Source organism: Cavia porcellus, unplaced genomic scaffold (assembly GCF_034190915.1).
Source record: "Cavia porcellus strain 051 isolate PalLab524CR breed Dunkin Hartley unplaced genomic scaffold, mCavPor4.1 scaffold_27, whole genome shotgun sequence".
Classification (NCBI taxonomy): domain Eukaryota; kingdom Metazoa; phylum Chordata; class Mammalia; order Rodentia; family Caviidae; genus Cavia; species Cavia porcellus.
In genome coordinates, this window is record NW_026947510.1 from 18,570,240 (window position 1) to 18,642,328 (window position 72,089).

The window sequence follows — 72,089 nt, forward strand, 5'->3', positions numbered from 1 at the left end:
CTAGAGAGAAAAGGCAGATCAGCTATAAAACCTATCAGAATCACAGCAGACTTCTCAACACAAACAATGAAGTCAACAAGAGCATGGAGTGAAGTATTTCAGATCCTAACGGAAAATGATTTCCAACCTTGACTGATGTACTCTGCAAAACTGGCCTTCAAAATGGATGGAGAAATAAGATACTTCCATGATAAAGAACAGCTGAAGAACTTCGTGATCACCAAGCCATGATCACCTGCAAAGAATACTGAAAGACAGTTTAGATACACATAGTAAAAAACCACTAAGCAACACAGACAATTAAATAGAATGGAAAGATAAAGATGTAACAGCAGAAAGATTGTTAAAACATATCAACAATAAACCAATATATAATAGTTATAACCATTAATGTAAAAGGTCTCAATTCACCAATTAAAAGAAACAGACTGGCAGAATGGATCAAGAAACAGCATCAACCATATGCTGTCTACAAGAAATCCATCTAACCCAAAAGAATACTCACAGACTGAAAGTCAATGGGTGGAAAACAATACTTCTTGCAACAGGAACCGAAAAAAAAGCAGGGGTAGCTATTATGTTTGCAGGCAATGTGAACTTCAAACCAAGAATTATCCTAAGAGGTAAAGAAGGTCACTTACATACTGGTTAGAGGAAAACTTCAAGAGGAAGAGATAACAATCTTAAATATATAAGCACCAAATTCCATAGCACCTAGTTATACAAAGCAAGTATTAATAGAAATGAAAAATCAAATTACCAATAACATAATTATAACAGGAGACCTTAACACACCGTTGACACCAAGGGACAGGTCAACCAGACGGAAACTCAGCAAAGAAATAACAGAACTGAATCACACCTCTGAACAAATAGACTTGATAGACACATACAGAGTGTTCCATCCAACATCAGAATATAAATTCTTTTCAGCAGTACATAGGGCCATTCTCTAAAATAGACCATATACCAGCCCACAGCACATATTTAAATAAATGCAAAAAAGGGGTTGGGGGTTTAGCTCAGTGGCTTAAGTGACTGCCTGGCAAGCACGAGGGTATGAGTTCAATCCCTGGCACCAAAAAAAAAAAAAAAAAAAAAAAACTAATAAATGCAAAAAATTGAAATTATCCCATGCATGTTATCAGATCATAGCATGATGAACCTGGAAGAACAACAGTCTCTTTAATAAATGGTGCTGGAAAAACTGGCTCTCCATTTTCCAAAAACTAAAACTAGACCCATGCCTATCACCATGTACTAAACTAAAATCTAAATGAATCAAATATCTGAATATTAAAACAGAAACACTAATTCTGTTGAAAGAGAAATTGGGTAAAAATCTTTAAGACATAGGGGTAGGTAGAGAATTCATGATCAGGAATCAAACCTTATGGGAAATACTTCCCAGAATTAATAACTGGGATCATGTCTTATTAAAAAGTTACTGCATGTCAAAAGGAATCTTCAGCATACTGAAAAGAAAACTCACACTGGGAAAAAAATCTTAGTGAACTGTCCCTCAGACAAAGGACTTCTCTCTAAAATATATAAAGAATGAATATAATCCGATTACTGAAATTCAAAGACACAATCTAAAAATGGGCATCAAAAAATGGTAATACACAGTTCTCAGATGAAGAAATCTAAAAGGCAAATAAATACATGAAAAAATGTTCATCATCATTACTCATTAGAGAAATGCAAACTAAAACAACCTTCTCACTCTAGAAAGAATGGCCAAAATCAAGAAAACTACCAACAACAAATACTGGAGAGGCTCTGGGGAAAAAGGAACTCTCCTGCACTGTTGGTGGGAGTGTAGACTGGTGCAACCATTGTGGATGTCAGTCTGCAGATTCCTCAAAAATCTGGGATCGGAAATCACATTCAACCCAGTTATTCCATTTCTAGGCATATTCCCAGAGGAAATGAAAACATCATACCACAGTGATATATATGCACCCATGTTTATAGCGCACAATTTGCAATAGCCAGATATTGGAAACAACCTAAATACCCGTCAACTGAGGAATGGATAAAATGTTGTGGCATTTTTATACAATGAAGTACTACTCAGGTATAAAGAATGATCACATTGAGATATTTATAAATAAATGGACACAGCTTGAGACCATACTCATAAGCGAAGTAAATCAAACTCACATGTATAAATACTGTATAGTCTCCCTAGTGTAAGAAATGGTAAGAGTACATAAGAGTTGATGGTAATCATGATTCCCCTTTACATTGATTTGAAGCCTTATCATGTTTGCATTCATTAGTTGGAATGGTTTTATCCTGATTTTTTGATTTTATTATCTGTGATAGCATGAACAGGTATTTTTAAGAAAACAAGACATCATAATAGCCAGTGCTGATTTAATATCATCTTACTGTGAAGTCCTACTATGCTTTTGTTCTTCCATTTCCATTGGTTCTAACATATTGTATCTTGTTGGATTTTGTTATGTGTAATAGTATAAACAATTTTCTATGGAAGATGAGATAATATAGTAGCCATGTTCCTTCTCTGTTATTTGGTTCTGAATGCCCTGTAATACTTTCATGCTCTTGAATGGTTTTATGCTATTTTGTTAAGTTTGACACTGTTGTATATGAAGTTATGCTCAACTATTTCATAGAAAGAGACATTATGGTAGTTACTTTTAATTGCGGTTGTCTTGTGGTGAAATACTGTGTTGCTTACATTATTCTGTTCTTGTCTGCTTTGTTATGTGCTCTTGTTTTAACCTTTTTAAAATAATAAAAGAAATTTATTGCTCTTTCTGTGTCTGTCCATCTCTCTCTCTCTCCTTCACTCTTTCCCTCTATCTCTCATTTTTGTCCTATTATTATTTTTCTTTTTTACTTGTTTATTCCTGATTTTATTATTTATGTTTTTCCTTGTTGAATTTTTCCTGTGACTTTCCCCTAATGATATTAATTCCTCTTTACACCTTAAGGCAAACTCTCATTCTTCATTATCTCTATGTTTACCAATAGAACCCCTAAGATTTATGAATCTACAGATGGTTAAATGTAGTGCACTATTTTTGAGCACTGTTACATATTTGATGGAAGTAAAATTGTTTTAATGAATACATACTAAATGTAAATAAATATATTCTTTAGGTTAAGAATTATCCTGCAACTGTAGATATTTTTTATGGATAGAACATTATTGAAACTTAGGGTACCTCCATGTCCAATTTATATGAGATGCCATAGATGTAATGGTTTCATTACATTAACCAAATTGACAATGTTGTTGCTATCAACTGGGTTCAGGATAATGCTTCTTTTACCTAATATTCTCTGAATGATGCTGATAGTAATGAGTGATTTGCTGTTGTTAGGGAAAAGCTGACTAAATACAACCTGATCAGACTGGCAATTGCTACATTTTATTTAATCTTTCTGTGATTTCCCATTCACCACATGATTCTAGGATGCCTTCTTTTTTGCCTATGCTGCATTTTTTTTATTTGACCAAGACTTTTCCCAATTTGTGGGTTTTCTTTTCAGTATACTGGAAATTTATTTTGACATGCAAAAACTCTTTAATAAGATGTGATCCCAGTTATTGATTTTGGGAAGTATTTCCTGTGTGGTTTGATTTTTGTTCCAGAATTCTCTACCTACCCCTATTTCTTCAAGATTTCTACCTACATTTTCATCCAACAGATTTAGTGTTTCTGTTTTAATATTTAGATCATTGATCCATTTAGTCTTTAGTTTGTTACATGGTGACAGGCATGGGTCTATTTGTAGTTTTTGGCATGTGGAAGGCCAATTTTTCCAGTACCATTTATTGAAGAGACTATCTTTCCTCTAGTGAATGTGTTTGGTTCCTTTATCAAAGATAAGTTGTCTGAGTGTGTTTGTAGTTGTAGTTATATCTTCTAATCTACACCATTGATCTTTAGATCTGTTTTTATTCCAGCATCATGCTGATTTTATTACAATAGTTTTGTAATATAATTTTAAGACAGAGATTGTGATGCCTTCTGCCTTGTGTTTATTGTTCAGATTTGCCTTTACTATTTAGGTATCTTCTGATTCTGGATGAATTTTAGAAATAGTTTCTCTAGATCTGTGCAGGTATAAAGTGCTAGTGGTATTTTTATTGAAATTGCATTATAAATTCATATAACTACTTTGGCAGAAAGGCCATTTTCTTCTTCTTTTTTTTTTATAGATACCAGGGATCGAACTCACAACTGCCTGCTTGCAAGGCAGGTGCTTATGCCACTGAGTTAAATCCCCAGTCCCCTAGAAAGGCCATTTTCACAGTATTTGTTCTTCCTATCCATGAACAAGGGATGGCTTTCTTTTTCTGAGGTCCTCTTCAGTTTCTTTTTCAGGGTATTATAACTTTCCCTAAATACATCTTGTATTTCTTTTGTTAGATTGATTCCTAAGTATTTTATTTTTTGGATGCAATTGTGAAGATGTGGCTTCTCTTATTTGTGTCTCAGTGATTTTGTTGTTAGTGTATAAGAATGCTATTGATTTTTGAGTGTTGATTTTGTATCGAGGTATATTACTGAATGTATTTATTATACCTAGGAGTATTTCAGTGGAGTTTTGGGGTCTTCTATGTAGAGTATCATGTCATCTGCAAATAATGCTAATTTAACTTCTTTTCCTATCCTTACTCCTTTTATTTCTCTCTCTTGTCTAATTGCTTTGGCTAGTATTTCCAGCACCAGGTTGAATAGGAGTGATGATAATTAATATCCTTGTCTTATTCCTGATTTTAGGGTAAAGACTTTCAGGCTTTGACCATTCAATATGATGCTGGCTGTTGGTTTGTCATAGATGACCTTTATCATATTGAGGCAAAGACTATGTATTCAAATTTTCTGTAAGATTCTTATAAGTAAGTGTTGGATGTTATCAAAAGTTATTTCAGTACCTATACAAATTATCATGTGATTCTTACTTTTGGCTCTATTGATATGGTGGATTACATTTATTGATTTGAGTATATTGAAAAATCCTTGCATTCCTGTGATGAATCATCCTTGGTTGTGGTGTATAATCTTCTTGATGATTTGCTACATTCTGTTTGCTAATGTTTTATTGAGCATTTTTGCATCTATGTTCATTAGGGAGATTGGCCTGTAGTTCTGTTTTTGGTTGAGTCTTTCTTAAGTTTTGGGATTAGACTAATATTTGCTTCCAGGAATGAGTCAGGGAGAATTGCTTCTCTCTCAATTTCATTGAATAGTTTGAAGAGTGTTGGTATTAAGTCTTCTTAGAATTTCTTGTAGAATTCTGCTGTGAATCCATGTGGACCTTGGCTTTCTTTGTTGGTAAGGACTTAATTCAATTTTCAGTTTTGTTAATTGAAATTGGGTTATTCAGCAGTTTTACATCTTCTTGATCTAGCATTGGTAAGTCATATGTTTCTAGGAATCTGTCAATTTCTTCTGTGTTATCAGTCCCATGAGAGTAGATGCCTTCAAAATTAAGTATTGATTGTCTTCTGTATTTCCACAGGGTCTGTCATGATTTCACCCTTTTAGTTCCTAACTGCATGAATATGAGTTTTTTGTTTCCTTTCTAAAATTTGATTGTCTAGGGGCTTATCAATTTTTTATATTCTTTCAGAACCAACTCTTTGATTCATTGATTCTTGTTTTTTTTTTCTTAGTCTTCATTACATTGATTTCTGCTTTGATCTTTATAATTATCTCCCTTCTTTTGGCTTTGGGCTTGACTTAATCTTCTCTTTCTAGATGTCTGAGGTGTAGAATCAGGTTGTTTATTTATGTTAGTTCTGTTTTCCTGATGTGGGAATTCACTGCAATAAAATTTCCTCTGAGATCTTCTTTCATTATATCCCACAGGTTCCAGTAAGTTGTATTTGCATTTTGATTTGCTTGTAGATATTGTTTAATTTCTTCTTTAATTTCTTCTGGACCTACTGATTACTCAGAAGTGTATTATCAATTTCAATGTATTTTGGGTTTTTTTCAGTTTCTTTTGTCATTCATTTCTAGTTTCATGGTGCTGTGATTTGTTAACATGCATGGGATAATTTCAATTCTTTTGCATTTACTTAATCATGTTCTGTGGGCTAGTAAGTGGTCTATTTTAGAGAATTTCCGTGTGCTGTGTGAAGAATGTATATTCTGTTATTTTTAGGTGGAAAACCCTTTATATATCTACTAAGTTTATTTTTTCACAGCTGTGGTTCAGTTCTGTTATTTCTTTGCTGATTTTTTGTTTAGTTCATCTGTCCCTTTGTGTCAATGGCATGTTAAGGTCTCCTGTTATAATTGTGTTATTGCTTATTTGATTTTAATTTCTGTTAATATTTGTTTTGTGTAGCTGGGTGCTCCCAAATTTGGTACATAGATAATTAAGATTGTTATCTCTTTCTCTTGAAGTTTTCCCCTCAGTAGTATGTAGTGATCTTTTTTATCTCTTTTGATCATTCTTGGTTTGAAGTTCACATTGTCTGACAACAGAATAGCTACCCCTGCTTTTTGTAGCATGAAGTATTGTTTTCCATCCATTGACTTTTAGTCACTGAGTTTACTTTTGGGTTAGATTGGTTTCTTGTATGCAATGTATAGTTGGATGTCATTTCTTGATCCTTTGTACCAGTCTGTTTCTTTTAATTGGTGAATTGGGCCATTTACATTAATGGTTATAACTAATATATGGTTTATTTTTAATGGATTATTTTTCTTCTGTTGGTTCTTTACCTTTCTAGTCATTTAATTCTTTGCCTTGCTCTGTCGTTGTTTCCTAAGTCTATCTATAATGTCTTTCAGTATTCTTTTTTTTTTCTTCTTTTTTCCAGTACTGGGGATCGAACTCATGACCACCTGCTTGCAAGGCAGGTTCTTATGCTGCTGAGCTAAATCCTCAGCCCCTATCTTTCAGTATTCTTTGCAGAGTCACCAGATCATAAAGTTTTTCAGTTGTTCTTTGTCACTGAATTATCTTATTTCTCCATTCATTTTGAAGACAGCTTTGCACGGTACATACATCCATCATTTTTTAAATACTTCACTCCATGTTCTTTTTGACTTCATTGATTGTGTTGAGAAACCTGGTGTGATTCTGATAGTTTTCCTTTGTAGGTGATCTGTCTCTTGTCTCTAACAGATTTTAATAGTCTGTTTTTTATATTAGATTTCTGGGATGTGGATTATTATATCTCTGGGTGTAGTTTTATTTAATGTATAGCTTTTTGGAGTTCTTTATGCTTCAGTTATATGTGTGTCAGTTCTCTCATGTTTGGGAAATTTTTAGCTATTACTTCTGTAAATAGCCTCCTGATATCGTTTGTGTTGTCACCCTCCTCTTCATTTATACCTATGTCTTAGTTACTTTTTATTCATTGCTGAGACAAAATACCTGAAGCCCAAATTTGGGAAAGAAAGGTTTATTTCTTACAGCTTTTGGAGGTTTCGGTCCACATTCAGTTGGCTCCAAGGCAGGTGGGCATGGCTGGGATGCAGTTCATGGTGGCTGCAAACAGCAAGCTGGAACCAGCAAAGAGCAAGACACACCTTCCTCCTGCCATTACATCACATCCTGGCTCCAACCCTTTGTGGGTGGAGCACTGACACCATCAATCCAAGCACTGGACAATGACCGAATAACAAATGCACAATTCAAGCTCATGAGGCTTGGGGGCCACAGGCATAAACCATGACATTCCACCCCTGGGCCCCAGGACTCATGTACATCCTTTATACAAAAGACATTTAGTCCACCTCAAAGAGTTGCCAAAGTCCTAACAGTTCAGCATTGCAGGACAGTCCAAGTCCCAAGTCTCCTCCAAGATCTATGCCAAACTTAACTGTAGCCCCCTGTACAAATGAAACAAAGTTAAACATTTCTGAAATGCAAAGGCACAAGATAAACATTACCATTCCAAAAATTACACACAGGGGAATATAAAGCACTGGAAACAAAGCAAGTCCAACATCCAGCAGGACAAACATTAAGTCCTAGAGTTACATGTTCAGCATCTGAAGCAATCTGGTTACAAGCTCCAAAAGGCTTGGGTGATTCCACTCCCATGGCACTTTTAGGAATATCAGCTCCAGCGGCTTTTCTCTTAAATCCTCTCTGCTTGCTTTTTGTAGCTTTCCTTGGATCACCCATGTTCCTGGCTTTTCCAAACTTCTGGGGTCTCCACTGCATCTTTGGCTTCACCCTTACATCTTCACAAATTGCCCTCTCAGGGGCACACTGCTTGACCTCTCAGGCCCTTTGCAATTGAGGTGGAAGCTGTCTTACCCTCAGAATTTGTGCATTTTCCTTGCACCTAAAATCAGCACCTTGTGGATGCCGCCAAGGTCTGCTGTCAGCTGAAGCAGTAGCCAGGCTCTTCTCTCGCTTGGCTATAGGGGTCAGTTGCCTGGCTCACAGGGCTCTGTTTACCTGATTGTGAGGAAAAGCTTCTCTACATTGCTGCCATTCTGGAACCTCATTGGCCTCTGTTGCCATTCTGGAACATGGTGCTCTGCAGCCTTCTCCTCTGAACAAATTCTTTCACCTTTGCCACGAGGCTCAAAGGGTGGGGACCTGCTTCTTGGGATGCCCTGGGGCCATCTTTCTTATCTCTCTGTTTCCCGTCAATAATCAATATCTCAAATCTGTCTTTACAATCCACAGCCTTCCTGGCATTTTCCTTTTGGCCAAACTCACAGCATTGTAAATTATCCTGCTGGGCTCTTTGCTCTTGATTTGAAAGATAAAGTTGGCTGAAAGACCCCAACAATAGCTATGCCACAGCCTCAATGTTTGATTGCTTTTTAATTTCTTTTTCAAGATTAATCAGTCCATTGCCCTTTGTCTCAGTCTCAGGCAAAGTCTCTGGGCAGGAGCAAAATGCAGACAAACTTTCTGGCAATCCATAACACACATCATGGGGAGTCCAACAACAAATGCAGTCCTTCTTCCCAGCAGAAACCTCGCAAGCCTGGTCTTCACCATCAGGCTTTCTATCAGCCTTCTGGTCCTGAGCTCTGACCAGAATCTCCTCTACAGAATAGCTTAAGGTGCTACAGCTCTATGCATCCAGGTGATATATCCGAACTTTTCCAAATTCTGCCCACAAGCCATTTCCAAAGCCTCTCGAGAAACATGGTCAGGTATAGTCACAGCAAATGACCCAACTCTTCGGTACTAAATTCTGTCTTAGTTATTTTTTACTTGTCACTGAGACAAAATACCTGAAGCCCAAAGTTGTGAAAGAAAAAGTTTATTTCTTACAGTTTTTGGAGGTTTCAGTCCACAGTCAGTTGTCTCCAAGGCAGGTGGGCATGGCTGGGCCACAGTTCATTGTGGCTGCAAACAGCAAGCCAGAACCAGCAAAGAGCAAGACACACCTTCTTCCTGCCATTACATCATATCCTGGCTCCACCCCTTTGTGGGTGGAGCACTGACACCATCAATCCAACCACTAGACAATGACCGAATAACAAATGCACAATTCAAACTCATGAGGCCTGGGGGCCACAGACATAAACCATGACAACCTGTCAGTCTTATGTTGTTTTACTTTGCATCATCATGCAGCTGTTGAATTGTTATTTCTTGATTCCTTTTTACTTAGAAAAAAAATCTTTCCTTTAGTATTTACTAAAGGAAATTTTATCTTGGAGGCCTGAAAGTCTATCTTCACTTTCATTGAGGCAGTTTTGCCAACCTTCAATGGAATTTTTGATATCCTGTATATCTCTTTGAATCTGCTTCACGCTTTCTGTTAGTTTCTTACATTGTTCATTCAAGATTTCCATCTTTTTGCATTGTTACTCTAATTTTTTTCTATGCCTTCTTTAGACATGTTTACCATTTAATTCATTGCATTTTTCATTTCTTCTTTTACCTGGAAGATTATTTGTGATATGAGTTCTTTTATAGTTTCCCATAGTTATTTCTTTACTTCAGTTAATATCTTTTCAGTACCTGCATGGCTTATGTTTTATTTTATGTCCACGTCTTGTAGGCTTGCTTGGGATGGGCTGGAGGTTTGAGATTTCATTTTGCCCTTTCATTTTCCTTTATCTCTGAGCTGCTACCATTGTTCCAAGGATTCCCTGTGCACTGTAAATTACCTCACGCACTTTCAGCTCTGTAATCAATCTTTATGTGTGTGTATGTAAATAAGTTGTTTACTTCCAGACCCTACAGGCTTTGGAATTGAGTAAGTCACACAGTCTTCTCCTCCCGTCTTCACAGACTGTGGTTTATGAGTTGACACTTCTGCTCAAAAGTCCCTCTATGTACAACAATCAGTCTTTGGCAACTGTCCACTCAGAGATTCATTCCTACTCATGTGAGTACACAGCGAAGCAATCAGATCCCTAGTTCCAGTGGCAGTGGTATGGGTGCAAAAGCAGACCTTTTGCCTCTATGTGATCATCTTTAAATCTGAAAGCCAAACCCAAGGAATCACACTCCCTACCACAGAACTTGGGCCCTTGTCCTTCCAGGTCTGAGCATGAGCTACTCAGGGGATCTGGTGAGCTCTATGTCTAACTCTTATGCTTCTGTGTACATGACGGTCTCTCACCAAATCACTGTTGCACTGTAGCTCTTCAGTCCTGGAATAGATATTTCATGATGCATCTTCACACAAGCAACCCTTTTCCACGTGGTACCTGATTTAACTCTCTTTGGTATTGTGGCAGGCACTACACTGGATTACTTTTTCAGTATATCCCACTATGAAAACGCCACTCTCAGGACAAATCCTCCCACTATTTTTCTTATGTTTTCTTGTATACCAACTCTGGGTTTTGTTGCGGCTGTTGCTGTTGGCCCATCCATGTTTTTTTCTTGAAGGAGCTGACTTTTCAGGTCTATCTTTTCTGTAAGGCATGGCCTGTTTTTTAGTCAAGGCAGCCATCTGATAGTCATTTTCATGGTCTCATGTTGCTGGGAACTAAGATGTAGTGCCTCTCAGGACTTAGAAGTTTGAGATTTTTTTTTGTCTTTTGCATTTTTATCGATACCAGGGATCGAACTCACGACTGCCTGCTTACAAGGCAGGCACTTATGCCGCTGAGCTAAATCCCCAGCCCCGAAGTTTGAGATTTGTTCCAAGGCATGTGATATCCTTCCTTCCTAATACTGTGCTTTTTAATTCAGAGAAAATGGGAACCTTTTAATTTTTTTTAAACCTCCACTGGTATGAATGAGGGATAAATATCCATCTTCTTCATAGGGTAGACTCCATCTCATGTTTTAGTTTGTTTCCAGTTAAAAATACGTGGCAGTGATCACGTCAACCCACAATACCCCATTGTGCAGGCAGGATCCCAGTTTTGTTTCTACTGAAATTCATTTTGGAATTTTACTCATAATGTATCCCTGAAACTAAGAACTTGAAAGTCATGGAATACACAAAAGCCACAGCCAGTAATACCCAAGGGTCAGGTGTTCTGTGTGAGAAAACACTGGAGAAGAGTGTGCATGTCACACTTTACAAGGTGAGAATCTTGAGACCCTGGGGAGGCTACAGTGAGAGGCACTGGGAGGCAACAGGAGTCTCTCACTCCAGAGGAGTTTGCAATCTGTGTGGAATAATTTGCAATAGTTTTCAACTAATTTGAACTTATGATACAAAGGGACCTTTCTTGTTCCTCATGCACATGTATCAGGGGAACTCAGCTGATGGAGCACAGCTCTTCCCAGATGGCTATTATCTAGAAAGGGTAAATTAAACTTCACAGACAGGCAAAATGTTCCATTTGGGAGTCTGTGGTTCTGTCTTTTTGAATCACTTTTCTAACAATTCTAAAATGACACATCTACACAATGGTCACATCCTTATATTAAGATCAGCACAAGTTTTCTCAGGAGCACCAGATCACCACATATGCCTCTGGGTAAGTGCCTCTCTGGTCACAGATGCAGAGTTTGTGGTGGGCAGGGTGCTAGGCAGGAGATAGAAGTGAGAAGTGGGCTGCATGGTGAGGTTTTTGTAGACTGAGAGTTTCAGATTCCAGCTTTCAATTTCATGACTTAGAAAATTAGTGCTATTTCTGATAAAAATTACCAAATTAGTCTCTGGCATGTTTATGTCTCTGAAATGTAAATGATGTACATTTACTTCCAAAATCATTTCTCCAGGAAATTACTGTCATTTGTTTTTAAAGTGACCTGCATAACTTTTTAGTTAATTTCCATTTAAACCATTTGGTATGAAATGAGGTCACATTTTTTATAAGCAGTAGCTCTGAAAGAGATGTTAACTCAATTTCTGTAAAAAATGTGTGAGCCTCTTCTCACAAAAGCCTGGTTGGCCTACTGTCAGTTTCACAGAATTCATCTTAGTGGCATCAGCCTTCAATACAGCAAAAAGTAACACAAGGTGAGAGTATAGGAGGTTTTTTCTGTGTTTGTAATTAAGGCCTTTGGATACAATCCACCAGTGTGTGTTGAGGGGAGAGACTGTGGCTCTTACTATTTTCTCCAGTGTTTTCAAATTAAAAATATTTCTTCTGTGTTAATTTACAGTAGATACCCAGAACCCCTTTCAATAAAGCTCAAGTGTAGAACCAAAGATTTTCATCTGGCCTGCTCTCTATGCCTGTTGCGTGACATCCACCCTTCACTGATTGTTTAAGAACTTTTCTCAACATAGTAAAGCAAAATATTATATTTTCTTGGTACATGCTTACTTCAAAAATATGAAGACAAAACTGAAAGTTATTTTCCATGAACAGAAGACTTGTTTCTTGCACTGTGAGGTTGGTTGGAGATTCTCATGTTGATCTTGGGTGTTTGTGAGGACTGAGAGCATCACTTTTGTGACAAGCTGCCTCTGGAAGTATTTTTGCTTTTTTTGAAGTAGTAATTATTTTTGCTTGCTATTACTGAAAATAGATGCAGATATATGAGTGTTGTAATACCTATAGATAAATGAGCATCCAGGTGTCTACTTTAGAAGCCTTAAATTGACAAAATATATAATGTTTCCTCCATATTAAAAAAATTGTAAACAGATGACATCCATGTATTTAAATTTCATTTTTTCTAATTCTGGTGCTGTGCATTTCACAAATGCTGTGCAGTGAGTTTGGACCATCTACCTGACTGGTGATGATTTTGCCTTCCTGGCTGTGTCTTTCTCTTTGTAGTTTTCCAGCTGAAATTCTGAAAGGGTTTAGTGCACGTAGACCAATATTCTCATGAACCTAAACCAGTCTTTTGCTCATTTTCAGTCTTACTTCAGAAGTCTTACTTTTTTTTAAAACTCAAATTATAGACATGGACAGTACTGATGTCCATCATTGTAAAATTGACCTGTACTGTACAGGAATAACAACCAAGATCTGATCTTGTATGCATGTAAGACACATGATTGAGTTCTGGTCTTGAATGCTACTATAACACAGCCTTACACTGCATAATATACAGATTACATTCGTTCTGTCTAAGAAAAAAGAGACTAGGTAGCCAGTTTCTACAACCTATAATTGTTTTGCCAGCAAGGCCGTAAGTGCACACATCAGGTGAGAATCCCTGACCCCTTTTCCCCACAGGGCTCATGGTCTCATCCCATCTCTGGCTCACATGCATTGACACAAACCTCTGTGCTTGACTGAGAAATATCTGAGTGTATAGTGTGTTACAGGATTGAACTTGGTGTTAGTGAATTCTAGCTGTCAGAGTGTCTAAAGTGACTCCTTCCTCAGTTAGGGCATTGGTCAGTCTCTCAACTGTGTTACATTTCTCAAGGGGCATTTTCAGCCATACTGAGTTATCAGAGCTCCAAATGATGACTGGTGAAATCAACAAAGAGTCTGTCCACATGGACTTTCTTTGCTTTTTACTCAATGTGGCCTTTAATGTGTGACTTTTTTCTGAACTTTCTTCCAGGTTATTTCCTCTGTGATTTCTTTGTTGCTGTTTTTAACAAAATCTCTCACTGATGGCAGCTGGTTTTGTGTGGTTTGAAAAATGTGAATTTTGCATTTTAAATTTTGGCTGAGTCAGTTCCTGATTCAGCACTATCACTCCTAAGAACCACATCTGGGGAGTGTCTCTTACATCTTCGTGTGGACTGAAGGAACTGCTGTCATGTCCTCTGCTCTCCTAAGCTGTGCTGGACCTGGCAGGAGTAAGGTGAACGAGACCTGGCTTTGTGGGGACACAGCTGCATCATTTGCCTTAGCCTGTTTTCATGTGTACACAGTCTCAAGAATGCATTCTCTGGTAAAAGATTAGTACAGAAAAGTAGTTTTATGTCTTTCTGCTTTATACCTACAGAAAACCACAGGACAAAGCCATGTGGAGTGTGCTTGCGAATACAGTGGCATGATCTGAAAATTTTGGAGACAGCTGGATGGTTGGCCTTTTCTGTGCCATGTGTGTGGTCCTCCATGGGAACTACTAACATAACTGGGTGCTCTTGAGTGCAACACTCTCCTGTATTAATGGTGTGCAGAAAGAAGATTGATCTGCTCCAGAACATTTTGCCAGATTCTGATACGAAGCCAGCCATCTCCTGACATCCTCAATGGTGAATATAGTTAAGAGTCTTTACACGTTTTCTACCTCCTGCTTTAGAACTGTAAATTCCTCAACCATGATGAATGCTTATAGTAATGTAGTTCTATCCTTCAATTTATGAAAGACTCACACTTGTCACTTGACCCATTTTATAAGATTTTTTTGCCCAACTCAATTCATGAATCCAGAATTAAATCAAAACTTAAGTTTTGCAAAAACAATACACAAAGACAAGTTTATAATTTACATGTCATTTTTTCATGAAATTTGTTAAACTTTTTTTTCATTTTGTTTCCCAGAATTAACTTATGTCATAGCCCTTGATATTCAAGTGCTGTACCGCTGTTCTATATGATTGATCCTCAAAATATATTTAAATATTGTTATGTACCAATAAAAAGTCATGTCTTTAGTATACGTACAGATTTCATAATTTTATTGAGTAAAACAGGAAATAAGTGTGTCAGTCATGAAAACATAAAGACAAAGCCGAACGTGCAGGACTTAGAAATCAGCAAGAGTCAGAGGCATCTGATAGTCAGACACATATTTTCCATGTTTCCCCTGTGTGAATGACAGGACCAAAGATTAATTTGTTGACTGTGTGAATGGAGAAAATTGTATTATTTTCATTTATCAATACTTTATGAAAACTGAAACTTTTCTAGTTTTTCTTTGATGTTTTTATTTTAAAAATAGGATTTTTCCATAGGATTGAGGTCACATACCTCTTTACTTGTAATTTTCATATTGTGATCACATGTTCATTGTGTCTCAACAGTTCAGGTTTCTCTCAGTCACTTACAAAGCACATGCTCTATGAAGCTATGAATGTCATTTTAATCTCTGATAATGAAAGGATAAGCCCGTGACATTATGTGTCTATACCCAAGTAAGCACGTTAAGATCTTAACACCATAGCTTTATCAAAGCTGATGTAAAGCAAACACCTGAATCCCCCTGGGAGATAGCCACAGAAGTTTATCGCCACCAAATTCTGTAGCAAAGAATCTACACTTGAGCTCCAAAAACTTGACCGAGGTATCTTTTTTGCTTAAGCAAGGCACAAAAGTATGAACCCACTGTGCGTCACATTCAAGGTAAGAATGTTTGTCTCACACTTAATTAAAACCATAAGAATGATTCTTCAGGATTTTTTTAAAGTATGGGCACATTAAAGATTCTCTTTGCATGTGCAGTAAAAAGAAATTTAGAATTCATGATCCTAATAATAAAGACAAACTTCAGTGTCATTACTGATCTATGTTTGCCTAGTGTGGATTTCTAGAATATATGAACGTAGAGTCTTGGAAAATTGAAAATCATTTTAATTTTATGGGTGTCATAAATAGGTATTGTTAAGTGTCTACTGTTTTGATATTCATTTTTCCTTACTCTTTCAGATTGAGACAGAGGTATAAAACTTTTAATGTATATTAATTCTCTCAAGCTTTCTGCATGAGGCACTATGTAGTAATAACAGTACCTGAAATTACATTCTTTTGCCAGGCTCTCATCAAGATTGGTAAATTGACACACATCATATCTCCACAAAAGAGATTTGTTTGTCTTATCAACTGTATGACTATGACTCAGATATGTACACTTCCTTTTCAAATCCTGGGTTTGATAAGTGTCAGATCATAGATTTCAATCAAATTCATTTGACTTCAGACTATACTGAGAAACACTTTTTCTTTATGATTATTTTATCCAACAATGAGCTGAAATAAAGATATCATTGATGTAGCATTACTGTATATGGCCTGCCCCATGAAGTGCTTGAGAGGATCTTAGTTTCCAGTGTAGGCAGATCTCTCCCATTTACCATCAAGAAGTATAACTTTTACTATGTAGTTGTCACATTTTCTATTTTCTCTAGATGCAAAGGCCAATTGAACCTTGTGCCTTGTGAAGGAAACTAAACATTGAGACAGAAACACAGAAATGTCTTCCACCATCCGTGTCAGTTTTCTTAGAGGCCCCTGAATTGACACACATAGTCCACTGGCTCTCAGGAAAGGTGAGCTATGAAGTAGAAAGGATGCATGGGGAGGAATCCAATGATCTGATGAAGGCAAAAAGATTGCACAGATGAAGATGATGGTGATACTTTTGATAAAGAATTTTTCTTAATACTTCCCATCAGGATTTCATTGCTTTTCTTTTGCTATGATGATGAAGAAAAAGAAAACATTTTCCAAGTTTTTTGATGTGATAATCACCATTTTCTTTGAATTCACCATTGGAATCATAGCTAACACTGTCCTGCTTCTGTTCCACATCCTCACATTTCTTTGCAAGCACAGGCCTAAGCCCCTGGACCTGACTATTGCTCAGTTGGCCCTGATCCACCTGGTGATGCTGGTAACTGTGTGCTTCATAGCTACAGACACTTTTGGATTTGGGTACTGGTGGAACAACCTCATGTGTAAATCTGTTATCTATGTATATAGGTTGATGAGGGCCCTGTCTATCTGTACCTCTTGCCTGCTGAGCATCCTTCAGGCCATCACTCTAAGCCCAAGAAATTCTTGTTTGGCAAAATTCAAACATATATCTACACATCACTATCCGTGTTGCCTTGTCTTCTTATGGGTCTTCAATATGCTCCTGAATATTCGTTTCTTACTTTCCATTGGTGCCACCCCCAATGTGACCTCACACAGTCTCATGTTTGTCTCTGAATCGTGCTCTCTGTGGCCTGTTAATTCCTTGTTCAGGTACGTATTTTTATCATTGTTGAACATTCAGGATATCTCCTTTATAGGGCTGATGGCTCTGTCAAGTGGATATATGGTGAGTCTTTTGTGCAGGCATAAGAGGCAAATCCAGCATCTTCACAGCACCAGCCATTCTCCAAAGTCATCCCCAGAAGGAAGGGCCACCCAGACCATTCTGCTGCTCATGGGGTTCTTTATGTTCATGTACTTATTGGACTGGGTTGTTTTCTCTTCCAGTGCAATATTGTGGAGTAATGACCCAGTCAGTCTTTGTGTCCAGATGCTTGTGGGCAATGGTTATGCCACAGTCTGTCCTTTTATTCTAATGAGCACTGAGAAACGAATGGCTGAATGTTTAATAGTCAGGTGGGCAAGAAAATGAATATTCAAGAATTGGCTGATGTGCAATTTATGTTTAGATAAATAAATGCTTGGAATTTCTCTTCCATCTTTGAAATATACATATCTTCATTTTTTTCTGTTAAACATATTTACTTTGGTATATGCAAATAATGAATAATTTAGCAGTATAACTTGAAAGAAATTCAGGCTTATTTCCTGATGAGGTTGATATGAACTGGTGTCTGTATGCAGTCAAACTTTGAAGAACAGGATGTATGTTATGAGCATAGAATACTGACATTATGAAGAAAGACAAGATTCACAAAAAGCAGTAAGAAGACATCAAACAGAAAGTGCTCAAAGGCAGTATGCATGGTTGTCTTGGCATTTCTCACTTTGTTGCTTTTCTTTTATAATATTAATTTGATTATAGAGAAACTCAAAATATGAATTAAAATCAAATAGAATAATATCATATGCGTTTGACAAATACTTTGATGACTTTAATACTAATTTAATATTATGTACATAATACGTGAGATGTGCTTAAATGTAACAGTTTATAAACTGATACTCTCATATTAATTATATACATGTAAGTTTGGAAAACTCTCCCACAATTTAGAAATTTTGTTATAGTTAACATAATGTTAATTTACTAGAAATAATTTAAAGATAATAGCAAATCACAACACACAAGTAGAAAAATTTATTTTTCCTTCCTTTGAAAAAAATATATATTTTCATGAATAATAATAGAGAAATTTCATATATATAAATTTACATTAAGCTATATCACATTAATTCAAATATGTAATTCTTTTTTATTTTAAGAAGCAAAAAAGAAAAAAGGGTAGAAACAATACAGAATGTAAAGCAATTGTAGAAAATTAACACTGATTAATATATTGCATATTATCTTCAAAGCTGATAATCTTCAGGTTGCAAGATATAGGCAAGAGATAAATTATCAAACAGTCAAACGATGAAAGTGTAAACTACTCCTGTTGATGAAATAATCGAGATCAGTAGTAGTTACCTATCTTGTATGTACATATATACATGCATATATAAATATGTATACCTCTATACATATAAACTTTTCCCTTCTTTCTTTCCTTTCCCCTATCCCAGTTGGTCTTTCCTTTTGAACACTTCTTACCCTTTCATTACCACAATATCTATTGTACATTTTGGATCTTATTACCCTTTCAGTACTTTTTTTACACTAATGGCACAATATTTACAAATGTAAGTTTGATTGATTTCACTTATGAATATGGCCTTAATTTGCCTTCATCTACTATAAATGCCTCAAGAACATCCTTCTTTATAAATGTCTCAAGATTATCCTTTTTTATATCCTTCTTTATACCATCACGTAAAAATACCACATCCTTTTATCCACTCTGTGCTTGTTGGGCACCTGGGCTATTTCCAAAACTTAGCTATTACAAATATACCACTGTTCCGATTAGGTTTTCAATTTTTCTGGGAAAATACCCAGAGGAGAATAGCTGACTTGAATGGGACTTCCAACTCTAGTTTTGTGACGCATCTCCACACTGATTTCCACAGTCCGATTATACCAGTCTACCCTCCCACCAAAGGTGCAAAATATTCCTTTTTCTTCGTAACCCCACCAACGTTTGTTATTGTTTGATTTTTTGATGGCAGCCATTCTTTCTGTAGTTAGATGGAGTCTCAATGTTGTTTCAATATTTATTTCTTGAATGACCAATGATGTAGAATATTTCTTCATGTATCTATTTGCCACTTGTATTTCTTCATCTAAAAAGTTCATAATTATCTCAAATGCCGATTTTTGGATTGGGTCTTTGACTTTGGGGTCCTTATGTTTTTCAATTCTAAATAGAATTCTTTTGTCTGAGGGAGAACTAGCTAAAATTCTTTCCCATTCTGTGGGTTTTCTTTTCACTGTATTGTCAATTTCTTTTGAAGTGGCAAACATTTTTAATAAGATGATATCCCAGTTTTTGATTCTTTGAAATACTTCCTGTGTGGTTTGCATTTTGTTCATTAACTCTTTGCTTACCCTTATGTCTTCAACATCTCTATCTACCCTCTCTTGTAGTAGATTTACTGTTTCTGTTTAATGTTTAGATCTTTGATTCATTTGGACTTTAATTTAGTGCATGGTGATAGACATGGTTCTAGTTTCAGTCTTCAGCCTGTGAAAATCCAGTTTTACCAGCACCATGTATTAAAGAGGCTATCGTTCTTCCAGTGATTATGTCTGACTTGTTTGTCAAAGATAAGTTGGCCAAATGTTGTGTTAGTTGTGTCTGCATCTTCTAATATGTGTCATTGAGGCTCAGATCTGCTTTTGTTTGCCAGTATCATGATGACTTTATCACAGTAGATTTGTAATATAATTTCAAGTCAGGGATTGTGATATTTCCTGCCTTGCTTTTGTTTCTCAGGAATCCTTTTGCTATTTCAGGGCTCTTTTAAAGTTTCCAAATGCATTTTAGGACTGTTTTATCTAGATCTGTGATATATGTTAATGGTAGTTTGTTTCAAATTGCATTAAATATTTATAAAAATTTTGGAATTATGGCCATTTTTATCATGTGGATTCTTCCCATAAAGAGCAAGGGATATATTTCCATGTTCTGACATCCTCTTCTATCTTCTTTTGAAGAGTAGTATAGTTTTCATTCAATAGGTCTTTCACATCCTTTGTTAGACTGATTCCTAAGAATTTCATTTTTTGAATGTTATTGTTAAAGGTGTTATTTCCATAATTTTTCTACCATTGAATTTGTTGTTTGTATACAGAAATGTTATTGATTTTCAGATGTTGACTTCGTATCCAGATACAGTGCTTAATTTGGAGTTAATAACTCCAGTAGTCTTTTGATGGAGTTTTCTATGTAGCACATCATGTTATCTGCAAATAGTGATAATTTAATTTTTTCCTTTCCTATCCTTTTTCATTTTATTTCTCTCTGTTGTCTAATTTCTCTGGCTAATGTTTACAGAACTATATTAAATAGGAGTTGTGATACTGGATAAATCTTGTTCCTTATTTTAAAGTGAAAGATTTCATGTTTTTCTTACTTAGTATGATGTTGGCTGTCGGTTTGTCATAGAGGGCTTTTATCTGATTGAGGTAGAGACTATCCCAAGTTTTTGGAAGGGTTTTATCTTGAACACTTTAAGTGTTGAGCTTTATCAAAAAGTTTTTTCTGCAGCTACTAAGATAATCATGTGATTTCTGTCGTTGCCTCTGTTGATGTGGTCTATTACATTTATAGATTTAAATGATTTGAGCCATCCCTGCACTGCTGGGATAAATCCCACTTGGTCATGATGTATAATCTTCTGGATGATTGGGTGTATTATATATGCTAGTATTTTATTGAGAGATTTTGTATCCACATTCATTTGGGAGATTGGTCTGTAGTTCTCCTTTTTGATGGGTCTTTCTCTGATTTTGGTATCAGAGTAATACTTGCCTACAGGATTGAGTTAGAGAGAATTTCTTCCTTCTCAATTTCATTAAAGAGTTTGAGGAGCATTGGTGTCAAATCTTCTCTAAATTTCTTGTAGAATTCACCCGTGAAACCAGCTGGACCTAGGTTTTTCTTTGTTGCTAAATTTTTAATTACATGTTCAATTTCAGTAATTGATACTTGGTTATTCAAAGTTTTTATGTCGTCTTCACTCAGCCTTCATAATTGATATGGTTCTAGGAATCTTTCCATTTCCTCTGCTTTCTAGCCTGTACAAAGCAGGTATTCATTATCTTCTGAATTTCCACAGGATTTATAGTAATTTCACCCTTTTCATTCCTTATTGCATGAATTTGAGTTTTTCTTTCTTTTTCTTGATAAAGTAGGGGTTTATCAATTTTGTCTATTCTTTCAAAGAACCTACTCTTCTCTTCATTAATTCTTTGTATTGTTTATTTAGTGATAATTTCTTCTCTGATTTTTATAATTTTTTGCCCTTATTGAACTTTGGGTTTGATTTGCTTTTCTTTTTCTATAATCCTGAGATACAGTATTAGGTTTTTTATTTGTGTTTATTCTATATTCATTCCTGGTGTGACCATTCATTACTATATATTTCCTTCTTAAAACCACTTTCATTGCATGCCACAGGTTTGATATGTTTTATCTGCATTTTCATTGAGTTTAAATATTGTTTAATTTCTTTTTAAATTTCATCTGTAATCCATTGGTTGTTCATGAGGCTATTATTTAATTTTCATGTGTTCATGTAGGTCTTTTAGATTCGTTTGTCACTATTTTCCAATTTCAGTGCACTAGGGTCAGATAATATGCATGGGGTAATTTCAGTACATTTGCATTTACTTAAGAATGTTTTATGGACTCATAAATGGTCTATTTTACAGATGTCCTATGTTCCTCTAAGAATGTGTATTTTGATGTTGTTGGGTAGAACACTTTGTAAATGTCTCATTAGTCCTTTTGTTCATAGGTTTAATTTAGTTCTGTTATGCCTTTGCTGACTTTCTGTGTAGTTGCTCTGTCTCTTTGTGACAATGGGGTATTAACTTCTTCAAATAAAATTGTGCTATTCTTTATTTGATTTTACCTGTTTATTAATATTTGTCTTATGTAGTTGGGTGATCCTGTATTTGGTGCATATATATTTATGATGTTTATTTGTTCCTGTTTTAATTTTTCCCCTTAAATATATGTAGTGACTTTATCCCTTTATCAGTTTTGAAGTTTGCATTGTCTGAAAACAGAATAGCTATCCTGCTTTTTTCTAGGTTTGTAATGCATGAAATATTGTTTTATATCCTTTGACCTTGAGTCTATGAATTTCCTTTCAAGTCAGATATGTTTTTTGTACATAGAACATTGTTGGATCCTGTTTCTTGATACATTGCACCAATTGATTTCTTTTAATTGGGGAATTGAGGCCAATTACCTTGGTGTTTATAACTCATATGTACTGGATTTTCTTTGTCATGTTCTTTTCCTGTTGATTCTCTGCTTTCCCCCTTGTTTAATTGCTTGCATTGCTTGGTGGTTTTTTTCTGTTGTTGTTGTAGGATTTGTAGTCATTTTTGCCTTTCTGTAGTATGTCTTGTGTTACTGTTTATAGAGTTGCTTTGGTGAGTAACAATTTCTTAGCAGCTTTTTGTCATGGAAGTATTTTATTTCTCCATTAATTTTCAAAGACATATTTTAAGAATACATCAATCTCAGATGAAAGTTGTTTTCTTTCAGGAGTTGAAATGCTTCACTCCAAGCTTTTCTTCACATGAGAATTTGTGTTGAGATGTCTGACATGATTCCAATGGGCTTTCCTTGATAGGCGAGTTGTTTTGTTTCTCTAAGAGCTTTTATTATTCTGCTTTTATGCTGAATTTCAGGGATCTTGACTATTATGTGGCTGCCTGTAGATTTATTTTGGTTATGACTGTTTGGTGTTCTTTATGTTTACTTCTGTGTATATCAGATTCTTTCCCCATGTTTGGGAAATTCTCTGCCATTGCTTCTGCGGTTGGTTTTGAATGTCATTTAAATTGACTCATGTGTTTTCACTGACACCTATCATTGTTACACTGTATTTCTTTCAATCATCTTGAAGCTGTTTAATCGATATTTCATGATCCTTTGTTACTTTTAAATGTCCTTTCCTTTTTATTAGCTGAGATGCTGTATTCAAAGTCTGCAAGTGTATCTTCAGTTTCATTCAAGCATTTTTGCCAGCTTTCAATAGAATTTTTAATTTCCAGGATATGTCATCAGATTTGTTTAATGCATTGTATTTTTTCATATATTGTCCATTCATAGTTTATATCATTTTCCCTTGCTTGTGTCCACTTTTTATTTATGTCTGCTCTACGTATGGTCAGCAACTCCTTTTCTAAGGTTGTCATTTCTTTACGTGAGAGATTATTTTTAATCTAATTTCCTCGATAGCTTCATAGATTTTTTTTAGTTCATTTTCTATCTTTTCAGAAATTTCAGTCATTTGACTTTCAATGTCCTTTATTTCAATGTATCCTGTAAGTTGCTGATAGAGTGGGAATCTGAGATTGCATTATGATTTTTCATTTTGTCACTTCATCCCTTGAGTTAATATTTTGGTCTTTTCAATCTCACTAGCCTCAACTTTCTAAATGTGTGTGTTAGGGTCATACTTTTTGATTAACATTCACAAGTTGCTTGGTCCCACAGTATAGGGGAGGGACCAGTCACCTCAACTCCTCCTGCAGGACTTATTGGGTGAGTTCTACATTTTTCCTATGTTGGGTAACCTAAGAGTTTTGATATAAGGCAGCCCTTATCTTCTATTGTTAGTGTGGCTTCAGGCTGTTCCATCCTGCCAGATCTACCTGTCAACAGTGTGCATCCCAGCCAGCACCTACTGTTTCACTGGGGGGCTCTTAGGCCCTTTTCAGTAGTTCTGGGTGGGGGGAGGCCTCATAAGAATTATCACCAACCCAACTAGTGTGCTACATATTAAACAGAGTCATACATACTTTTTCCAGCTCACAAAAGTTCTACAGTTAGGGCGAAGGTTTGCTGAAGCTGCTGTTGACCTGCTGAGGTCTTCTATTTGAGAGATAGACTCAGCACACTGTCAGTATACCTCCAATGTCTTCCGTGTAGTGTGAGGCACCCAACAGCCCATCAGCATACTGCAAGTAATGGAACAGGTTACTGACATTCCATTTGCTGCTGAGGTTTTTTGTCTAGGACAAAATGGTGGTCCACAAGCCTGTAAGCTGCTGAGGTCTTTCACGTGCAAGGGATGGGAAGTTGAGTCTCCCCTCAGCTACCGTCCAGGTGCAGGAAAAATGGTGACCAACAATCTCCTTGGCTGCTGAAGTGCAAGGGGAAAGATAGCCAATGCTCCCCTCCACTGTTGATGTTGTCCAAGTGTGGGGAAAGCGTTATTGACAATCCCATAAGCTTTTGAGTTTTTTCAGGTGGAGGGGCAGGGCAGCTGAAGATCTCTTCAGCCACTGAAGTTGTCTGGGTGCAAGGGAAGGGCAGTTGATGATCCCACTGGCTTTTGAGGTGTAGGAGAATGGCAGCCAAGGATCCACTCAGCTGCCAAAGTAATGCAAGTGTGAGCATTGGGCAGCCAAACATCTTGTAGCTGCTGAGGTCTTTCAGGTGAAAGGGAAGGGCAATGGAGGCTCTTTCAGCTGCTAAAGTCTTCTGGATGTGGTGGAAGTGCAGCCAATGACCTGTCAGATTCTGTGGTGTTTTGGGTGAAGAGGAAGAACAGCCAAGGCTCTCCTTTGTTGCTGAAGTTATTCGTGTATTAGGGAAGGGCCTATAATTCCTTATATCTAGGTATGCTTATACCTGAAAATAATTGATTTCAAATATTTCTTTATGTTCTCTTTTTCATACTGTGAATCAAACTCAGGATTTTACACTTTCTAGGCAGGGATTTGTGCCACTGAGATATGTCCCCAGCTCAATGATTTCCTTAAACAGTATAACCATAACACTAGCAATTTTAGTGTTATTTACATTTTAACAAGATGAAGGAGAATCATTACAATTATTTTGTTATAAGAATATAGAAGCAACAGAGAATGCACATGTGACAGTTTCAGAATTTTTCACAGAAAATTAATTTTTATAATATGTGTCTTTTGTACCTTAAAATCTTGTTGCCCTAAATTATATATTATCAATATACTTTCTGTTAATGATAAAGCAGGCTACTGAGCCTGAAAGCTTTATACTGTTCCTTCTAGATATAGAGAAGCATTCATTAAAATACATCAGGGTGTTCAAAATTGTAAGGGCAACCACAGATTCCAATTATGAAAAAATATTGCCAATCAAAATGAGTATGTGGAATGTGAATTCAATAGCTCATAAATAATGTGAAGAGAAAGATTAATTTTCATTAGTGTAGTGGTTGATTGTGTCCACTTGAGAGACATTTAGAAGCTTAACAAAGAGGGTTTAACAACTCTACATTCAAGGGTGTAGAAGATCCACAGTAGGGTGACTCATCACCTGGAGGTGTAAAAGGGGAGGAGGAAGGACTAGTGCATCCCATTCCATTCTTTGGAGAAGCTTCAGTCTTCACCTTTGGTTTCGATCTCATCTCCTGGCTTCCAGTGTAGCTTTCCAGCACAGAATTTTTAGCCTTTATCACAGAGCTTTTGGCTTTCTGTGGCAGAGCCATCAACCTGCTGGTGTGGACTTGCACAAGACATTAGGGTGAAGTCCAGACCTTGGACCGAATCCTTAGGCCTCCAGTGTGTAGACAACCTTTGCATCCTCATCCAACTCTGTGGCTGACCATCATAAGCCAATCTTGTTGTTTCCTATACATATCTTGTGTTCTATCTGTTTTCTCTAGCAAAACCCTGACTAATACAGATTTTGGTACTGAGAGTGGTCCTAGAGAAACAAAATTATAATAATGGCATTCTTTAATGGCATTAGAGGTTCCTGGAGTTGGCTCTGCAATTTGGTGAGACCTGAAGAAACCAAGGTCTCCCCTTCTACTTCTGTGCAAAATACTAATAATCCTTGGCTGTTTAAACTAATATGAACTGTTTAAACTAATATGCCTCATAGATTTGATTATTCTAATTCACCAGTTGTTCAATGTCAGAAATTTAGTGACTGTGCAAAACAGTTTTGAATATCTTTGGCAGAGTACACAAAATAATGATGCTGGATGGTTGGTCTTAGCCTCTTTGGACAAACTAATGAAAAAATCCCATCTCCAGAAGCAGATAATAAATTTAAAAGTCTCTCAGTGTGTCGTGTGTGAAAATCTCCTCTCTTTTAGTTGCAAAGCTGAGGTTGCAGAAACCCAAACACAGTTCCTTATAATTTGATTGGCTAAACTACAATGTAAATTTTAAATGCTCTGCCTCAAAAGGTATCTGAAGCAAAGATGAGAGCACTGGTTGTAAAAGAATGGGATTCCATGAATTGGGATGGAGATGTATGGCAGGATCCCGAGAAGATTGAAGATACTGAGTTTCTGGGTGCTGATGAAATTATTTTGCCAGAGGAAGATATTTCCCCACTTGAAGTGACAGTCATCATGATCTCTACCCCCTGCTGTGCTGAAGTCTTCTAGTAGACTTCAGGAAGCTAATCCTGTGTTGACTAAACATGATTATCCTCATGCTCCTCAGGACCTACCCTCAACACCAGTTTTTGCCTCCAGGCCCATAACTGGGCTCAAATCACAAAAAACTCCTGAAGGTGAGAAACATAGTGTGACCCATGAAGAAGTCCACTGTACTCCCAAAGAACTTCTTGAATTTTCCAAATCTTATAGGCAGAGGCCTAACAAGCAAGCATAGGACTGGATTTTGTGAGTGCAGGATAATGGAGGCAAAAACATACACCTGGATCAGGCTGAATTTGTTGATATGGACCCATTAAGTAGGGATTAAGAAATTAATGTCACAGCTTATGGAATGAAGAAAGGTGTTAATAGTTTATTTGGATGGTTGGCAGAAGTATGGATCAAAAGATGGCCCACTGTGAATGAGTTAGAGATGCCTAATATTCCATGGTTTACTATTGATGAGGGGAATCAGAGGCTCAGGGAAATGGGAATGCTGGAGTGGATCTGTCAAGTCAAACCTACTCCTCCACCTTGTGATGGTCCTGAAAACCTACCCTTCACCAGGACCCCAAGAAACAGATTTGTGAGGGGAGCACTAGCATCCCTGAAGGGTCCTGTCATTGATCTTCTTGGCATGTCAGACCTTAGAGTGGGGACTGTGGTTACTCAATTATGACATTTAAGAGCAATGGGCTTGATTGAGTGTGAAGTGGCAGAGGTCAAGTGGCAGAATTTAATCACCAAAAGCAGGGTCAATATACTTACTGTAGTGGACAGCAGAAGAGGAACAATGACCAGAATAATCTGACATGTGCAGACCTCTGGCATTGGCTGATTAGCCATGGTCTTCCTATGGAAACCAGGAAGCTTACAAAAGTTTTACTAGATTTATATAACAGAAAAAAATTAAGGGCAAATGAACAGAATCTTACTTCAAATCATGGTAACAGGGAACCATGGCCCCTCAACCAGTTCCCATATTTGAGTCATTTTACAGACCCAGAACCCTTTGAATGTTGGGGAGGCCAGGTCCCCTTGGAGAAGGATTATGATGTGCCAAAAATTTATTCTGTTAATCTTTCTGCCATCATTCCCCAGAAGAACCTAAGGCCTTTTGCCTGAGTAACTATCCACTGTGGAAAGGGGAATGATCAGACATTTCAGGGACTACTAGATACTGGTTCTGAACTAACACTCATTCCAGGGGATCCAAAACATCATTATGGCATTCTAGGAAGAGTTGGGGCCTATGGAGGCTAGGTGATGAATGGAGTTTTAGCAAAGGTCTGACTCAGTGGGTCCAATAGGTTCTCGGATTCATCCTGTAGTTATTCCCCTGATCCAAAATGTATAATTGGGATTGATGCACTTAGTATCTGGCAAAATACTCATATTGGTAATGTGAAGGCTATTATGGTTGGGAAGACAAAATGGAAGTCACTGGAGTTGCCTTTGCCTGGTAAAATAATAAGCCAGAAGCAGTATCACATTCCTAGAGATGTCTCAGAGAGTACTGCCACCATCAAGGACTTGAAGGATGCAGGGGTGGTGGTGCCCACCATATCTCCATTTAATTACCCCGTTTGGCCTGTGCATAAGACAGATGGGTCTTGGAGAATGACAGTGGATTACCATAACCTGAAACTGGTGACTCCAATTGCAGCTCTAATACCAGATGAGGTTTCCTTGCTTGACCTGATTAACACATCTCCTGGTACTTGGTATGCAGCTATTGATTTGGCAAATGACTTTTTCTCCATATCTATCCATAAGGATCATCAGAAACAATTTGCTTTTAACTGGCATGGCCAACAATATACCTTCACTATCTTACCTCAGGGGTATATTAATTCACCAGCTCAGTGTCACAATTTAGTTCAAAGGGATCTTGATCACTTTTCTATGCCACAGGTCCACATGACTTCTATGCCACAGACTTTTCTATCACACTGGTCCATTACAGTGATGATGTTATGCTGATTGGGCCTAGTGAGCAGGAGGTAGCAAACACGCTGGATTTGTTATAAGGCATTTGAATGCCAGAGGACGGAACATCAATCCAACAAAAATTCAAGGTCCTTCTATCTCAGTGAAATCTCAGTGTGGAGCATGTAGAGTTATCCCTTCTAAGGTAATAGATAAATTGTTGCATCTGGCTTTCTCTACAACTAAAAAGGAGGCACAGCACTTAGTGGGCCTATTTGGATTTTGGAGGAAACACATTCTTCATTTAGGTGTCTTACTCCATCCAGTTTACCAAGTGACTCAGAAAGCTGCTCATTTTGTGTGGGGCTCAGAACAGGAAAGGCTCTGCAATAGGTCAAGGCTGCTCTTCCACTGGGGCCATACGATCCTGCAGGTCAAATGGTACTTGAAGTATCAGTAACAAACAAAGATGCTGTTTGGAGCCTCTGTCAGGCCCTCATTGGTGAATTACAGTGCAGGACTTTAGGATTTTGGAGTAAGGCACCATCTGCAGACAACTACTCTCCCTTTGAGAAACAGCTGTTGGCCTGTTACTGGACCCTAATGGAAACTGAACTCTTGACTATAGGATCCCAGGTCACCTGAGTTGCCTGTGATGGCATGGGGATTATCTGACCCACCAAATCATAAAGTTGGACATGCAGAGCAACAATCTATATTTTAATGGAAGTGGTATATTCTTGATCTGCCCAGAGCCAGAGCAGGCCCAGAAAATACAAGTAAATTACATGAGGAATTTGCCCACATACCTGTGTCTCCTATGCTTGCTATGCTGCTTTTAGTTTCCCAGCATGAACCTATGGCCTTGTGGGCTGTATCACGTGATCAGCTGGCAGAGTATAAGAAGACTAGGGCCTGGTTTACAGATGGCTCTGCATGTTGTTCAGGCACCTGCAAATGGACAGCTGCAGCATTACATCCCCTTTCTGAGATATTCATAAGAGATAGTGGTGAAGGAAAACATCACAGTGGCCAGAACTTTGAGCAGTGCACTTGGTAGTAAATTTTGCCTGGAAGAAGAAATGGCCATATGTGAGATTGTATACTGATTCATGGACAGTAGCCAATGATCTTGCAAGATGGTCAGGAACTTGGAAGGAACATAATTGGAAAATTCATGACAGAGATATTTGAGGAAGAGGTGTGTAGATAGACCTCTCTATATGGGCAATGGATGTAAAAATAGTTTTTCCTATGTAAATGCTCACCAAAAGGTAACATCAGCAGAAGATGCCTTTAATAATCAAGTGGATAAGATGAATCATTCTCTGGACAGTGGCCAATCTCTTTCAGCCACTCCACTCATTGCCCAATGTGCCTATGAACAGAGTGGCCATGGTGGCAGGGATGGAAGGTATGCATGGGCTCAGCAAAATGGACTCACACTTACCAAGGCTGATCTGGCAATAGCCACAGCTGAATGCCCAGTATTCCAGCAGCAGAGGCCAAAACTGAGTCCCTGATATGGCAGCATTCCCCAGGTTTTGAAGAACCAGAAATTTAAAGGTTAAAAGCAAGATGCTGTTTCTCAGCTAGAAACAGCACTGGGCCTCGTGACTCAGTCCTAACTCAGCCCTGAAGGAAGAAAAAAAAAAAACAAAAAACAAAGATCTGTGGCTGTGATGTTCTCGGGATGTGCTGTGCCAGGGAACTCAGAGATAGAGCCTGCCATTATGCTAATCAGGGTTGTAAAATATGTCAGACTCGAGCCTACAGAAACCAGGTGTCTTAAAGATAAGTTGTGCAGAACAAAGACAGTTAATTAACTCTGACCCGCTGGTCACCCCTTATGAACTGACCAATAGCAGATAGATAAGATGCCCACCGCTCCACACTAACTGTAATGATTGGCTTCTGTAATAAACACTTACATTGCAGTTTTTCCCCCTTAAAAACACCAGCCTTGCCCCAACTCAGGGTTCTCCATTTCCACCTGTTTGGAGGACCCCGTGTACATGGAATAATAAAAACCCCTTTGTTCTTACATGAGCGCGAGGCCCTTGGAGTCTTCCTTGCGACACCGGTCTTACAGTTTATCAACCTGCAACCTGGTGTCAGGTTGATTATATTGGACAACTTCCATCATGGAAAGGACTGCACTTTGTCCTCACTGGCATAGAAACATATTCTGGATATGGCTTTACCCTTGACACATGTAATGCTTCTGCTAAATACGTCATCTGTGGCCTCACAGAATGCCTTATCCATTGTCATGGAATTCCACATAACATTTCTTCTGACCAAGGAACACATCTTACTGCTAAAGAACTGAGAGAGTGGGCTCATTCTCATGGAATTTACTGGTCTTATCATGTCCTTCACCATCCAGAAGCAACTGGATTGACAGAATGATGGAATGACCTTTTGAAGACATAGTTACAATGCCAGCTAGGTGGCAACAGTTTGCAAGCCTGGGGTAAGGTACTCAACAGGCTGTATATGCTTTAAATCAATATCCATTATGTGGCACTGTTTCTCCCTGTAGCCAAAATTCATGGGTCCAGGAATCAAGGGGTAGAAGTAGGAATGGTACCACTCACTATTACCCCTAGTGATTCCACTAGCAGAATTTTTGCTTCCTTTCCTGGCCTAGAAGTTTTGGTTCTAGAGGCTCATACCAGGAAGCACAACAATGTTACCACTGAACTTGAAGCTAAGACTCCCCCCATGGTCATTTTGGTCTCCACTAAAAAATATCAGGGGTGATTGACCCAGACTACCAAGGGGAAGCTGAACTACTACTCCACAGTGGAGGAAAGGAAGAATATACATGGAGATCAGGAGCTTCCTTAGGATGCCTTTTAGTACTACCATGCCCTGTCATTAAGGTTAATGGGAAATTACAGCAACCTAATCCAGACAAAGTGACAAGTGGTCCAGAACCTTCAGGAATGAAGCTATGGGTCACTCCTCCAGGAAAAGAACCTGCTGAGGTGCTTGCTGAAGGCCAAGGGAACATAGAATGAGTAGTGGAAGAAGGAATTTCTAAATACCAGCTATGACCCCATGATCAGTTACAGAAAATAGGATTATAATTAATACCAGCTATGATCTTGTGATCAGTTACAGAAAAGAGGATTATTATTACTATTTCTCTCCAAATAAGGTTTTAATGGAACATAATGCTACACTTAATGCTGTTTTTGGGAATTGTTAAACTGGTGTTATAATGTTAAAGTTATAAACTGATAGGAGTAAGCATCAACCAAAGAAAAGTTACATTGTGTATTCTGGTAGTTAAATTAATGCATTTCCATTTGTATGAAGGCCAATTATAACATGTTAGGTGCAATTATATACATATCTGTGTATCTGGAACTACTTTAAAGAAATGTGTCTGATTGCTAAGTTGACACAGGGTGGATTGTAGTGGTTGATTGATTGCATCAACTTTAGACAATTAGATGCTTAAATAAATGGGTTTAGCAACTCTACACCCGGGAGTAGAAGACCCAACCTAGGGTGGTTCATCACCTGGAGGTATAAAAGGGGAGGAGGAAGGAATAGTGCATTCCATTCCATTCTTTGGAGAAGTTCCAGTCTTCACTTTTGGTTTGGACCTCATATCCTGGCATCCAGTGTAGACTTTTCAACTTTCTGGCACAGACTTTTCAGCCTTTCATCACAGAGCCTTCAGCCTTCTGTCACAGACCCATCAGCCTGCTGGTGTGGACTTGCACAAGACACTAGGGTGAAGTCCAGACCTTAGATTGAATGCTTTGGGCTCCAGTGTGTAGACACCCTCTGCACATTTCATCATCCAACTCTGTGGCTGGTCATCATAAGCGAATCTCATCATTACTTATACATCTATCTATCTATCTCATGTTATATCTGTTTTCTCTAGTAAAACCCTAATACAATTAGTGAAGATGGGCATATATCACAATGGCATAACAAGTGTTTAATGAAAGAATACCATAAAACTTTATAACTGAGGTAAAAACAATTAACATCCAGAAAACAGAAATATAGAAACTCAAATAACCACAATAAAAAATACTCTCTGTCCCAATATATCCAAAAATCTAAGAATTCAAAGAGAAGAATAGAATGCTAAATGCTATGAGAAGAAAGCAATGAATCATATTTAAAGAAGAATATAAAATTATAGTAGTCTGCTAAAAACAAATTTTATTCTATTTTTGCATTTAGAGAAAAATAGAACAGAAAGAAGGGTAGAAATAATATAGAATAAAAAACAAAGAAAACACTAGTTGATACATGACATATTGTTATCTTGGAAGTAGTTTCTCAGGTCACAAAATCAAAGCATAAAAGGTGGACAATCAGTCAATGACAGTACAAACCATTCTGTTTGATGAACTAACAAAAACAGTAGTATGGTTATCTATCTTACACACTTAAGCATACATACAGTTATATACTTTCGAGCACTTTCTTTCCATTTCATTATCACAACATCTATTATACATATTTGATCTGATTACTCTTTCAAATAATTACTATTTTTATACAAGAGAGACAATACAATATTTACGAATGTGAGTCTGATTTATTTCACTTATGAAGATAGTCTCAAGTTGCCCCCATTTATCTATAAATGCCTCAAGAGCATCGAATTTTATATTTGAGTAATATTCCATTGTAGAAAAATATCACATCTTTTTCATCCATTGTGTGGTTGATGGGCATTAGGGTTGTTTCCAAGATTTAGCTATTACAAATTATGCTGCTATAAACATGGGTATAGATATATTGCTGAGACATGACCTTTTCAGTTTTTCTGGGAAAATACTCAAGAGAGGAATAGGTGGATTCAACAGAACTTCTAATTCTAGTTTTCTGAGGAATCTCCATACTGATTTCCACAGTGGCTGCACCAGTCAACACTCCCACCAACAGTGGAGCAATGTTCCTTTTTCCTTGCAGCCCCACTAACAGTTGTTATTGGTTGATTTTTTCATAGCAGTCATTCTTTCTAAAGTGAGATGAAATCTCAATGTTATTTTAATTTGCATTTTTCAAATGACCCATGATGATGCACATTTTTTCATGCATGTACTTGCCACTTGTATATATTTATCTAAGAAATGTCTGTTAATCTCAGATGCCCATTTTTGGAGAGGGTCTTTGAATTTGAGGGGCTTGATGTTTTTCAATTCTTTGAATGTTCTGGATATAAGTCTTTGTCTTTGGGACTGCTGGCCAAAATTATTTCCTTTTCTGTGTTTTTTTTTATTTTGTTGGTGATTTCTTTTGAAGTGCAAAAACTTTTTAATAATATGAGATCCCAGTTGTTAAATCTTTGAAGTATTTCCTGTGTGGTTTGTATTTTGCTGATTAATTCTTTGCCTATGTCTCCAAGATTTCTACCTGCCTTTTCTTCCAGTAGAGTTAGTATTTTTGTTTTAATATTTAGATCTTTGATCCATTTTGACTTTAGTGCATGGTGATATGAATGGGTCTAGTTTCAGTCCTCAGTATGTGGAAAGCCAATATTTACAACACTGTTTATTAAAGAGAATGTCTTTCCAGTGATCATGTTTAGTCCCTTTGTCAAATATCAGATGGCTGTCTTTAGTTGCTTTTGCATCTTCTATTCTGTTCCATTTATTTTCAGGTCTATTTCCTTGACAGTATTATGCTGATTTGATCACTGTAGCTTTGCAGTATAATTTCAAGGCAATAACTGAGATGCTTCCAGGCTTGTATTTGTTGTCCAGAATTTTCTTTGCTAATCTAGGTTTCTTCTATTTCCAAATGAATTTTAGGAAGGTTTTCTCTAGATCTGTAAGGTAAGTTAATGGTATTTTGATATGGACTACATTAAATCTGTATAACAGTTTTGTGAGTATGGTTCTTTTTAGCCAAAAGCAAGGAATACCCTTCCAGTTTCTAATATCATTTTCAATATCCTTTTTTGGGGTCATATACTTTTCAGCATACAGTTCTTTATATTTTTGGTTAGGTTGATTGCTAAGTATCTCATTATTTTAGGTGCCATTGTGAAAGGCGATGTTTCTATAATATCTCTATCAGTGAGTTTTTTGTTTGTGTACGGGAGTGCTATTGATTGTTGAGCATCAACTTTGTATCCAGTACACAGCTTAATTTGTGTATTACCTCTAATAGTGTTTTAATGGATGCTTTTGGGGTCTTCTATATAGAATATCATGTCATCTGCAAAGAGTGATAATTCAACTTCTTCCTTTTCTATCTTTATTCTTTTTATTTATCTCCCTTGTCTGATTGTCCTGCTTAATATGCCCAGTATTATATTGTATAGGAATGGTGAGAGTGGACATCCTTGTCTTGTTCCTTATTTTAGAATGAAAGCTTTTAGTTTTGTCCACTTAGTATAATGTTGGCTATTGTTTTGTCATAGATGGCCTTTATCAGATTGTGGTCGTTACCATCTATCCTGAATTCTTGTAAGGTTTTTATCATGAACAAGTGTTGGACTTTATCAAAAGTTTTTCTACATCTATTGAGATGATCATGTGATTTTTTTGACTTTATTGATGCAGTGTATCACATTTATTGATTTGCATATGTTAAGCCATCCCGTCATTCCTGTGATGAATCTCACTTGGTCGTGGTGTATAATCTTGGTGATCTGTTGCATTGTTTGCCAATATCTTGAGAATTTCTGCATCTATGTTCATTAGAGAAATTGGCCTGTAGTTCTCTTTTTTGGTTGGACCTTTCTCTGGTTTTGGTATTAGAGTAGTACTAGCTTCCAGGAATGAGTTAGGGAGAATTGCTTCACTTTCAATTTTGTTGATGAGTTTGAGTTGTGTTAGCATTACGTCTTCTTTGAATTTCTTGTAGAATTCTACAGTGAATCCATCTGCAGCTGGGCTTTTCTTTGTCAGTAAGCTTTTAATTACTTTTTCAATTTCACTAATTGAAATTGGGTTTTTCAATAGTTTACATCTTGATTCAGCTTTGGTAATTGATATGTTTCTAGAAATCAGTCCATTTCTTCTACATTATCAATCCAATGAGAATAAAGATTTTCAAGGTAGGTATTCATGATCTTTTGCATTTCCATGGCATCTGTAGTAAATTTCTCTGAAATTAAATTTGAAAGTCAGGAGAACTTCAGTAAACGGCGTCAAGCCATAAATTTAAATAATCAACCTAAGCAACCTAGACTGACATGTCCTGTGACACTATTGTTCCAAAATGGTGGAGAAATAAGATTCTTACTTGAGAAGAAATTACATGAGATGGTACTCAGGGCTGCCAGCCAATGCCAGAAAACATTAGAAATAGACATTGAAGACAACAATGAGACTTTATCAAATGGCTTGCATACATCTGGTAGGGCTAACAGTTAAGTACAAGGTATGGAATCAGCAATAAAATACAGAAATGATGAGAACAAGTCAAAACTTTCCAGTATTTGCTTTCATTATGAAAGTTCTCCATTCATCAACAAAATGCAACAGATAAGATGACTGGGTCAAGAAACAAAGTTAAACAGTGTGAATTATACAATATTCACTTTCAACCAAAAAGGGAATTCACAGAATAAAAATCAAAGGATTGGAAAACTGTATTCCATGCCACAAGAAGCTGATAAATGAAGGTATAGCCATGCTGTACTCAGGTGAAATACAAAAACCTAAAACTGATTAAAAGGTACAAAGTTTGTCACTAGTACTGGCTGAAGGTATCATTCAAAGGGAAAGCTAACAATTATTAACATATGTGCTGATCAACATTGCAACCAAACTCATTAGTAATAGTACTTCACAGGAAATATCACATATACATAAACACAATTTAGTGGGGACATTTATGACACCATTATCACAATATATGGATCTATTAGACAAAACTTGAGAAAGAAATATCAGAGTGGAAGAAAACTTTCAAATAAATGAGTTTAATATATATCTACAGAATTCTCCACCCACCAACCACAGAATACACATTATTTTCAACTGCATGTGAGACTTTCTCGAAAGTAAACTACATAATAGCCAAGAGAGCAAGTTTAAACATAAAAGAAGTGAAATTATTCCATGCATATTATTATCTCACAGCACAACAAAATTAGAAACTAATAAGAAAAGAAAACACAGAAGTGATGCAAATCCAAGGCAACTAAACATTACCCTTTTAAGTAAACAACGCTGGAAATGAAAGAAATAAAGGAATAGGTATGACAGGCTCTATAACCAAATGATACTGCTGATACAGTATAGCAGAATTTGTGAAACACAATTAACTATTTAAGAAGGAAATGTATAGTAAGACTTCCAAAATCACAAAAAGAGACTCAGTACACACATAAAAGTGACCTATTTTCCTTGTATTTATTTTCCATTTGTATTTATTCTTCTGAGAAGTGTATATTTATCTCAGATGCCCAGTCTTAGTTTGGGTCTTTGAATTTGGGATGCCTGAAATTTTTTTCAATATTTTAGGTCTTTTTTTCCCAAAGCATGTCAATAAAGGGGCAATAATGCTCTTTGTCATTCTTTAATCATTCACCCAGAGCACAACATCTACCTTCAACTGTCTGAACAATGCCAGTTTAAATCTTTCTCTTCAGTGAACAACCTTTCAATTTTTTTGTATATTCTAGTTACTGCACCTTTGTCTGAGGGACAAATGGCTCTAATTTTTCCTATTCTGTGGTTCGTCTTTTCACAGTGTTGATGATTTGTTTTACAAAAGCTTTTTAGGCAGGGGAGATCCCATTTGTTGATTCATTGAAGGTTGAAACTTTGAGGATATAAGTGTAGTGTTTCGTATATCTTCAAAATTTCAACTTTCATATTAACAACCACTTTGAAGACAGTATACACAATATATTAACCATTGTTAACACTGTTATTCTATTTTGAAATTCTGCATCAGAGTTGTTTTCTGGTTTTAAAATTACAAAAATTAAAAATTAAAAAAGAATTTCTATCTATTTTCCTTTTGGTAGATTTACTGTTTCTGTTTTAATATTTAGATCCTTGGTCAATTTTGAGTTTGATGCAAGGTGGTAGGCATGGGTCTATACTCAGTCTGACATATGGAAAGCCAGTAGCTCTAGCATCACTCATTAAAGACACACACACACACACACACACACACACACACACACACATTATATTATATGTATAAGTGTATATGTATATATATACACACAAAAATATATATGCATATATAGTTATACTGGAAGTTTCTCTGAGTTCATTGAAAAGAAAGGTTTATACTAATAGTATTTGGACTGTAACTCATGTATATCCTATACATCATGTGTGACTACTCTAATGATAACAATATGCAACATATTAATTATCAGTACTCTCCTCTTATCTTGATTTGAAATTCTGCTTTACATTTCTCATCTTTTAAAATAAATGCTTTGATGGCACAATGAAAAAACACAGTACCAACCCAAATCTAGTAGAATGAATGTGTGAAGATCAAAATGGAATTCAGTGAAATTTAGATGATAAAAATAGTAAGAATCAATGAATGAAAGAGTTCGATCTTTGAAAGCATAACAAAGATAGACCAATTTCTAGCCAATGTAACTAACAAAATGAGAGAAAAGATCCAAAACAATCAAGTACAAATGAAAAAGCTGAAGTTACAATGGACATTGCTAAAATATAACATATTGTGAATGGCTACATCAGAAGCATGTACACCAATAAATTGCAGTATTCAGAAGCAATCAATGGATTCCTGGGTATTTGGGAAATCTCAAAATTGAAACAAGAATACTTAAAACTCTGAATAATCTCAATGAAGTTGAGACAATGAGTTGAAGCAGTGATGAAAAACTTACCAATGAAAAAATGCTCAAATCTGAATGAGATAACTGTGAATTTTACAAAATTCTCAGTGAAGCTTTAACTCTATTACTCCTCAAGACTTTCTACAAAGTTGAAAGGAAGTAGTATTTGCAAAATCACTCCTGGTACCTATGACTACTTTGATTCCAAAACCATAGAAAAATTCAAATGAAAAGTAAACCACAGACAAATTTCATTGATTAATATGAATACAAATATCCTCACATAGATATTTGAAATAATTTAATGCACGGACTCATGAAAAAGATCACCAAATATTATCACCAAGTGTGCCTCATCACGGAGATGCAAGAATCATGTGTCAAATCATGCACATCAATTAATTCCATGCATCTGTTGAGATGATCACATTTTTTTTTGTCTTTTTCATTTTTATCGGTACCAGGGATCAAACTCACGACTGCCTGCTTGCAAGGCAGGTGCTTATGCAGTTGAGCTAAATCCCCAACCCCAATCACATGGTTTTTATTCTGATTCTTTTCCTTTTGATTTATTAAATTTATTGTTGATCCACCCTTACATTTCTGGGATTAAGACTACATGGTCACGATGTATAGGTGATCTTATTGATGATTGGTTGCCTTCTATTTCCATAATCTATATAATATATTTGCATCCATGATAATTTAAGAGAGTGGTATATGGTTCTCTTTTGTTTGAGTCATTATCAGCATTTAGATCCAAGGTAATGCTAGTTATCAGGAGTAAGTTTAGGGGCACTACTTCCCTTTCAGTTTTATTGAAAAGCTTGAGTAGAATTAGTATTAGAATGCCCCTGAACTTTTTATGCATTTCAGGAGTTAATCCATGTTGACCAGGACTTTATTGAGTCAGTACTTTTTAAAATTTACTTCTGTTTCCATTTGATTGCTTGTTATTTGATTATTCAGAGTTTTAAATGTTTGTGCTTAATAAATATCCAGAAATCTATCAATTTTTCCTGAATTCTATACTGGGCACACAAGTTTGTGAAGTAATTATTTATACTCTATTTAGATGAGTCTGAGTTTGTGCTCCTGACTTCAGCCAATGCTCTGTGACAGTTTGAGTTTATGCTGTTTCCTGTCTCAGTTGCCCTGGAATCAGCTGGTGAGAGGATTCTGTAGTCCCACTCCTCCCTTTTTCCATTGTCCTGGGATGTCTAAGCTGGAAAGAGGAGTGTGACTTCCCACTTTTTTCTTCTGTTGCCCTAGAGCTGTTTGGCTGGCAAGATGAATGTAGTTAAGTTCCTCCTTTCTTCCACTGATACGGGACAAAAAAGCAAGAGAATCTGGATATTTGAATTTCTCTCCCTCCACTGGTATGACTCAGAGCTCTGGTACCTGTGGGAATGACAGTGAAATAGTTAGAGCCCTGGTTAAGGCTCACATAATGAATAGGCAGATCCAGAGGTGGAAATATCCCACCCAACATTAGCAATGCGAGCCAACAGGGGGTACTTACATTTTCTTTTAGTTGTATTTTACTTTTTTCTCTTCCTCTCTTTCATAAACTGTCTCATTTGAATTTGTGATACTTTTATATGAGTAAACATCGTGTCTTGTCTTTCTGGATTATCTAAAAACTCCCAGACCTTATTTTCTGATCTTTTCTTCTTGTGTTTTGCAATTACCCAACATTTGGATGATCATCATCCAAGTATCCCCTCTAACCTTGCTCCTACTCAGTTTAGTAGACATTCATCACTGCATCCTGCCACCTGTCCTCCTCAACGCCCCCCACAGTAGGCTAATAATCATTCTACTAATGGAAAATATTTCATATAAATTCCTGGTATAAATTGGGATATATTATATTTCTTTAGACCTTCCCCGTACAGTTGTAGGTATCAGTCCAAGTTACTACAGTTTGTCAGTGAACAGGCCATCCATGAGTCTGTTATTTATTGCCAACTGAGCTATTTAAACTAGGATGCTTCACATGCTACAAGCAATTTTCCTTCCTGTGTATGACAACACTGGGATTGTAATTGGTCTTAAATATCTCCATAATCCAGTACAAGAGGAACTGGACCTAAGTCAAATAGATAATAACCCCTCAGGCTTAGTATAATGAGTAGATAGGTCCTTGGAATAGATACAAAGACCAAGGAAAAACTACATCTAGAAAGCATTTGGAAGAACAGATATATTCTTAGAAAGCTTTAACACCCAGTGAAGAGGCTATCTAAAATACAATTTGCATAAGTATCAACACAGAAAAAAACATACCACAACATAAAAAATTACAAGACAAAAATGCAAGTGCAATCCCAAATGTCCAGCCTACCCAGGACAAGTACAAAGCACAAAGAGATAAAGAAAAATGGAAGTCAAAAACTTAACTTTCTGAAAGGGTAAGAGAAGAAGTGAAAATGCAAATGGAAGAGAACACAAAAAAAAAAATCTCTAAGCTGCAAAAAGAAAATGACTTGTGGCCCCTTCAGGGGGAGAACCACCAGCGGCTTCTGAGATCTGTGCCTTGTTGGAACTTAGGACCCTGGGAAACCAAGCAAGCGCTCCCCTCCTTGGTAAGTGGCTGTGTTATGGCAGGTTGCGGTCCCACCTGGGGCAGAACCACCAGCACCTCCTGAGATCCATTCCATGTTGGAACTTAAGACACTGGGAAACAAAGCAAGCAGCCTGCCTCCTGCTGAACAGCAGTGAGCCTACTGGTGCACAGGCTGAGACTCAATCATCTCACTTCCCCTATACCCCCTCTCCTGCCCCTCGTTAGCAAATAGGAACCAGAGATCTGAGCATCTCTTGGGAGACTGACCATAGCAAATAAGGAGGATTTCCTTCCACCATCCCTTTGAAGGCAAATACTTTTATTACTGTTTTTGCTTTATTTTGATTATTGATACTGCTCTATTCAATATTCTGTTTTCATAAGTTCTATAATGTTCTGTATTTCATTTTGCTTTGATATACATGATTAAATGTATAAATATTATGAAAATAAGGAGATATACTGTCATACCTATTACTGTTATCCTGGTAATCTGCTGTGAAGTTCTGTACCAACTTCATTATACTGTCTCAAATGGCTTTATTCTGTCTTGTTCTGTTGTATTTTACTTCTTTCAAAATAAAAAAGAGAAAATGACAGCAATATAAAAGATGTTATAGAAGAAAGAGATAAACAAATAGAGGAGCACAGGAAAATGATGGACACCAAGAATTCCAAACACAGACAGAAATGGAATTATTTACAGAGGTCCATATGGAAATTCAGGAGATCTGAAACTCCACTGAAAGAATATGCAGGAGATTGAATGAAGGCTATGTTAGAATACCAAATCTAGAATACAAGATCACAAGTAGTTAACAGAGAGAAAAGTATCTTAAGAATTCCAAAAGACCATGAAAAGTCAATTCAACACCTATGGGATGAAGCAAAGAAGAACAATGTAAAGATGACTAGAAGCAATGACAAAGCTGAAGTCAGCAGAAAAGCAATTAAAAGAAAAACTTCTTCACAGAAACAATGGTAGAAAACTTCTCAAACATGAATAAAGAATTTGACATACAAATAAATGAAGCATTTAGAACTCTAAATAGTCAAAACCAATATAAATCTACACTTCCATATAATCAAGGTTTCAGAAATTGAGCACCATAAAAATCATTAAAAGCCATCAGAGAAAAGAAATGTACTGCCTATAAAGGAAGGCCCATCTGAATCACAGCAGACTTTTCAACATGAGTCTTCAAATCAAGCAGAACTTGGAGTGAGGTACTGCAAGCACTGGAGAGAACAATATTCAACCCAGAATTTGTATCCCACAATACTCTTTCCAAATAATGGAGAAAGAATATGCTTCCTTGAGAAAGAATGACTAAAGTAATTAATGACCATAGTAACTAATAATCACAGAATGCTCTGAAAGATGTATGAGAAAGAATCTATGAAGACCACAAACACAACAAACCCAATAGAAATAAGCCAAAAGTCATTGCAAGCAGCTCAGCAAATGAAAAAACAGGGAAAAAAACAGCAGGAAAACCACATGGAAAAGAAAAGCCAATACATTTCAGTTATAACCATCAATGTAAATCATAAGTGGTCTCAATTCACTAATTAAACTAAACATAATGGGAAAATGGAACAAGAAGTAGGACCCAACACTATACTGCATTCAAGAAACCCATTTAATTTAAAAAGAAATTCATGGTCAAAGGATTGAAAAAAAACTGCCCTTGCCACAGGAACCCAGAAAGAAGCAAATGTAACTACTGCATTTTAAGACAATGAAAACTTTAAGCCAAAATTGATCAAAAGACACAAAGAAGGTCACTACATTCTATTTAGGGAAAACTCCAAAAAGAAGAGATAACAATCATAAATATATATGAACCAAACATGAGTGAACCCAACTTCATAAAATAAATATTGACAGACATGAAAAATGAAATAAACACTAACACAATTGTAGTGGGGGAGCTTAATATCCTGCTCTCACAAACAATTAGACTTAAAATCAATAAATAAATATTGTATACTTCTCACCAGGCCTGTGAACAAATGGAGTTAGCATAGTGTCCCACCCTAAAACATCACAATACATATTTTCAGTTGAATATGGGATGTTCTCCAAACTAGACTGCAAATTAGTCAATGAACCATGCTTCCATTAATGCACAGCAATTAAAGTGCTCCAGTGTATATTATCTGAGCATAGTGTTGTAGTGAAATTTGGTAAAAATTACAAAAGAAATCACAGAAATTACATAAAACTTGGAAATTATAAATTACCCTCAAGAACAAACAATGGATCAGATGCAAACTTATAGAAGAAATTAAACAGTGTCTATAATTGAGCAGTATTATTACTACAACATATTAGAAATTATGGGACACAATCAAAGTCCTATAAAGAAAAATATAGCAATGAATATCACATCAGAAAAAGAGAATGAGTTCAAAAAACTACACTATGTTGAACATCATGATTCTAGACAAAGAATAAAAAATCAAACTGAAAGCTCCTATGTGGCAGGAAATTATCAAATAAGAGCAGAAATTAACAGAATTTAAAGTAAGAAAACAAACAATCAATAAATTTGAGTTGGTTTTTAAAACAGATTAAGTAAAATTGAACTACACCTAGTCAAAGTAATCAAAAAAAGGAAAGATTGATATTGAAACCGTTAGGAATGAAAAGGCTGAAATCAAAATGGATACTGTGGAAATCATCAATATCTAGTTAGAAAATCTTTACATTAATAGAATGGAAAACATGAAAGAAATGGACAGATTCACAGATATATAAGAATTGCAAAAATTAAATAAAGTTTAAAATTTCTAAATAACTTTCATTCCTGATCAATTCCCTATTGAATTCTACAGAAATATCAAAAAGAACTAATGCCTGTAATGCTGAAACTCTTTAGGGAAATGAAAGGGATCAATACGTCCAAAATCATTTCTGAAAGCAAATGTTACCCTGATACTAAAGCCAGAGAAAGAGCCAATCATAAAAGAAAACTGAAGACTAATCTCCCTCATGAACATAGATGCAAAAATACACAATAAGATACTGGCAAACAAATGCAGCAACTGATTCAGAACATTAAGCATCATGACCAAATAGGATTCATCCCAGTGATGAAAGGATGGTTCAACATATGTAAATAAATCAGTATATCGTGCCATATTAACAAAGCCAAAAACACCCACATGATTTTCTTAGTAGATGCAGAAAAACATTTGCCAAATTTCAACACCAAGTCATGATGAAAAAACACCACAGAAAATTAGACAGATGGTCTTTATCTCAATCTGATAAAAGCTGTCTTTTATTAAACCAACATGACATGCTACTACACTGCCAAAAACTGAAAGCTTTTAATCTAAAACCAGGAACAAGACAAGGATATCCACTATCACTAATCCTATTCAGTATAGTTCTAGAAAGACTTGCCAGAGAACTTAGACAAGAGAAAGAAATTGGATAAGGACAGGAAATGAGGACTTTACGTTATCATTATTCACAGATGACATGCTATTTTACATATGAGACCACCAAAAGTCTTGTAGAGCTAATAATTAAATACAGTACTGTATCTGGATACAAAGTCAACACTGAAAAATCAATAGTATTCCTGTGCACAAACAACAAGCTCACTGCAAGGGAAATTAGAAAAACCACATTCTTCACAATAACATTCAAAAATGACTTAGGAATCAGTCTAACAATGAAAGTAACAAATCTACATATTGAAAATTATAATATTCTACAAAGGAGATCCAAAAAGATATCATAAATAGAAAAGATAGCCCTTGCTAACGGATAGGAAAGACCAAAAAAATTGAAAATGGCCATAATCCCCAAATTTTTATACAGATTTAATGCAATGCTTATCAGAACACCACTATCATAACTCATAGAACTAAAGAAAACATTCCTGAAATTTATTTGGAGCCAGTATAGACCTAGAATAGCTCAGCAAAAAAGATAAGGAAGAGACATCAAATTCTGACTTGAAATTATACTTAAAAGCTACATGATAAAATCAGCAGGACTTGCAAGAAAACAGACCTGAGGATCAGTGGAATAAATTCGAAAATGTAGAAATAACTACAAATACTTTCACTGATTTTATTTTTGACAAAGTAGACAAACACACTCATTGTAAGAAAGATAGCCTCTTCAATACATGGTACTTCAAAAAGTTGCTTTCTATATGCTAAATACTACAATTAGAGCCATGTCTCTACCATGCTCTAAAGTAAAAGTGGATCAAATATCTAAATATTAAGACACAAACACTAAATCTGATAGAAAAGAGAATAGGCAGAACCTCTAAATACATAGGTGAAGGCAAAGATTTCATGAATAAAACCTAATTACATGAGAAGTAATGTAAGAATATATTATAAGTGGCATATATTATAATATATAATGTATTATATTAATAACTGGTATATCATCCTATTAAAAAGTTTCACAAAGCATACTAATCAATCAAGTGAAAAGACAATTCCCAATTTAAGATATCTAGCCAAATGTATTTCAGACAATGTAATTATATCTAGAATTAGCCAAATGTCTTTAAGACAACGTATTTGTATCTAGAACATGTAAATAAATGAAAAATAGTCAGATTCCTCTCATAATCAAAGATCCAAACCAAAAATGTACATCTTTAAGTAATATGCCTTTTAGAAGAAGAAATACAAATGTCCAATAAATATGGGAAAAACATTCAATATCAATGATGATTCAAGAGATGCTACTGTGAATACTGAAACCCATCCCCCCAGAAAAAATGACTACCATCAAGAACAAAACCAAAAACAAATGATGACAAGGATCTGGGGAAAAGGGTACCCTGCTTCACTATTATTGGGTGTATAGACGGAAGCAACCATTGTGAAAATCAGTGTGGCAGTTTCTCAAAAATTAGAATGATATGCCTCATTTGACAAATCTATTTCCCTACTCACTGCTCAGGAGAATTAAAATCACACCACATTGATATATGTGTACTCATGAATATAGCAGCACAATTTGCTATAGCTAAACCTTGGAAACAAACCAAATGCTCATCAACTGAAGAATGGTTAAAAAGAATCTGTGGAGTTTTCTAATATAATGGAGTACTGCTCAGTCATAAAGAAATATAAACTTGAGGCATTTATAAGTTAATGGATGCGGTGTGAGACAATACTTTTAACTGAAATGAATCAGATTCACCTGTGGTAAAATCATGTTATTTCCATGGTGTGAAAAACTGAATGAGTAAATAAGATAAAAAATGTACAATAGATATTGCAAAATGGGATGAATTTTTTAAAAGGAAAGATAAACTAGGATGTAGAAGGAAGACAAGGATAGGAAAAAGAATAAAAATCCTAAAAACAAGCTAATTATTTTACTAGTTTTTCTTAGTTCATAGAAAAGAAAAATTTGTGCTACTATCATTTGGAGAATTTTTATACTCACTTCTTTTACTTGGGATAAGTAATTCAAAAATGATGATACACACAGTATCTACTATTTTGTTATGACATTTGGTTTTAGTTTTCCATAAAATAAAAAGTTAAGAGAAATTCAAGATCTAAATGAAACTAGAAGAAGCATAAAATAGCCAAAGCCATTCTGGGCAACAAGGTCAAGGGTGGAAGCATTAAAATCCAAATTTTAAATTACCCTAAAAAGTTATAGTGCTACAAATGGCATATGATTGCCACAAAAAGCAGACATATTGGCTAACGATGTAGGATAGTGGATGCAGAAATAAACACGCATCTTTAGCTGTTTGATTTTGACAATAGTTCCAATATTGTACACTGGAGAAAGCCTTTTAAATGAATGGTGCTAGGAAAACTGGTTAACCACATGCAGAAGAATAAATCTTCATCCTTATTTCTCACCCTGAACTAAAATCAAATCAAAATACATCATGGACATAGACGTAATCACAAAAACTGTACTGGACAAAAATATGGTAGAACTCAAAGGCATAAGAAAATACTTGAACAGAATTTGAACAGAACTCCAAGTGCGCAATAAATGATACCAAAAATCAACAAATAGAATTATAACAAGTTAAAAACTTCTGCATACCGAAGGAAACAATGAGAATGGAAAATATTTTTGCTACCTAGATCTCAGGGGACTAATAGCTGGAATATAAAAATGAATCACAGCATTAGAACCCAAAAATCAAAGATGTAGTCCAAAAATGGGCAATTAAAATGGCTACACACCTCAGAAAATGATGCTGTTGATATCATGTTAATTTCTGATTGCTTTCAGATTTGGAAACACACAGCCTGAAAAAATCTTTGCTGGTTGGGAGTGAGCTGTAAATGAAGACAACATTCAGGGACCTGGCCTATCTGTCATGTTTTTGAGTATTGTCTGGCTGGGTAAGACAAAAGTAATTCCTGATGCTATTATCAAAAATATCCAGGTAAACTCCTACACCCACGACAATAAGCCATTTGCAGGAATATGTAGCTTTGCTAGGTTTCTAGCAAAAATTCATGTGACACCTGGCTATACTCTGTACCCTTTATACTAAATAAATGTTGATGAAGGGTGCAATGAGAGACTGGACAGATGCAGCAAAAGCTGCTTTTTAGTACTTAAAAAGGCATTTTCACAAGTACGAGCATTCTAAGTCATTAACCATACTCTGCAATTTACCTTAACAGTGATTGTTATGGCAAAAATGGGAGGTGGAAGTGCCCTGTTAGGTTTTGTTCACAGTTGTGGAAGGGAGCTAAAAACTGGTATTCTCTGATTGAGAAACAGCAGGCAACATTTGATCCTGCTTTCAATGCCTGTGCAGGTGTCATGGGATGACAGTAGAAATGCTGAAAAAATAATCAATAGAGATTTGGGAATCAAAACAGATATCCTGTCCCATAAGTGGAGTGGCTCGTCCTCCTTCCCTATGTGTCAGGAGATATACCTCTAACAGCAAGTCTCCTTTAAGGCCAATTCATTTGCAACCAAATCAGCACCAGTTTTTGGACCAGGTATATACGCTACCCAGGAAAATATCTGAGAGGGTGATGGTCTATAGGATGTGATTCATAGTTCCTATGCAGGAGAGAAAGAGAAACCTCTGGATGAAGGCTGGCATGCTGATGGGTCTAGCAATGGCATGGCTTGCAAATGGACAAAAGTCATTGTTCAGCCCAACATGGATGTACTCTGGCTTGCAACTGAGACAGGCATGAAAGGCCAATGGGCAATCTTATGCACAATAGGCATGTTTATGATGCATTCTGGCCATTTACATGTGTGTATGAACAATTGGGTCATCCTTAGTGGGTTAATCCTCTGGATGCTGGCAAGGAAGATTGCAAGATAAGACACTCATCCTTGTGAGGTATCAACCAATGGTATGACTTATAGCAGGTTAGACAGGAAACTAACCAGGTAGTAAAATGTAAGCACTTACTCTCACAGGAAAATGACTTAACAAACGCTTTGACAAGGGATAACTTCTGCAGCTATGCCTTGGTACACAAGAAACTGGGCCATATAGGGCCCTGAATCATGCAATTATAACATAAAAATGTTACATGGGCTTGACTCTTTTTGAGTTAACAGCTGTAGTTAATGTGTGTGTGCTCATCTGGTCCCCTGGAGAAGCTGTCCACAATGTATAGTATGATACCAAGAACACTCCACCCACTACAGATATGACACATGGATTATATTGTTCCACATTATCTCTCACAGTGACATAAATATATTTTGAGTGCTGTGAATACAGCCACAGGTGTAGATTTTGCTTTCCTCAGATATACTGCTGACCAAGATTACAGCATTATGTCTTTATAATGGTTGACTGCTGCATATGGGATTCTGCGAGGCATAGTATTTGACAGAGGAACCCAGTTCGTAGGCCATATGTTTGACAATGGGCCAGAGAGAATGATGTCACTTCCACGTGCCCTACTGGCTGCAGGCTGCTGGTATGATTGAGAGGTACAATGTGTTCTTGATCCAAACTGGCCTATTTGGCTCCAAAGTTCACCATGGGGGGAATGGATTTTATCGCAGGCAGTATAATTGTGCAATGAGCAGCCCTGACTTATGGGTGACAGCCCATTAGATTATCTCCTGAAACTGCAACTTGTTTTTCTGTCTGCATTTTCAACCCACAGAAGAGGGATATAAGGTAATGAAAGGGGCTGTAATCCCTTCTCTTTGGAGCTTATGTGACCAGGAGAATGATCTTAATAGACTTGGGGCTGGCCTACAGATCCCCCTGGTAGGCAATTGGATGTTTTTCTTGGAGTCATGGGGGAAAGAACTTAGACATGTTATAGAAATACAGCCTCGGACTTAAACTTGACCTTTGAAGACCCAGGAGTACGGTCCATGTAATGCTGAAGCCACCATTCTGAAAGGAATTAATGGTATGTGCTTGGCCCAATTTCCTGGGATTTGTGAATTTAGCCTTGACTCCTTTACCCCTGGTTGCAACAGGAACCTAGGTTTAGTATTATTTTTTTCTTTCTTTGTCTTTTTGAGATAGAGTTTCACTGTTCTTCAGGCTGGCCTTAAACTCACCTTATAGCCCAGGCTGTACTTGAACTTGCAATGGTCCTCCTACCTCAACCTCCTGAGTTCTGGGATTATAAGCATGTGCCAACATGCATGGCACTAGGTTCATTTTTCCAATAGAAGAGGTAAGATTATTCCAGCCATGATCTGCTTACAGGATGAATAAGTGGCTTGTATTCTCCCCAAAAGGTGGAATCTCCCTGTAATGGTTTCTCTTTCTGCCCTGTCCTTCCAACCAGGTTGAGCCATCCTAACACCATCTTATGGGCACACACGTTTGCCTATGTGCACCAACAGTCATATTGCTTGGTGCACACTGAACTCCTGAGAAGATACTGAGGGTTTCCCATGAAGAATTACACCAGTATCCCTATTCAACTGGACCAATCAGAAGTAGCAAAGATGCTTTATTATGGACTCACTTTAGCTGGGATCAATGACAGAAGCTCACCAACGTGCTGATCCAAAAATCACAACTACCTCACAAAGACTGAGACCTGGTAAAGACAATGATTAGGGGTGTATGACAGAAATGCAAATTGGACACTGCTGAATGTAGCACTATTTTGTATTCAACAAATATATATATCAGTGGCAAATCAAACTTCATGGTAGATACCACCTGTCCCTTGTAACTAGATGTTGCTGATAAGTGACATAAATATTTGGTGGGATGGTCACAAGTGTATAGGTATGGTGTCCAACAATTAGCACATTATGGATGCCTTATGGAAATGTGGCACCATGAGTTAGCCTTACCTACCTAGTGGACAGCAAGCTGCATATAATTCCACACACCATTAGACTTTCCCTAAGAGATGTGTCCCAAACTTTGATGTTACGAACCACAGATGGCACCACACAAAGCAGGTGGCCTGGTGTTGTTATCTGTTGGCCTTCATGATGCCAGGGACATGCACTAAAAGTCTGGTCCTCCAGGTTGAAGCTGTGGCTCAAAATTTGATTCAGACCTTGAATGTTATGCTTCAGATTTCAGTGTTGCTCATGGAAGAGCTTTCTCAAATGGGAAAGGTAGTTTTGCAAAGCAACATGGCTCTTCATTTGAAACGGAAGCATAGGAACTTACTTTTGGCCTCTTGCATGTGAAATGTTGCATTTATATCCCTGACTATCAGACACAGGCATAAGAAATCTTGCAAGAGTTTGGTATGGAGATGGCCACGATCCAGGTCTTGCAATGGACCCCTTCATCCAATGGTGGGAGTCCTTGTGATCCACCTGTTGCTGAGTAATCACAAAATGTGCTGTGGTGGGAATGGGGTTGTTAATGTTCTACTGTTCCCTTAACTGTTTTGTTCTCTGTGCATAGGGTCCTACCCTGTAGATCATTCACAAGAAACAATATGCCCCAACCTCTGAGGGTGTGGGATGTGGGGAACCACTCAATACTGCTAGTAATCTTGGAGTTTCTGAGGATATCTGAGGATGTAACCACACTCTTTTGTGCAGTTGCGCAGCAGGATATACTTATGTAACCATGACTTACCATAGGCAAGCATGCATATTCTTCATGGTGAAGCAAACAAGAAAATAAAAATGTGGAAAAGGCATATATAAGGGTTGAACTATAAAGATACAGATGTTGTCTTTGATTTGCTGCTGTTTTTTGCTGCTGATGACTCCTCATGTTTTGTTTTCCATGGGAACCTCATTCATGAGAAAACACCAGCTTCCAACCTAAAGACATCCCATTATAGTAATATATGTATATTTGTGTTTATAATAGCACAATTCATAATAGCTACAACTCTGAAACAGCATACATGTCAATCCAGAGATGAGTGAATAAAGAAAATGTGCAAAATTCTGGGAAGACAGCATAGGAGTCAAGAGCAACAAATCAATTTTTATGAGACTTGGAATCCAGACACTGGGATATAACAACTTCAGAGAGAAAAGCAGAAGGGAGTTGGATCCTCAGGATCCAGAAGGATCTAAAGGGAAACCTATAACCCACAGAAAAAATAAAGAGATAGAGGAAAACATTGAAAATATAGGTGGCAAACTGTACTTTCTACCTCCTGGTTCATAGCCCAAGACAGGAATGAACCTACAGAGACACAGAGAGGGCAGGTAACTCCAGAGAATTCAAGGAGAAATTCACCAGTGAAATGTTGCAGTGGATGAGGTGAGCTACAAAAGCTTGTGAGTTATTCCAGCTAAAACATCTGTTGTATCCTTTGGAGAGGGTATGTGGCCAGTCACCAACTAGGTCCAGGACTTGGAATACCCATACATTGGTTTCCTGTTAGTGTTTCCAGTGTTGAGATCTCATAGCTTCTAGGTGAGCATGCAGAGAAGCTGTGCTGCAGATTGATCATGCATGTGTGGCTAGAGCAGGGCCAGCCTCAAGAACACGGAGCACCGTGGGTAAACCAGACCAGTGTGTTGCTAGGCAGGTCCATTCTCCCATAAGCAGAAAGGTTTTACATATTATCAACCTCTTCCTGATTGTGTAAATAAGTGCATTGCAGTTTTGGGGCAGTTTCTTTCTCTCATCAGGAGAGGGGATTCCACCTCCCCTCAACTTTCTGTGTTTGGATGCATGCCTTCATATCTTTATGCTTCATTATCCTCTCCCAGGAAATTTGAAGAGCTGTACTGGATGAAGTATTTTGGTACCTGAACACAGACCTGTGGTAAAGGTAACTCATCAGATAGCAGGTTTGAGGACACGTTGGTGTGTGTACAAAACAATATGGGAGAGAGGTGTATTGATATTATCAATTTTGATCCCATCAGATTTAAAAATGAGGCAAAAAGATTCTAAAGAATGATAACAGTAAGTATATATGCTTGATATATTATTGAAATGAAAAATTTAAAATATGGTTTCTCAAATATCAAAATTTCTCACCTTTCTGCAAAAGACATGTCTCTTGTTCCTGGAACAATGAACTGTGAATCTGAAGATGTGGAGATGTTTAGGGCAAAAATTGTGTGTGCAATATACTGCTGAGTGGCCTGAGAAGATTCCCATATTTCCTTACCCTTGTGGACCTTGATCAGGGAGTTCTGATGATCATATGCCTCTTCAGAGAAACCACAGAGTATTTGGCTTTGAGTTCTATCTTAAAACTAAGTTCCCAGCAAATAAAAAGGACAGTGGAGCAACAGCCCTGACATGGAACTTGAAAGTTCTAGTTTGGCTTAGTCAAGTGAGGGAAAGGACTTGGGGTGTCAGGGTAGGACAGTTCTCCACTGAAGAAGTGTTTCACTGTGACCAATTTCACAAACATCCAATGTAAAACCAAGAATCTTACCTGTGCCCGAGCAGCTAGTTCTGCATTCTTGGTTCAGAAAAATTTTGCTACAACACAGGCTGGACCTTCCACCTTTCACAGTTTCCCTTACAACTGCTGCTAAAAGATGCCAGGTGAGTGTGAGTAGAGGTTGGCAGCATATTTACCCTATTATTAAAGCCTAAGTGGTGAATAATGCAGGAGAAATTGTACATCTTCATGAAGTTTTACCCTTTAAGATATTAAATGAATTAAAATGAGGAACTGCTATTCATGGCCCCGTAGCTCCTATTACATTGGGATTTGTAGAATCTCTAGGACCACAGGCTGTGGCTTATAATAATTGAAAAGGAAAGGCTATTACATGCTTAGGACCAGATTGTTTATTGTGTAAGGGAAATAGTTTTTATTTGTACATAGATTAGTACATAGATTGTACATAGATTTGTACATAGATTGCTTACACGGACACTCACCACATGACCATTACGAAACGCATTTGAGATAACTAGATGGCCTCAGCATCTTGTGGGAGCATCAGAAACATCTCCCAACATTTGGAGGACATCAGCAGCTGGTGGGAATGTCAGTCAGCCCTCTCCCCACTTGCAGTACCTTGTTAGGCTAGCAGGATTGTCTGTGTTCCTTCCCCCATGTGAGGAATTTGATAGGTCAGCAAGAGCTTTCGTGACTCATTCTCTCATTTAAAGGACCTCAGCAGGCAGTGAGAGCATACATGAGTTCCCTAACAAGCAGAGGACCACAGTGAGAAGACAAGAATATCAACAACTCCTCCAACCACTCAGAGTTTTTCATTAGCAGGAAGGGCATGGATGACTTCTCCCTCCAGCAAAAGAACTTTGGTAGACTGATAAGAACACAAGTGAGGCTCCCTCCACATGGAGGGTCTTACTTGGGCCTGCAAGACTCAGTGACACAGTAAGGCCCCAGCTGGACACTGGATCTGGCAGCCTGAAACAGTGTAGAGTCACAGTAACAATATTAGCTAAGGGTTATTTCACATCAATACTCATAGGTAGTCAGCCTAAGATGAATCCACAACTCATTCAAATGACCCTTCAAGAGGAATTCTGGTGACTGGCCCATCATTTACAATGTAGGGTGCTGCAGCTGAGTGAATATCAGTCAAATGTAGAATCCTAAGAAATATATACTGGATAGTCTAGGCTAGCAGGATTGAAAAGACTGAAATATCAACAAACAGGGAAAAATGGAACAATGAAAAAGCAAAATGCAATCTCAAACTCCTAGTCCATCAGGAAAAAATAAAGGAGACATTGACATAGAAGATATTAAAAGCAATGCAAATGCAATTTCTGAAAATTTAGTAAGTGGAGTAAAGGAAAAAAATCCATAGGGTTATAGAGAAAATCAGATCACAAAAATCACTCAGGTAAAAAAAGAAATGACAACATTAATGAAAGAATTGATCTGCGTAGCTACAGAATGCATAGAGAAAAAAAGGACAGGCACATAATAAAATGAAATCTTTTGTGAACAATACAGGAAAAAAATACAGCACATGGAATCCAGGGAACTGGCTGCCAGAGGAAGGAACTGTGCTGCCAGAGGAGGTGAATTCCTGCATACCATCCCAAGCCCTGGGAGAGTTTAAGATCATTGCTCCCAGTCATCAGGGATGTGCCCAGCTTTCAGCCACACTGGTCTGGGCTCTGCAGGTTTAGGCCTGCAGTTTTAGCTCCTGCTCACCACCACAAGCCCAGGGAAAGTTTAAGATCATTGCTTCCAGTGGTTAAGGATATGCCCAGCTTCCAGCCACACTAGACTGAGCTTGGGAGGTTTTTTGGCCGGACCAGATTACACCTAGCAACCTTCTTCAATCAGGGGAGTTGAGAGTCCATGAAGTGAGTTCCAGTGCATTGGTCCTTACCCAGGGAGAGCTTTGGACCATCATCCACAGTGGTTAGCGGCGTGCCCAGCTTTCTGGAACACTGGAGGTGGCACAGGAGTCCTGTAGGTCTGACTGGACCATGCTATTCTATTTCTGGACATATTCCTGGAAGAACTGAAAACATCATACTACAATGATATACGTGCACCCATGTTTATAGCAGCACAATTTGTAGTAGCTAGATCTTGAAAACAACCTAAGAGTCCATCAACTGAGGAATGGATAAAAAAGATGTGGTATTTTTATACAATGGAGTACTACTCAGGTATAAAGAATGATCACACTGAGATATTTATAAATAAATGAATGCAACTTAAGACCATACTCATAAGTGAAATAAACTCACATGTATAAATACCATATAGTCTCCCTAGTGTAAGAAATGCCAAGAATACATAAGATTTTATGGTAATCATGTTTCCCATTACATTGATTTGAAGCCTTATAATGTTTTAATTCATTGAGTGGAATGATTTGTGTTTTGTTTGATTTTATTATGTGTGAATGCATGAACAACTTCTTTGAAGAAAACAAGACATACTGGCAGCCATTGCTGATTTAATATCATCTTGCTTTGAAATCATACCATGCTTTTGATCTCCTATTTCCATTGATTCTTTTATGTTGTGTCTTATTGAAATTTATTATGCATGATAGTATAAACAATTTTTTATGGAAAATGAGACATTATAGTAGCCATTGTTCATTTTCTGTTATTTGGCTTTGAATATCCTGTAATAATTTCATATTCTTGAATGGTTTTATACTATTTTTTTATGTTTGATATTATTGTATGTGAAGGTATTCTCTACTATTTCAAAGAAAAGTGACATGATGGTAGCTACTGTTAATATCTGGTTGTCTTGTTGTGAAGTGCTGTGCTGTTTACATTGGTATGTTCTGATTTGCTTTGTTATGTCTTCTTTTGTTTTATTCTCTTTAATATAAAATTTTAAAAAGAATCAACAATTTGGATTTTATTAAAATCTTACAAAATTTTATAAATTTTTTTGCATATCAAAAGAAATTACCAACAGTGAAAATAAAAATCCAAGAATGATAATATGTTTTACACAGGTGCCCTGCTTACAAAGGACTTCTGTCTAGAACATATGAAGAACTGAAAAAAAATCAGGTCTCCAAATTCAAAGACCCCATCCACAAATGGGCAACAGAGCTGAACATGCACTTGTTTGATTAAGAATTACAAATGACAAGTAAATATATGAAGAAATTTTCCACATCACTGTTCATTTGAGAAACACAAATGAGGACAACATTGTGATTCCATCTTACTCCAGAAAGAATCATTGTCCTTCAGAAATCAAATGCCCACAATTGGTTGGAAGGACTGTAGGGACAAAGGAAACCTTGGCAGGAGTGTAGACTGTTACAACCAGTGTGGAAATCACGGTGGAGATTTCTCAAAAATCTAGGATTGGAAGACCTATTCAAAGCAGCTATTCCATTTGTGGGTATTTATCAAAAATAATTGAAAACATTATGCAACATAATATATGTGCACACATGTTTATTGCAGCATGACTTGTAATAGTGAAATTTTGGAAACAACTCAAGTGCCCATGAACCATGGAACAGATAAAAAGATGTGACATTTTTACACAATGAAATATTACTCAGCTATAAAGAAAATAAACTTCAGATTTTGAAAGGTAAATAGTTGTAAATTGAGACCATACTTGTAAGTGAGGTACATCAGGCTCGTAAATGAAAATATCATGTTGTCTCCTTAGTGTAAAAAACTGAAAGAGTAAATAAAATCCATAATGTAATAGTAGATATTGTGAAAATGAAAGAGAAAGAAACTGCTTATAAGGAAAAACAGATGGGATCAGGGAAAGGAGAAAATAAAGAAGAAAAAAGATTATATGTCTCTCTCTCTCTATATATATATATATATGTATATATACATATATATATATTTCTACATATATGTGTAGCAGATAGATGACTATATTATAATATCTGTTTATCAAAAAGATGAATTTGTGGCTTTTTGTTCATTTAATCAATTTTCATGCCTATATCTTGTCATCTGAACAACTACTTTGATGATAACAATATGCAATATATTAACCATATTAACCTCCTATTATTTTGCTTTGGAATTATATATCATGATTTTTATTCTTTTTCACTTTGAAATAAAAAAGAAACAAACCTAACAATAGGCTCTATATCAGAAACACATTTAATTCAAAGATACTCATACAGTGAATGTTAAAGATGCCAAAAAATATTTTTCATGAAAAGATCCCAGAAAAAATGGGTAGCTATTCTATTTGCAGAGAAAGTGGATTTCAAGCCATAACCAATCAAAAGAGCTAATGAAGTTTATACATATCTATTAAGGGAAAACACCAAGAAGAAGAGATAAGAATCATAAGTATACATGCAGCAAATACAGGTTCACACAGGTATATATAACAAATAGTAATATACATAAAATTCAACACGCACTAATACAATTGTAATGTGAGATATCAAAACAGCACCATCACAAATAGATAGATCAACCAGACAAAACATCAATGAGGAAACATTAGAGTTGGACTAAACTTTTGAAAAGATGGTATTAAAAGATATCTACAGAAAGTTCCAGCAAACAACAGAATACACATCCTTCTCAGCTGCATGTAGGAGTTTCTCCAAAATAGACCACATACGAGCTCATAAAACAAGCTTAAGTAGATGCAAAGGAATTGAAATTCTCCAATGCATACTATCATTATAGGAATTTAATGGTAAAAAACTATAAAGGTATGTAATTTGAAAGCAACATACTGAACAACCAACTGGTCACAGATGAAGTTATAAAAAAATTAGACAGTTTCTAAAATGAAATGATAATGCTGCTATAATGTACCAAAACTTATGGGTCACAACAAAAACAGCCCTATAAGAGAAATGTATAGCGATGAAATCACACATCAGGAAAAGAGGACGCTTAAGTAATCTAATGTTGAGCCTCAGACTTCTAGAGAAAAAAACTAGTCAAGACCAAATCACATATGAGGAAGGAAATTATAGAGATCTAAGCATAAATTCATTCCATGGATACTAAGAAAACAGTACAAAAATCAATGAATTAAAGAGGGCTCTTTGAAAAACTGAATAAATTAGACAAACCCTAGTGAACCTTACCAAAGAATGCAAGAAAATATTGAAACAGATGCAATTAGGAATGAAAAAGGAAAATTGCAATGAATCTTGTAGAAAACTAAATCATCAATACCTATCTTGAGAATCTAAATTTGTAATAAAATAGAAACCTCATAACATTGGGTAGATTCTTAAATATATAGGAATTACTAATGTTGAATCAAGGAGACATAAAAACTTGCATCATTTGTCTAGCATTAGGTTAAGTTGCACCTTTCTTGAGTCATTGTGAATCTGGTTTCATCAGACATTAGCCAGCTTCACCACTTCACCAAGACAGACCCCAGTGAGATCAAAGTCATGCACCTGAGGTGCACTGTGGTGAATTTAATGCCACATCTGCCTTGGCTCCCAAGATTAGCCTGTGGGTCTGGTTCCAAAAAAACTGGGGAATGGCATCGTTGAGGCAACTGATTGTTGAAAGGATCTAAGGATTATAGTGAAACTGAAAATTCAGAACAGAAAGGCCTTGATTGAGGTGGTGCCTTCTGCCTCTGCCTTGACCATCAAAGGCTCCAAAGAGCTGACAAGCGACAGAAAGAAGGAGAAAAACATTAAACATAGGAGAAGTGTCGCTTTTGACAAGACTGTCAACTATGCTCAACAGGTGTGATGCTGATTTTTAGCCAGAAAACTTTCTGGAATTACAGAGATCCTGAGGACCATCCAGTCTGGGGGCTGCAATGTGGACAGACAGGATCTTCATGAAATCATAGATAACATCAAAAATAGTGCTATGGAATGGCTAGCTAAGATGCGTAAGAAAATATTTAAAGAAAAGAAGATCTGAGGAAAAAAGAATATATAGAAATTCTAAATAACCCAAGACAATTAAATGAAATTGATGAACGAAGAAAATCCCAAGTCTCAAGGGATTCATTGCTGAATTCTACAAGAAATTTAGGGAAGATCTCTAAAACTTTAATGAAACTTAAAAGGAAACAATATTCCCAAACACTTTTCTGCAAGCTAGAATTAGTTACCCTGATATCAAAATAAAAGAAAGATCCTCAAAGAGAATGATAGGAGGATCTCCTGAATGAACAAAAATACAAAAATCTTCAATAAGATACTGGCAAAGAGAATGCAGCAAATCTTCAATGTGATTTACCACAACCAAGAAGGATGTATTGCAGAGATATACAGATGTTTCAATACATGTAAATGAACAAATCTAATATGCCACATTAACAGTACCAAGGACAAAAACCATATGGTCATTTCTAGATTCAGGAAAACATTTGGCAAAGTCTAATATCCATTCTTGACAAATAAAAAGCCTACATAATTTGAACAAGAAAGTGTTTATCTCAATCTGTTAAAAGCCAACTTTGATGAATCAACTGCCAACATAATACTAAGAGGTCAAAAACTAAAAGCTTTAACTCTAAAATTAGGAACAAGACAAGGATATCCACTATCACCACTCCTATTAAATCTCATTCTGGTAACATTAACCAGAGCAATTAGACAAGAGAAAGGAATTAAAAAATAAGAATAGGAAAGGAAAAAGTTAAATTATCATTATTCGATGATGACATGATACTCTACAGAAACTACAAAAGTCCACCAAAAGACTCTTAAATTTACTAGCTAAATTCAGTTGCACACCAGTATACAAAGTCAACACTCAAAAATGAATAGACTTCCTAGATGCAAACTGACTAAGGAGGAAATTAAGAAAACCAAACATTTCACAATAGCATACAAAGTGAAATATTTACGATTAAATCTAACAAAGGAAATATCTTTACATTGAAACTGCAGTACTCTGAAAAAGACGACCAACGAGGTCTCTCTTTTTGGTTTGTTTTTGCATAGAAGAACTAATACAAAAATAGTCTTACTACTAAAATTGTTATACAGGTTCAATATAATTCCAATCAAAACACTATTAGCACAGTACTACAGAAAAAATCCTATAATCACTTAGATCAGGAAGAAACCTACAACATGAAAAGCAATTCTGGGGAGCAAAGGCAGGGAAAGGGGTAGCACAATCCCTGAATTGAAATTATATTACAAAGGTAGTGTCATAAAAAAAGCATTGTACTGGAAAAAGCAACTGGGACTCTTCAAGCATAAAAAGAATAAACCTGATTCATTTTTTCAAAACTCCTTGACATTTTTTCAAAAGTGGGCAAATCTTGAAACCATAATATTAAGTGAAGTAAGCCAGCAAAAAAGGTTAAATACCACAAGTTTTCTGAGAGACCCAAAATATAAATAAAGAACAAAATAAAGGATCTATATAATAAAATAGAGAGGTAATATTTTTGGAGATGTCAAGGGGTTTTGTGGTGGGAAGGAGGGTGGGCTAAAGGGGAGGGATGGAGATAATGAAGATGCAGCATGTATACGTGTCCATCCCCACTAAGCTCAGTGTAATCACCATACTTTGCAGACACGTACTAAGAAGAATGTGTAAAAAGACAGCAATGTGCATTTTGCCCCTGTTAGATATACGTAACATCAGTTAGGTAAAGAATAAAATGACCTTTCTCTCATCTGTGTATCTTTTTCTTTTGACTGAAATGCCTCCCTTTTTGAACTTAGAGACTTTAATCCTATAAAAATTCTAGTCTCTGTTTTGCATTGTCATTTCCAGTTTTAAACTTTAATAAGTGAGAATAGTATTTCTTAGATTTCTAATTGCTGGGTAGAATTTTGAAAAGGATGGATTATTTTAAACTTCTGTATATGTTTCTCAATGTCCATAACCTTGCAAGCTAAATGTCCAGTAAATGTTTGATATTTAATTTTCATATATATACATACATACATACATGTATACATACATGGCAGGAGTACAAAGCTTTCCAACAAAACAGAGAACTTTTGACAAAAGGGAAATGCTAATTATCTGGGTTTGACCATTACATATATATGTAACATTTTAATGTGTCAATGAAAAAATATTTTTAAAAAGTCATTCTTTCAGTAATTCATCTCAAAAGACTTTTAAATAAGAAAAGAAAAAATATTTTTTTCTTAACACACTAATTTCAAGATCAGAAAAGACAGTCATTTCCCCTATGCCACAAAAGATCAGGTCAGGATGAACCATCACTTTCTGTGCTATATACTCAGAGCCTGAATTTTCCTTCTCTGTTGAGAAGCACAATGGTGGATGTCCTAATCACTCTCACTACTGAGGCAAAATATTTAAAAATTCACAATTTGCAGGAGGAGAGATTTGCTTTAGCTCATAGTTACAGTCCATAGTCAATTGGCTGCAAGGCTACAATGCATGGAAGAAGCCTCTGGCAGCGGATAGCTGCTCACAGCATCATGGAAGTGAAACAAAGAAAATCAAGGCCAGAGCCAGGAAGGGATATCAGATTCTGGGTGACAGCAAGTGTTACCCACTTCTTCCAGTGAGGCTCCACCTCCTAATAGTAACTAGCTATACTGCCCTCATAAGCCAATCACATTTCAAAGCTCTCACCGGGAGCCTTGGGCATAAGGTACATTGTAAACCCTTGGGCATAAGGTACATGTAAATTTAAGCCATAACATTCTTTCCTTGGACTCCACAAGACTAATTATGCAAAATTCATTTAGTCCATCTCTAAAAGTTGCCAAAGTCCTAACAATACCCCAACACTGCTGAAAAGTGCAAGTCCGCAATCCAAGTCCTAAGTCTCCCTTGGAACCAAAATCAAACTCTTAGCTATGAGCCGATGTAAAAATAAAAAAGAATGTTAGACCCCAGCAACATTCAGTGGCACAAGATAAACATTTCCATTCTAAAAGGGAATAACAAGATGATAGAAAGATGCCAGACTAAAGCAAAACTGAATCCCATCTGGGCAAACATTAAATCCATAATTCTAAGCAGAGCACCAAGACATGCTGTGGTGAAACATGAACTCCACAGGGCTTGAATGGACCCACCTATTGTGACATTGCCAGAGGTTGCAGTCTTCATGGTTTCTCCCTTGGGCTGACCTTACTCCTTGAATCTTCCCTCAGATGTGCCATATTTATGGCTTTTCTAATTTCCTGGTATCTCCATTGCAATTTCATCTTCACTCTCACGACATCATTCACTGCTTTCTCGGGGGATCACTACTTTGCCATACAGACCTTCTTCTATATCTCAATGGAAGGTGCCTTGACCCCACAATTCTTGCATTCTGCACTCCTGTAAAACTAGAACCACATGGATAATGCAAAGGTCTTGAGTGGTAGCCAGTGTCCCTTGTGTCATGGTTGCCGAGTCCTCAAACAGGTTAAGGGTCATGTGGAGTACTGTGGTTATATTATCATAGACTCTGAAGGCATTTCTATTCTAGGAAGAAGCCATGGCAGGTCAACCCTGAGGTCAGAGTGAATCTAGTTTTCAGCAACAGTAGGTCTATCCTGGGCCCACAGCAGGTGCACATTCTCAGATGTGTACTGACCCCCTTCATTATGTGTGTCCTGTTCCTACACAGGATGCCATACCAGCTGCTGCTTTCCATGATTATTTCTGCCTTCTTACCTCCACACCACAGCCAAAGTCATTGCCTCTAACAGGATGTCCTTCCCGCAATAAAATCTCTATCCAAGATGATGCCAGTCTCAAACAAAATCTGCAAAAGTCTTTCTTCTACACTGACATTATGAATTCCATATCTCTGTCCTATTAAGCCCCTTGTGTGCTGGTATCTCCCATGATCCCCTTTCCAAAACTTTCTCTTACCACCCCTGAACTGCAGTGTACAGCCCAGGCTAGGTAGAAGGCACCAAGGAAATGTTTCTGAGTCAGTGCATCTCATGACACAACAGCCTCTGAACTCTATGGAATCATCCTTAGATCTGAAAAGCCAAACTCACCAAATAACACCTCCCACCACAGAATGTGGGCCCTGATCCTTCCTGGGCTGAGCATGAGCTGCTCAGGGGATCTGGTGGGCTCTATGTCTAGCTCTTATACTTCCTGGTCTGTGTGTATGGCTGTCTCTCACCGAGTCACTGTTGCACTGTAGCTTTTCAGTCCTGGAGTAGATATTTCATGAAGCTCACTCGCACAAATGACCCTTTCCCACAATGGCTCCTGATTAAACTGTCTTTGGTATTGTGACAGGCACCACACTGGACTGCTTCTTCAACACTATCCCACTGTGAAAAAGCTACTCTCTGGGCAAAGCCTCACCCTGCTTTTGTTATATTTTCTTATACATCAACTGTGGGTCTTCTTGGGGCTGTTGCTGTTGGCCCATCCATAATTTCTCCCTGAAGGAGCTGACTTTCCCAGGCAGATCTATCTCTTCTATCAGGCACTGCATGTTTCTTAATCAGGTTAGTTGTCTGACAGTCATCTGCATGGCCCTGTGTTGCTGAGAACTAAGATGTGATGCCTCTCAAGCCTTGGAATTTTGAAGTTTGAAGCCCAGGGTGCGTGGGGTCTTCCTCCTTAATATTGTGTTTCTTAATTTGGAGAAAGTGGGAAACTTTTATTTTTTTAACCTCCAATGGTATGAATGAGAGATAAACATCCAGCTTCTTCATTGTGTGGACTCCATATCCTGTTTTGCTTTGTTTTCAGTTATGATCATGTGGCAGTGATCACCCTGATATACAATACCCCAATACTGCAGGCTGTATCCCAGTTTTTGTTTCTATTGAAATTCATATTGGTATTTTACTCATTGTCTGAGTCCTGAAACTAAGAACTTGAAAGTCATGGAATACACAAATACCATCAAATGTAGTACTCTTGAGCCAGGTGCTCTGTGAGAGAAAAGACTGGGGAAGAGTATGTGTGTCACACATCATGTGGAAGGAAATTTGAGACCCTGAGGAGGTGACAGTTGGAGTTACTGGGAGGCAACAGGATTGTCTCACTCCAGAGGAGTTTGAAATCTGTGTGCCATAATTTGCAATAGTTTTCAACTAATTTGAACTTATGATGCAAAGGGACCTTTCTCATCCCTCATGCAGATGTGTCAGCGGAACTCAAAGTAAAGTTTGGAGCACAGCTCTTCCCAGATGGCTATTATCTAGAAAGAGTAAAATAAACTCCACAGATAGGCAACGTGTTCCACTCGGGACTCTTGTTCTATCCTTTCTAGTGGGATCTTGTCACTTTTCTAGAGATTCTAACATGACATATCTACACAAGGGTACCCTAATTAATCCTTATATTAATGTCGTGTAGAGCTTTCTCAAGAGCACCAGATCAGCACATGTGCCCCTTGGTAAGTTCCTCTCTGGTCACAGATGCAGGGTCTGTGGTGTGCTGGGTCCTACGGAAGCTGTGGAATTGAGACAGTGTGCTGCATGGTGAGGTTTTTGTACTGAGATTTTCACAGACTCCAGCTTTTAATTTCATGACTCAGAAAATTAATTCTTATTGAAATAAGAAATACTAAATTAGTTTCTGGCATATGTTTATGTCTCTGAAACATAGATGGTGTATATTTTATTCCAATATCATTTCTCCAGGAAGATATTGTTTTATTCTAATGTTTTATATTTCTGTTTACTCTTCTCATAAATAGATGAAATTTTGCTGTTGGTTTTCAATACACAGAACTAGTTCCTCTTCGATCACCTCTATAAATCAATTAAAGCTTTTTTAAAAAGTGACTTGCTTAATATAGCAGTTAGTTTTTACTTTAACCACTTAGTATGAAATGAGGTACCTTTTTTAAAAAAAGCAGTAGCTCTGAAAGAGACATTAACTTCATTCCTATAAAAGATGTGTCACAAAAGCGTGCTTGGCCTATTGTTGATTTTACAGAATTCATCTTCATGGAGTTAGCCTTTAATAGAGTGAAAAGTAAAAAGATGAGGGTGATGGAGGTTTTTGCTGTGTTTATAATAGAGGTCTTTGGACACAATCCACTGGTGTGTGTTGAGAGGGGAGACTAGGTCTCTTACTATTTTCTCCAGTTTTTTCAAAGTAAAAATATTTGTTCTGCTTTCATTCATAGTAGATACACAGAATCCCTTTCAATAAAGCACAAGTGTAGAACCAAAGATTTTCATCTTTCATAACATCTCTTCCTGTTTGTGACATCTACCTCCCACTTGTTTTGAATATCTTTTTTGATATATTAACATAAACTATTATCTTTTCTTGATGTATGTTTAATGAAAAAGACAAAAATTAAAGTTATTTCTAATGAACAGAGGAATTTATTTTTTGCACTATGGGAATGATTGGAAATTCTCATACTGGGCTAATGTGTTTGTGAGAGATGATGGTTTCACATTTATGAATCTCTGAAATTACTTTGTTTCTTTTCGTTGGAATAGTAATTATGTTCACTTAACTTTTCTGAAAATACATGTAAACAATTGAATGATGTAAACACCTATAGATAAATGAGTACCCAGTTGATTACTTTAGCATCTTTTAAAATATGAAAAAATATAATGGCTCCCTCATATTAAAAAATGCATGCAGCTGTCACCCATGCACTCAAATTGTTCCATGATCTTCCTACTTCTGGTGCTGTGTATTTTATAAATGCTGTGCACTGAGTTTGGACCATCTATCTGACTGGTGATGATTTTGCCTTCTTGTTGTATCTATTCTTTCTCTTTCTCTTTGCAATTTTCCAGCTTAAATTGTGAAGACCAATATTCTCATGAACCTAAACCAGTCTTTTGCTCATTGTCACTCTTACCCTAAAACATTTGTTTTCTTTTTTTAACTCAAATTATAGACAAGGACGGCATTGATGCTCACCATGGTAAAGTTGATCCATAAAGTACGGGAATAACAGCCAAAATCTGCTCTTATGTGCACATAAGACACATGATTGAATTCTGTCCTTGAATCCTATTATAATAGATGGTCTTACACTGCATAATATATAGATTATGTTCGTTTTGTCTATGGAAATAGAAGAAAGTGTAGCAAATTTCTTCACCCTGTAATTGTTTTGCCTGCATGGCCATAAGTACTCACATTGGGTGGGAGTCCCAGACCCCTCTTTCTCACAGGACATTTGATTTCATCTCTTATCTGGCCCAGGTGCATGGACCCAAACCTCCTCACTTGCTTGCAAAATATCTGAGTGTATAATGTTTCACAGGATTGAACCTGGTGCTGGTGACTGCCATATATCGTGTCTAAAGTGATTCCTTCCTCAGTTAGGGCAATGATCCATCTGTCAATTGTGTTACATTTCTCCAAGGGCATTTTCAGGCCTTACTGACTAATCAGCGCTCCAAATGTTGACTGCTGACATCAATGCAGAGGTGTCCACATGGCCTTTCTTTGCTTTTTCCAAGTGTGGCCTCTACTGTGTGAATTTTTTCCGAACTTTTTCCCAGGTTATTTCCTCTGTTTATTTATTTATTTAACAAAATCTCTCTTTGATGGCAGCTAGTTACATGCAGTTTGAAAAATGAGAACTTTGTGTTTGAAATTTTGGATGGGCAGGTCTTGATTTAGTACTATCACTTCTAAGAGCTGTATCTGGGGAGTGTCTCCTAGATCACTGTGTGGATGGAAGGAGCTGCTGTCGTGCTCTCTGTTCCCCTAAAGTGGGTTGAGCCTGGGAGATGTGAACCGGATGAGGCTTAGCTATGTGGGGAACTGCTGGATCATTTCTGTTATCCTGTTTTCATATGTACACAGCTGTAAGAATGCATTTTCTAGTGAAATATTAGTACATATTTAGATTTATATCTCTCTATATAACATCTATAGAGAAATGCAGTACAAAGTTATATACAGTGTGTTTTGTTAATAGAGTTGTGTGATCCATAATATTTGGACATGATACGATGGTTTGCCTTACTCCATGTTATGTTTGTAATCATCCATGGGAGCTAATAATATAACTGGTTACTCCTAAGGACATTACTTTCCTATATCAATGTTGTGCAGAAAGGAGATCGATCTTCTGCACCAGAAAGATTTGCCAGTTTCTGGTAAGAACTCAGGCCTCTCCTGACATCCTGAATATTGAGTAAAGTTAAGGCATCTGCACATATCTCCCACCTCAATCCTCATGCTTTAGGACTCTACTTTCCCAAACAATGAGCAATGTTTATAAAAATGTAATGCTATGCCTCAGTAAATAGAAGATTCATGCATGCTACTGGACTTATTTTATGAGATTATTTTCCAAACTTAATTTATGAAAATAGAATTAAATCAAAGTTTGAATTTTGCACAAACAACATAAAGAGAAAATGTCATAATTTTTTCTTGCAATTCTTTCAAAATTTAAAAAAAACCTTATTTTTTTTCCCTGGGAATTGAGCAGGGGAAACTTCTGTTTTTCAGGCAGGTGCCGTGTATTAAGCTATATCTCCAACTCCTAAACTCTAATTTTGATATTGTTATGTATCTATGTAAAGTTATGCCTTCAAAATATTAAAAGTATACATTTTATAATTTGCATAGGATAGTTGTAGAGGAAATAAGTGTCTGTCATTCATAAACACATAAAAGACAAAGCAGAACACTGAGGATTCAGAAACCTACAGAGCCAGAGATGTCTGATAGGCAGATATATATCTTACGTGTTCCCCCTGAGCACACGATAGGATCAAACATTAACTTGTTGACTGTATGAATGGAGAAAATTGTGTTACTTTCCTTTACCAGTACTTTAGAGAAGATGAACTTTTCCTAGTTTTACTATTACATTTATATTTTAAAAATCAAAACTTCCATAGCACTGTGATCATATACTTCCTTACCTCTGATTTTTAAGTTATGATCATATGTTCATTGTATCTGAAAGTCCAAGTTTCTTTCAGTCACTTATAGAGCATACATTCTAAGTAGGTATGAAGGCTGTCTTAATCTATGATGCTTAAATGATAAGTCTGTGATAATACATGTCTATGCCCATGTCACCATTTTAGAATGTTAACATTATAGCTTTATAAAGGTTGATGTAATGCAAAAATACCTGCATCACACTGGGCGATAACCTCAAAAGTATATTGCCATCAAATCCTGTGGTAAAAACTTTTACACTTGAGCCCTATAACTTTACAGAATTATCATTTTATTGCTTGAGGAAGGAAGCATAAATATATGGAGTCATTGTGAACCACCTTCAGGGTAAGAATGTTTGCCACTCATTTAATTAAAAATTTGACAAAGAATCTTCAGAATTTACTAAAAACATGGATACATTTCAGATTCTCTTTCCACATGATTATGATGGAGTGAAAAGAAACTTATAATTCATCGTCCTAATACTAAAGAATAACTTCAGTGTCATTACTGATCTAGGTTTCCCTGCCATTAGTTTCTAGAATATATGAGCTGTAGCGTTCTTGAAAGATTAAAAAACATTTTAATTTCATGTGTTTTATAAACAGATATTGTTAAGTGTCTACTATTTTGATATTCATATCTCCTTACTTTTCTAGGCTGAGACAGAAGTATAATATATTATGAAGCATTTTAATTCTCTCATTTTATCCATGAGGAAGTACATAATAATGATAATAGTACTTGAAATTTCATTCTTCTGCCAGGCTTTCTTCATAGCTTTTATACTTGTACACACTGTATCTCTTGGAACTAGAAATATATTTGTCAGTATTTTACTGACCATTTGACTGTGAATCAAATGTGTTAATAGGCTTTTCAAATCCTAGAATTGATAAATGTTAGATTATAGATGTCAGCAAAATTCAATAGAATTCAAAACATACTGAGAAATATTTGTTTGGGAATATATCAAAACAAAAATATGACGTAATATAATCATATATGCCTATGCCATGAAGTTACTGCTTGGAAGGATCTGAATCAGATGTAGACGAATCTAACTTCCAACTACCACAAAAGGAATATAGCTTTTATTCTGTAGCCAGCATTTTCTCTACTTTCTCTAGATAGAAAAACAAATAGGGCATTGTACCTGATGAAGAAATCTAACAATTGAGACAGACACATGGAAACGCTTGCGATCACCTGTGTCATTTTTTCTGAGGTGCTGTGGGGCCCTTGAAGTGCCACATGTAATCCAACTGCCCTGAGGACAGGTGAGCTCTGCAGTAGAAAGGGTGCATAGGGAGGAATCCAATGATCTGATGAAGGCATAATGTTTGAGAAAATGATGATGGTGGTGATATTTGTGACAAATAATTTTTCTTGCTTTTTTCCTTAGACTTCTGTTGTTTTTCTTTCACTGTGATGGTGAAGAAAAAGAGAAAAATTTCCAGATTTTTTGATATAAGAAGCACAGTTTTCTTTGAAATCACCATTGGGATCATAGCCAACACTGTCCTCCTTCTGTTCCACATTCTCCAGTTTCTATTCAAACACAAACCCAAGCCCCTGGACCTAACTATTGCTCAGTTGGCCCTAATCCACTTGGTGATGCTGGTAACCATGGGTTTCATAGCTACAGACACTTTTGGGTTTCAGGGTTGGGAAGATGGCCTCACATGTAAAGTAATTATTTACATGCAAAAGTTGATGAGAGCCCTCTCGATCTGTACCACGTGCCTGTTGAGCATCCTCCAGGCCATCACCCTAAGCCCCAGAAACTCTACTTTGGCAAAATTCAAACATAAAGCCACATATCGCTATCCATGTTGCCTTGTGTGTTTATGGGTCTTCAATATGCTCCTGAATGGTCGTTTCTTAGTCTCTATTGGTGCCACTCCCAATGTGACCTCACATAGTCTCATATTTGTCACTGAATCCTGCTCTCAGTGGCCTATTAGTTACTTGTTCAGGTACATATTTTTCTCACTGGCAAATATTCAGGATATTTCCTTTATAGGACTGATGGCTTTCTCAAGTGGATACATGGTGAGCCTGTTAAGCAGGCATAAGAGGCAGATCCAGCATCTTCACAGCACCAGCTTTTCTTCAAAGAGCTCCCCTGAAGGAAGGGCTACCCAGACCATTCTGTTGCTCATGGGGTTCTTTATGCTCATGTACTTCTTGGACTGTGTTACTTTCTCCTCCCGTGCAATATTGTGGAATAATGACCCAATTAGTCTCTGTGTACACATGCTTTTGGGCAATGGCTATGCCACAGTCTGTCCTTTTGTCCTAATGAGAACTGAAAAACGAATGATTGGGTGCTTAACATTCTGGTGGAAAAGATAAATGTTTTAAGTATTGGCTGATGTATAATTTCCTTTCAGTTTTCGAAATATTTGAAATATCTCTTAACCTTTGAAATATATGTAGTTTTATTTTAAACGTGTTGACTTTCTTGTGTTTGGATTGAAAAAATAAAACCATAGAAGAAAACAAAAATAAAACTATAGGCAAACCTCTGAAATGAACATAAGTACAAAACTCTTCAATAAGATACTGGCTCACAAATGCAATAAATCATCAAGATCATAATACACCATGACCAGGGATGGTTCAACACATGTAAATCAATAAGTATATTTTTTTCCACATCAGCAGAGCCAGTGACACAAGTCACATGATCATCTCAACAGATCCAGGAAAATAACTTGACAAATTCATATACCCATTCATGATAGGAACAATGGTGAGAATTACAATGGATGGTCTTTATCTTAATTTAATGTAGGTGTCTATGATAAAACCACATCTGGCATCACAGTAAATGGTTAAAAATTGAAATCATTCAGTCTAATATCAGGAAGAGGATAAGGATGTCTATTATCACTATTTTTATTTAATATAGTTCTGGAATGATTTGCCAAAGAAATTAGAAAAGAGTAAGAAACAAAAGGATAAGGAAAAGAAAGAAATTAAATTTTCATTATTCGCAAATGACATGATACTCTTCATAGAAAACTCCAAAAATTCTTGTAGATTTAATAATCAAATACAAAGTCAACACTCAAAACTCAATAGCATTCCTATACACAAAGAACAAAGTACAAATTCACTGAAAGACAAATTAGGAAAACCACACCATCCATGATGATATCTACAAAATGAAATATTTAGGAATCAATATATAAAATGAAATAATGGATCTATATAGTGAGAATTACAGTACTCTGATAAAGGAGATCCAAAAGGATGCCAGAGAAAGGAAAGATACCCTTTGCTTATACATAGGAAGAACCAACAGTAAAAATGGCTACACTCTCAAAATTGTTATATAGATTCAATGCAGTCTCAACCAAAATACCATTATTATACCTCACAGAAATAGAGAAAACATTCCTAAAATTCATTTGGAACCAGAAGAGACCTAGGCTAGAAAAAACAATTCTCAGCAGCAAAGGCAAGGTAGGGCCATCACCACAATCTTGGACTTATATTATTCTATAATGCCATAAAATCAGCATGGTACTGGCAAAAAAAAATCAGATCTGTTGATCAGTGCCACACAGAAGATGCAGAAATAACTCCAAACATACTTCACCACCTTATCTTTCAAAAAAGAGACAAACATACTCACTGAATGAAAGATACCCTATTTAATAAATAGTGCTGGGAAATTTTTTTCAATATGCCAAAGACTAAAACTGTAGTTTTGTCTACACCAGGCACTAAAGTCAAAATGGATCAAAAATCTAAAAATTAAGACAGAAATACTAAATTTGTTAGAAGAGCGAATAGCAGACCCTCTCAAGACATAGGCAAAGGCAAAGATTTCATGGACAAAACCCCAGGCCCATGAGAAATAATATCAAGAAATCAATAACTGTTATCTCATCCTGTTAAAAAGTTTCACACAGCAAAAGAAATTATCAACAGGGTAGAAAGACAAATTACATAGTAGGAAAAAGTTCAGCCATTTATTCTTCAGACACAGGACATATATCTAGAACTTACAAAGAATTGAAAAAAAAATCAAAACTCCCAAATTCCAATTCCAATCCAAAATGGATGTCTGAGATAAATATGATCATCAGACGAATAAATGTCGTTCTTTTTGCTTCACTAATCCTAATGTCAGTTTCCATTCTCATGTTTGGGAAATTTTCAGCTATTACTTTTGCAAATAGCCTTTTGATATCATTTGTGTTGGCCCCTTCTTTTTCATTTATCCCTATCAATCTTATATTGTTTTTCTTTGAGTCATCTTCCAGCTGTTGAATTGTTATTTCTTGATTCCTTGTTATTTTAAAGAGATCTTTCCTTTCCTGTTCACTAGCTGAAATCTTGTCTTAGAGATCTGAAATTCTATCTTCACTTTCATTGAGACAGTTTTGACAACTTTCAATGGAATTATTAATTTCCTGTGTGTCTCTGAATCTGCTTTATGTATTCTGTGTTTCTTTTTTTTTATATGCTCATCCAGGGATTTTATCTTTTTGTTTGTTCCTCTAATTTTTAAACTGTTTCTTCTTTAGATATGCTCAGTATCTCTTTCATTATTTTTTATCATTTTTTCTTTTACC

At 36.5% G+C, this 72,089-nt stretch overlaps 2 protein-coding genes, 1 long non-coding RNA gene and 2 pseudogenes across 3 annotated transcripts; all 5 read left to right on the top strand.

Moving 5' to 3' along the window:
* The first annotated feature begins 16,677 nt into the window (after nt 1–16,677).
* Cavporv1r647 (vomeronasal 1 receptor cavPorV1R647) lies at nt 16,678–17,604 on the top strand. The gene is given in 1 exon segment (NM_001167394.1): nt 16,678–17,604. A coding segment is annotated over 1 exon segment (927 nt).
* Nucleotides 17,605–27,072: 9,468 nt separating this feature from the next.
* Nucleotides 27,073–30,507, top strand: LOC101788903 (uncharacterized; annotated as a pseudogene).
* Nucleotides 30,508–48,906: 18,399 nt separating this feature from the next.
* LOC106026247 (uncharacterized) lies at nt 48,907–51,993 on the top strand. The gene is made up of 3 exons (XR_001199857.2): nt 48,907–49,291; nt 49,411–49,564; nt 49,679–51,993. It is a non-coding gene; the product is annotated as an uncharacterized LOC106026247 (long non-coding RNA).
* A 6,113-nt stretch (nt 51,994–58,106) lies between these two features.
* On the top strand, nt 58,107–64,679 carry LOC100713805 (large ribosomal subunit protein uL11-like; annotated as a pseudogene).
* A 4,249-nt stretch (nt 64,680–68,928) lies between these two features.
* Cavporv1r646 (vomeronasal 1 receptor cavPorV1R646) lies at nt 68,929–69,855 on the top strand. The gene is given in 1 exon segment (NM_001167393.1): nt 68,929–69,855. A coding segment is annotated over 1 exon segment (927 nt).
* The last annotated feature ends 2,234 nt before the right edge of the window (nt 69,856–72,089 follow it).